The sequence below is a fragment of the Colossoma macropomum genome, unplaced genomic scaffold (genome assembly GCF_904425465.1).
Source record: "Colossoma macropomum unplaced genomic scaffold, Colossoma_macropomum, whole genome shotgun sequence".
Lineage (NCBI taxonomy): Eukaryota > Metazoa > Chordata > Actinopteri > Characiformes > Serrasalmidae > Colossoma > Colossoma macropomum.
This window is the reverse complement of record NW_023494805.1, coordinates 15,223,898-15,295,986: the sequence shown is the minus strand read 5'-3', so window position 1 is coordinate 15,295,986 and position 72,089 is coordinate 15,223,898. Positions and strand designations below refer to the sequence as shown.

Sequence of the window (72,089 nt, the reverse complement as noted above, 5' to 3'; positions counted from 1 at the left end):
TCCAGTTCCACTTCTGTCAGCCAAGAACAGGAGGCTGAGGCTGTAGTAGGCAAAGGCTCACCAAAACTGGACAGCTGAAGACAAGAAAAACACTCTTAATTACAGTTATGTGGTCAAAAAATAAATATTGGCACTGGACTGATAATTGAATTTGACTGATGTTTCAAAATAATTTAATGATATAGGCACCTGTGCTAAAAATCCCCATTATATCAATTTTACTGTATATGTAGCCCTAAATAAATGTAATTTTTTTCTGTAACGCTAATCCATCTAGTCCCCATTTTATAAATGTTTTGTACCAGCATCAGTTTCTGCATCAGTAAATACGTACATGAAAAATATTGGGATCAGCCCACAATTCCCATATTGGTGCATCCCCACAAAATAGTGCAGGCTAATCTTCAAACAAGTCACACTGATTTACCAGAGTATTTTTAGTATATAGTAAGGGATACTGGAATCTCAATGTGTAGCAGGATAATCAAAATGCTAGTATTTAGTGCATATCATGCAGCCCCCTGAGCACCTTTTGAAAGGTTGTTTAAAAGCTACAGTAACCCATGTGTTCTAAAGCAATGCTAAAAGTAGGTTTCTCAAAAGCAGTTGATATCATTAATTCCCTGGTCTAATCCCAGCCCTCTCCTGTGAATAAGCATGGCTGAACAGCTTATCAGCTGCTGAGGCGGCACCTTTTTCTAATGGCTCCCAACAGGACTGGTGTCATCTTGTGACTCTTGCTGGTCTTGTGCCGAGCTGGGCTATGACCCATTGTTTGATGTCCAGGTTTCATGAAGGACGACTTATACACGGACACATGCACGCACACACACACACACACACACACACAAACACACAGAGTCCTTTGGGTCATGTTTCGAGTAATAAATCTTAAATCATTTGCATAATATTTCATAATAATAATGTTTGGAGAGAAATTTATTTTTTGCATATCACTGCTGCCATATCAATATTCTCAAACTATTTTTTTTGATTGCTGCCTATTTTTTTCCCCCCCATCAGAGTGTTGGTGGAAGAGGGAGGATCATCCTACCCACCCAGAGAGAGTATGTTTTTACACCTTTTGAAAATACCAGCTGTGTCCCATATCTAGGTTTTGCTTTTTGTAATCATCATGAATGAATCAATGGACATCCTCCAAAACTACTGGAGGACGCTGTGAAAAAGTTAAATAAAAACAGAATGCTGACGTGCAAATCATTTCAACAAAATGTCAAATTTTAAAACTGAGAAATATTATTGTTTTTTGAATAACATCCCCATTTTGAATATAATGCTAGCAATAAGCAATATGTTTCAAGAAAGTTGGGACAGGGGCAACAAAAGACTGGTAAAGTTGTGTAATGCTAAAACTATAAAAAGGAGCATCTCAGAGAGGCTGAGTCTATCAGAAGTAAAGATGTTGAGGGGTCACCACTCTGTGAAAGACTGAACGGGCAAATAGTGCAACAATTTAAGAATAAAATTTCTTAACAAAGTAGCATAGATCATCATCTACAGTACATAATACCATTACAAGATTCAGAGAATTCTAAAAAATCTCTGTATGCAAGGGACAAACCAATACTGGCTGGTTGTGATCTTCGGGCACTCAGGTGTCACTGCAGTAGTGGAAATCTCAGAAACACTTCTGAAAACCATTGTCTGTAAGGTCATCATTCTACTATGCAAAGAAGAAACCAGATATAAACGGGATCCAGACATCTTTGGGTCTGAGCTCATTTAAAATGGACTGAGGCGAATTGGATAAGCGTCCTGTGGTCCGATGAATCAAAATTTGAAATTATTTTAAGAAAACACTGATGCTGCATCTTCCAGGCTAAAGAGGAGAAGGACCCTCTGGCTTGTTATTGTTGTCAAAAGCCAGTATCCATGATGCTACAGGGGTGCATTAGTGCAAATGTAATGGGTTACTTGCGCATCTGTGAAGGCAACCTTAATGCTGAACAGCATACACAGGTTTTGGAGCAAAATATGCTGCCATTCAGACATCATCTTTTTCAGGGAAGGCCTTGCTTGTTTCATGAAGTCAAGACCAGGCCAGACCTGTAACTCATTTAAACAACTGCCGCATTATGAAACGAAAAATATGACAAAGCAAAGCCTGAACTGTTGAGCAGCTGAAATCCTATATCAAGCAAGAATGGGAAAACATTTCACTTTCAAAACTACAGCAAATGGTCTCCTCCGTTCCCAAATGCTTTTAGAGTGTTGGTAAAAGAAGAGATGATGCAACAACAGTGGTAAACCTGCCCCCGTCCTAACTTTTTTGAAACTTGTTGCTGGCATCGAATTCAAAATGGGCAATTTTTTTTTTGAGGAACAATAAAATGTCTCAGTTTCAACATTTGATTTGTTATCTTCGTACTACTTTCAATAAAATATAGGGTTTAAATGATTTGCTTTTTTGGAAACGGTGTTGTACATTAATGTACAGTGGATCCAAACGTATTTGATTATTTTAACCATTGCTAAACAACAATGTTATTCAGGTTTCTTTAAGAAATGTAACAAAATTACATTTGTTTCAGAGAAAACACTTTATCAAACTGACGGCAGATCCTCTGTATGGAGAAAAGTTGAAAAAGAATTCCAACCAGACGGCACTAAGACTACTATGATGAACAGAGGAGAAAACAAGTCTGGAGCTGTTTTTCTAACAGTGGTGACAGTGAACTTTCGTTCATTGCAAAGAAACTGCTCAAATGATGATCTCAAATACATTAGCTGTCTTTTGAAATAATATTTTTTTCATTCTTCAAAATGGTCTATTAAAAGCTGTAAGATTTCTTTGATAAAACTGAAAGAAGTAGTATTACCGAGCCAAGAGAAAAAAAATAACAGTAAAATATGGTGTTTGAACGCTGCTGTGAGTCATGTGAGATTTCACAGAAATTTTTGGACCACGTCATTCATCTTTACGCACAGTCTCAAAAAAAGGCTCGATGTTTAGGTCTCAAAAGCAATGAAGATATGATGCCAACAGTAGATAATTCACCTACATGCTCGGAATACACGTCCTTCACCAAGTTTAGACTGAGTTCTTTTTGAATAGTCTTTCAACGCACTTGCAATCATACGATTCATCCGCTCGGGGAAGGAGTCTGAAGCACAACCAATGTTCTTCCCCATGCTGTGTGCAATTACACATTTGCACCAGAGAGGTCTAAATCCCAAAATACTACATAGTATATCTTTAAAATAAACAGTACTTGGCATGACATTTTGTTTCCTAAAATAGTGAGCCTGATACATTAACACAAATATCTAAATACTTTTTGGGGTCTTTGTATATTAAAGGTTAAGAGTGTTTCTTTCTCTCTCTGTAAAGTTTCAGAGATATGAGGTTTTGTTACAACAGCAACAATAAGTCACATAACTATAAAAGCATCAACAACTATAAAATGAACAGTGTGTCTATTAGAGGCATCATAAATGGGTGATATAAACTGGAAAAATGACCTACCACATATCTTCATCCCTGTTTGGCTCGGTCTCCATGTTCACAATGTTCTTAAGGCTAGACTGTTTTATGCATAACTCAGAGAAACACAAGCAGCAAAGGACAGCCTGTGCACAAGATGCAGCAGAGGATAGTGGTGGAAGACATTAAAGGGGCACAAAACAATCACTTTAGATGCCAAAGTCCATACACACACAGGCACACGCAAACACCCATACACAGCACTGGTGTGTTCAGTAGGTGAGTCAAGCAGGTCTGGTGGCTTGTCGCCTCTCCATGTAAGTGGACTGCCAATGAGCTGCCTCGTTTGAGGGGCTTCTAAATAATGGAGGGTGCCAAGAGGCAGTCGCGCGTTGACTATGGAATGGGCCCCGCGAGAGAGGTAGTTGCTTGTGTGTGCGCACACGCACGTGTGTGTGATCTGAACGACCGTCCTCAGGCAGGGGCGCATGGCTCACTGGTTCTGGCTGCACGCACACGGGTAGAATTGACCAGCTAATTGTCTGTTTATCATTTCTGGAGGTTCAGCAGAGGCCAAGGCCTCCTGTTGCCCTCTGTTTGCTTTTGTCCTTTTTCCCTTTCTCTGCCTTTTTTTCTTTGTCTCTTTTATCTGCTTCTCACACTGTCTTGTCTTCATCTTTTTTATTAAAGATTGTTCAACATTTCTGAACAGAGTGGTCTGATGTGAAATGATGCACTGTAGAGAAATTTACTCAGATTTCCTAAGAATGGCGGTGATAGGAATCAGGGTAGCGACGTTTTTGCATGCAGTACTGACAATCTTGAAATAGAGGTAAATCCAAAAAACTAAAGAACAGATCACTCTTTGGGGACTATTTTGCCATACAATGGCCTGAATGTAACTGGCCACCACAGAAGTCTTCTAAAAATATATTTGATGCCAAATTTGTGAGGCTGCATGACACAGGGTGGGCATAAAGGACTGGGTTCGCTACAACTGACCGCTTGGATTCCTCTAAGTAAGCTACAGAGTTCTTTATTGAAGTGCAAACATAACATTTACAATCTTGACTATAAAGATTTAAAGTATTACTTTAAGCTCAAGTTTTAAGTGACTATTAGCTCCACAGCTAACCTCCAGCAGTCATTGTAGCATTAGCGATTTGATTTTTACCATTCCTTTTAAGTCCTTAGACGTGATGCTTTAAATAAATAGTCCTGGTGATGGGGCAGATTTCTTTTTTAGCCATCCCTAACTGTTACATACTTTTTTCATTAATTTATATTTATAACTGCACTTACCCTATTTAGTTTTATTTAATTACTCATTTAACTATTTATTTGCTCAATTATTTTTAGCTAAAAGTATAGGGTGAAACCTATATATACACTAAATCAGTGGGTTTTATTTCATTATTTCATTCAGTCACTCAGTTTCTGTGTCTGTCTTTTACTCCTCTTTCTCCGTGCTCACGGATTGCTGAAAAAGCATACATTAAAAATACTTTCTGAAAGTCTGTCTCCAAACCCCTGGCTAATAGGAAGTAAGAAACTCAGACAGTTAATGAGACATAATACAGCCAAATGTACCTGCTCATTTCAGAATTACATTACATGATACTGTGCCATCAATATACTAGTTAACAGTGAACTCCCTCATGCTGGTTGTAGTACGCTATAAGTAGGTAACAACAACTTTGAACTACCTGTAATTTCTGATCTAATCACTATCTGAGTGATCCAAAAAAAAAAGGGGTTGCATTTTTCAATGATAATCTGTTAATTACCCTCATGAATTCTCACATTTTATTATAGCTATGTTGTATGTTAGTCTATTGCATGTGTGCAGCATACCTGTAACATTACATTTTAAGCAGTTTTGGGTAGCGTTAGTGTAGCATCTCAGAGATAAACACAGCAGGAAGATAAATCTATGGCCAAACCACAGCCATTCTGAGGTCAGCTCAGAACCAGTCACTGCTGATTGTGCAGTCTCATTGTTGGTTCCATATTGAACATATACAACTCTTAAAACATTTTTGAGAATCAGTGTCTGCATGCTAGTTATGGACATGACGGGTGCTGGAAATGCTTGAGTCAATTACATATAGCAACAGTTACTAAGCAGTGATTGGAAGGCCGAGAAAATTGGACATGCATGTAAAGGCTACTCTTCTCCTTTAATGAGTTCCCTATTAATAATAATATACTTCACATTTTCAGTCATGTTTTATTGTTAGTCTGATAAAATAAATCAATTAATTATAAGCATATAGCGACGTGAATTCTGTTCTGAATGTGTAGACAGGTTTGCGCAGAAACTATCATGGTGTGTCCAACAATAACGGCAGCATTGTGCTTCTTCTATACAAAGATAGAAAACATGGAAACACACAGAAAGCTCCAGTTCCACATGCTGATGCATCTAATATGCTCAGTGTGGACATGCATGCACTGCAACTACTCTGAGGGCAGATTGTAATGAGTTAAAGGGGACAAAGCCAGAGTCTCTGAATATATTGCAGATGAGGTGTTAGGTAAGGAAGAATAAGGGTATAAAATCTTGCACAGGAGAAACTCTTAGGTATCTGAAAAATGTAGATTTATAAAATTGTTTATCTGTGCAATATGCATTTTTTTGCTCAGAAAAACACTAATATTAGAATAAATGTAAAAATTGTTAATATGAAAGGTCTTGATTTTATGTCAAAGTTTACTTTAACCATTTCCATACCTCTCCCTGATGAAGCTCAGTATTATTTGCAGTTATCATCCAAAGCCTGGTCTGGCTAAATAATATTTAATTGAATTAAATCAGGTAGGCTTGTGATGGAATTTAACAAAACCATGTTTAAATGATTTTAAATGATCTGTTGTGATTAGGTGCACAGACTTTTGCACAGCAATGCATGACATGGCTTTTGTCTCTGTGTATAAGCGTGTGATAGTTTTAATCATATAGTAACCCAACCAGATGAACAGAGAACTGGTGTAGTATAGTTATGTGTGGTGTGTGTGTGTGTGTTTGCACTGTAGCTACACGTGACCTCTGGCTGCAGTACACTCAAGCCTATCCACACAGCAGGCCGTGAGCAAATCCTTGCTCTCAGTAATGGTCAACTCTCAATCTGCTAATCCCTAAAGCATTCCGTTTGCACTCTCTATCCCCTACTCCAGATTGGTGCCCTTTGAAGCTGAATTGCTGTGTTAAGCAGTTGTGGAAACCTGAGGTGCTAGAAGGAGGTCCAAACACCAAGCACCTCATGGTGACCATCTCAGAAATGGCTATGCATCTGGATTTTTGATAGGCTTCAAAGATCGCAACTCCATCGACTACTGGCAGGTGGCCCAAAGGTGAAATTTTCTGTTGCTTTTAGTGTCAACCTTAAATTATGACAAGATGCTTAGTAATCTGGCAGCAGCTGGCTATCTGCACATTCTTATTTTTCTTATATCGCAAGCGGCATTAACAAGATATGGATCAAGCGCCATAAACAAAATCCCAACCGGATAATCTTGACAGCTGCTGCTTTTTGAAAGTTTGTTATCACACCATTTGCTGACAGATCAGAATTTCTGAATTTAAATCTACATCAATGCATAACAGTTGTTTAGGTAGTCACACTCCCGATGCATCAAAACACAGTCCAAATTTTACAATTAAAACAATAAAAAGAGACTATATCTATAATAGCTAGGCACAATTACAATTAAAAAAAAAAGAATAAACATTAAAGCTAGTGATAAAAATTAAGCCCAGAGTGGAAATGTGTTTAACCAATTTCAAACATGTCTTTGAGGAGGCCCAATATTAATTGTAGTCATCATCCAATACCTGGTTTGGCTAATCAATACTTTAGTATGTTAAATCCAGTGCGCTGCTGATGGAATTTAACAAACCTGTATGACTGCTGGGGCATCCAGGAGAAGCTCACAAGATATCGACTACTTTTTTTGAAAACAAGAAATCTGTATTACTTTTCTAGAGATGCACAGTGTTTTACAAGCAAAAATACCTTTATTGCCATGTATATACATACGATTACATGCACACACACACACACACACACACACATTTGCCACTTGACTAGGTGGTTACATAACAAGTACTCAGTCTGTTAATAATCTGTGCCTATACCTATTTGTACTCATGTACTTAATATTCTAGCAATTGTGTTGACTAGAAATTGTGAATTTTACCCTCTTAAAATTAACCTCTTAAATTTTACGCTTAGCTTGATCGTTAGATATTTCACTTTTTATAGTACTTAATTTCTAACTGGTAATGTTATAAAGTCACATTTCACACACTTGTCTGCAGCTTTTCATTTTTTTAAATTGATTTCTTGATTTTTTATGCCTGAGTACTCAACATGCAACCCGAGAATTTAGCAATAAACAGTAGTAAGCTGCCTGAACATGTCAATCCTCTACACACCAGCACTATAGAGTTGAGATAATCAAAAGGCTATTTTTTGAGTGCACCAGCACAAAGGCATGAGAGTGATCTTTCCCATTGATCCAGTGTCTACATATTTTTAGAGAATTGATTTTATGCTGCAGTGTATTCCGGGAAGCACTAAAACAGGAGTGTGTATACCCGTGTGTGCATGTGCGCGTTCACTCAAGTGAAAGAAAGAAGATCCGCTCAGACGTTCTAGATGTTCTAGAATTCATGAACAAAGTGAGAGCCAATAAGACCTCTCTTGCAGTCATATGGGATTCACATCAGAAAAGCATTTGTTTTCCACAACTGCCTTTTACTTTTTCAAAGCTCCAATCATTTCATTTAATTTAATTTTGCACCACCTTTAACAACATCAGAAGAAGTCCTCAGTGTGCTATATGGTAAAAGCCTTACAGAAACAAGCACTTAACTATGAGCATACATCCTGAAACTATTTAACAGAATTTCAAAAGATCAACCCCAAGGTCTGTTTCAGTTATGTGATCGTTTTCTTGCTGTAGCCATATTAATGACCACCTTCCACCACATCTCAACAGGAGTAAAAGATCATAGAAATAGTTGGTTTTGACTCATATGTGGTTCCATGTATTTATTGATTTAAAGTCTTAAACAGCATAGTGGACAACACACCAACCTACACATGGGAAACCTGGGTTCGTTTCTGCATGCAGGCAGTGCTGTACCAACAAAAATGTTTGGGCAAGACTCCTCATATGACACTCACCAACCACTGTAAACCTCAACAGATAAGAGTAGCCAGGTTTAAAGCTGCTGAGTTAAATTCAAAAACAACTGAAACGTGAATGCTGCTTTGTTTTCAATGGCTCTGTACAAGAGAACAAAACTCTCCAGGCCATGTCTGTAAAAACACCTGTGAGAAATACAGACATGGTGTATGAAAAAATCTTTATATCGTAAGAGTGTGGAGAATGTGCTGGCAAACATATGGCTCAAGAAATGGCCATTAATTGTCACGTCCTTCTACTGTCCATTAAACCCATGCTGCTTTTGGTTACCTTTCCTGCTAGGGTACCAAGCGTGCAGAACTGGAAGGTATGGGTGGAGCTAAAAACAGTACAGATCACTGATTGGTCAAATGCATTTGCCACAGAATCATCATGGGTTGTCACTCAAGACAGTCAATCACCATTTTCAAAAAACTCTAGTTAGCCAGAATTGCTATCTGTGACTTTCAAAAACACTCCAACAGGGCCTAATTCTTCTGATACAGCCAATCAAGGATTTCTGAACAAGTTCATTAGCTGAAGCAGGCGTAAACTGTGGTTAGAACCAGACTCCGCAGATCTCCAGGATCAGGGCTGGTGACCTCTGGTGTAGCCAATTCATAAAGTGCCTATTAAATACATTGGCAAAAGCAACAAAAAAATAAGTGATCAGTCAGGCAGTGTACTGACCGACTGAAGATGAATCTTTTCTTGTAGTGCTCTTACAGTAGCAAAAGTAATTGGGGATCCAGTTATAAAAGTCTCTGAACAGTTATTAAAGAATTTGGGTTAGAGAAGCAGATCTCAGAACCGTAAATTTTACTGGACTGAACAATCTCTGAACTGAACTGCCACAGAAACCACAAACAGAGCACCCACCCACTTGGCTCAAAGGATGGCTTCCTGCTCTTCATCTTCTTTTTTTATTAAATGGTGCAAAAGGATGCTTTAGAAAATAGATTTCTGTAGCTTAGTTAATCTGTGGGTGTCCTTTAATGAAACTATGGGGAATTAGCATTAGTTGACATTAAAATGCACAAATAATGGATTAACATCCTGAATTCATTATGAGCTAATGGTAAAGCTGACGCACGGGCCACTGAAAACATACCTAAAGTGTTTAGCCTCTGTGATAATCTTGCTCCAAATCAGTGATGCTGATACAGATGATAACACTTTGTTGATATGCATCTGCTCAGATATTAACGCCGTCGGCTGGCAGCGGGCTGAAAATTAATTTTTCTGAAGCCTGTCTGTGTGCGGTGGCCATAATGACAGAATGACTTTGAAGAACAATTTGTTTGCTACATTAGCAGTGATACAACAAGATGATAAGCTTTTAATCAAAACTAAATCCTCTCTTCACAGGCTGATAGGCTCTTATTTTCCAAATAAGACCAATGACAATTTGAGCGAAACCATGCAAGGGTGTTTAAATCGCTCTTGAAAAATCATTTTCAATGTTCAAGTGCTTCACTGACAAGGTAATCATCTTAAAAGAATGCAAGAATAATGAAATGTTCCAACAAAACAGAAGTAACGTATTAAAGGACATCAGAATACAAGGTTAATTTCAGAGGCATGATGAGATTGCAGTATGTCTCATATGACAGGAGTCAGTTGTGTGCGAAAGGTTTGGGTACCTCTGAAAAGAAGTTAACACAACATCTGCATGAGACAAGTTTAAATAGAAATTTGATGCACAATTATTATCTATTAACTGACTTAGCATAAAACATCAATGAAATAAAAATATAACCCAAATAAAATGAGGCATGTGCAAAAGTGTGGGGACCCTTTCAGTTGACCCACCTGTGTAGCCTGCATTTTTTCAGAGCTTATTTCACTCATTAGGCCTTAATCAAAGTGCAGACAATGCTCAGAACGTAATTAATTCTACAACCCTCTTCTCAAGATGTTTTGCTTACACTCAACAGCAATGGGCTCATTAAGCACCTGACTGAGGATATGAAACTAAAAACAAATGACTCTTACAAAACAAGAGAAGACAACAAAAGATACCTAATCATTTCTTGCTTGTCATTTTCACTGTCTGAACTGTCATTAAGAAATCTAAAGAAGTGAACGAGAACTTTAAGACAAGATCTGAAAGACCAAGAAAAAAACCCTGAAAGATCAGCTCACAGACTGGTCACATATATAAACCGAAACCACCGCATCACTGCCAAGAACCTACTGAAAGATTTAGCTGGCACAGGAATAGTAATGCTGTGCAGTGTTGTTACATAAACATTGTCTGCATGGAACTGTCACCAGAATGTAACTTTGTGATCTCATCACTAAACTTCTGAAGTCTGACCAAACAAAAATTGAACTCTTTGGCTACAATCACCAAAAGTATGTTTGGAGGAACAAGAAGAGCTGTTTTAATAAAAGAACACCTCGCCAACTGTTAAGCATGAGGGTGGATGTATTACACTTTGGGTTTGTGTGGCAGCCAGTGGCACAGGAAATGAGGGGACAGAGGTAAGAAAGGATTCTACTAAATATCAACAAATCCTGGAAGCTAATATCCCAAAACCAATGAAGAAACTGAAGAAAGAAAATATTACAACAAGACACTGATTTAAAACATACATCAAAATCAACCTTGAGCTACTTCAAGAAGTGAAATACTGAGGTTTTGAAATTACCTTCACTTTCTTCAGACTTCAATATTATTGAAAATCTGTTGGTAGATCTCAAACACGGTACGCATGCAGGATGACCTATGAATATTTCCGGAACTAGCTGCGTTCTGCAAGGAAGAGTGGAAGAAATTACATCATTTTTAGCCAAAGAAGGTCTCACTAAGTACTGACTGACTGGGAGCCTAAACTGATGCACATGCCACATTTTATGTCTTAATTTTTATTTTTTTATGTCTTTTTCCAATATGTCAGATTCACCAAATGAATAATATTCATACATTAAAATGAGCAGAAATGTTTCACATTTATGTTTGTTTCATCCAGAGGTTTTGTTTCAGAGCTTCTTTTCACTTACAAAATCAACAAAATGTGTAATTTGTCCAGGGGTGTCCAAACATACTCAGTATGAACAGAAATATGTGGAAATCCACATGCACATTCGAAAGTTCAAATCAGAATATGCAAACCAGCGAGTGGCCATCAAAAACCAATGAAAACACTCGGTGAACTTTGTCCTTAAAGAAAATCATGAAGCATAAACTCAGCCAGTTGTACCACATCTCCAAAAACACGTCTCAGATCAGCTTAAAAGGGCAACTTTACCAGCATGGAAGAGCATCAAATCAATGGTCACACTTGACTGACTATATTCTGAAACGTGGTCTGCCTGCTTCTACCATCTGAAAGCTGAAAGCTTCACACTGAGATGAGAAGTTCTTTTTGGTTCACCTCGTGTAAAAGATCCATAACTCTGGACCACTACGACAAGTCGTAAGACTGCAACGTGAAAGAAGGCCACATCAATGTCTGACATCAAACAACACTGAAAACTTCATCTGTCTACTCATTCAAGCAGAAAATAATCCAAAAAACAACCCTGGCCCTCAGTACAGAAAGTGCTCCTCTTGGTAGGTGTTGTTCAAATTGAGATGAGGTTTGCAGTGGTTAAAACGTGAGATGCACTGATATGGGAATTATGGGCTAATACCACTATCTAATATTTTCAATGAACTTACATTTTGTGTCAGTTTCTACATTTATAAAATGTAGAAACTGACACAAAAATTAACCTGGATTAGCATTACAGAGAAATATAACTTTTATTTTTGTACGGTTACAAATGCAGCAAAACTAACAAAAAAAACACAAAAAACAAAAAACAAACTGCAGACATGTTACATCATCAAATGTTGGTTTGAAATATGGCCAGATCTAAACATCAGTCCAACAGCAATATTTTTAAGCCAATATCCGATATCGATATTATTCCAATATCGTTGTGCATCCCTAGTTAAAACAACATTAACAGAAAGACTATCTACATTCAACATCAGTCTACACTCTACAAATCAGTCTACAAAAATTAAAGTTCCGGGATCTTGGATTAGATGTATGGTTCTAGCAAAAACCGTTAATTGGTTTAGAACCTTTGGATTATGTGGAGGTTTTGTAAACTTTAAAAGGTACACACTTTAAAGAACCATTAAATGAAACCACCCAAAAAGTGGTTCTTGCTATAGCACTGCTCCAAAGAACCCTGTACAGTGCCTTTATTTTTAAGAGTGCAGAAAGGAAAACTTGACCTCTCAAACTAGAGCTCTTTTCCAGGTGGACCCATCACTAAGGCCTTCAGGCCCTTGCTCTCCAGAACTTCTAAATGTGCCATTCTAAAAGGCTCTTCACTTGCACAGATACCATGTGTTTAGTCAAGATCTTTCACCCTCACCTAGTGTGACATGATTAAGACATCAGCTCCGTGGAGATAGACCTGGGGATAACAGTGTCAACGTCCCGAGTCGCTCATTAGGATGCCAGTCATACTCCATTCTCTGTGCTGAGGAACGTTCCCCTATTTATCAGGCAAATGATCATGGAGAGGAATCAGGAAGAACAACTTAGCATCGAATATACAGCCAAATGTTAATACCACATAAAGATATTCCCTGGCATTAAATCCCCACTGGAACCCCTTGTGCTCTCGCAATCGCCAGTTGTAAAACGGTGGGCTGTAATGTGCTAGTGCCTTAGGGGCTTATTAAGAAACATAAAAGCCACATAAGACCTTCACTCCTGTTCTTCATGAACGAGTGCAGGTTTCTCTCTTTTCTTTCCTTCCTTCATGTCTAACGATGGCATACAGGAAAATGAGGCTGGTCTGCTATTCAGACAGCATGCTTTGTTTGCAAAATAGGTATTATCTGGAGAAAAATTGCAGTCAAACACTACCATATTTGGTAGTGTATGACTGAGCCATATCAATATGAAAATGATATGATATCCATTTACAATAAGGTGCTGTTTTGTTCGTATGATATGTTAGGTAAATGGAATAAAGCATAATCAAGAATCATATCCACACATATGAGCAAATGCTCTCTGAACTCTCCGAATGTAATTTTACTGACTGTGCTAAGGCAGCATAAAAACCTCACTTTCCTGACATTTCCTAGTCTCGGAATAAGGAAGTATCTGCGCATTCATTCAAGTTGGAGAATTATTCATTTTCCAGCGTGTGCAAAGTTCAATACCTGAATTTCAGTGCAGCCCGGGCTGCGGGAGAGACAATTACAGGCTCTGCGCTCCTTTACTGAATCTGCTTGCCGAGTCTATTATCTGAGGCCCAAAACAAATCTGGCAACAAGATCATACCTCTCCTTATCTGCCCTGTAAGAGCAGAGCACTGCAGTTAAATCACATCTGCACACACCCCTTCCCCCCAGTATAAATGAAAAAGCTCAGCTTCACATCTGCTGAAGAAACCAAACTCAACTTTCCATCTGCAGGAGAACGGCATGTGCACACTTGTGCTTGTATATGTGCACTAGGGCTATATTATATTAGTAATTAACTAATTATTTTAACAAATAGAGTATTCAGGAATTCTGTGAAAAGCGCAGAAAGAATAAAAATGAACTATAAAATGGAATATAAATGGCTGAACTATGGCTGAATGATTTGGACAAAATATCTAATTGTGACACTGTATTCTGATTCTCTTCTACATACTAAGCTCCAGGCTTGTTTTTCACCAAGAAAACCAGAACATCAATTTTTTCAGACTTGCCAGTCTGCCAGTTCACAGTTTAACCACTTAACCACTTGTTAAGACAATGCTGAATAATGTAAGATATGCTTAAAATTGCAGCTCTTGTGATTTGAAAATTGCAATTCAAATTGCGATTAAGATGTAAAAACAGCCCTATGGAATACAGAAACATTATGTGGTAAAAAAGTTTTTTTAAGCCAGATCAACTTGAAATTTGAAATTATAGGGCAATCCCTGCAATGCCACAGACCCCTGTGGTCAAGACTTAGAGAGACATCATGTGAGACCTAACATGCAAATGGGAATTAGTAATGATTAAATTGGGAGGAGGGGGAGGAGGAAACAAACATTTCAACCAAAAAATGTAAGCAATTTAAACTTCTAAGAAGATAGTCTCACGGGTCAGATGTGATCTAACGAAATTACACACCTGGAAACAATCTGTTAAACTTTTATTGTTGGATTGCAATAAAATACACCACAAACAAGAGCATGTCCACTCTAATACCCACCCTTGATTCCTCTAGTCTGTTTTTTTTATGTCCAAAGAAATCAATAACACAATAATAATACAGTTTTTACCGCATGTAATGTGTTCGCCACACATGCGACACATCTACATGCATAAATTGAGTTTTTTTTCAGCTATACTAACTTACCTTACATCTGTGGCCTAATGACAGGCTTGTTGTCTGATGAACAATGTTGATGAGCCCACCACTGTCCCGTACTTTAAGCTCCGCCTACACAAAGCATTAGATTGGTTTAGAAATTTCACACTCAGTTTGTTCCCATCCAAATAAGTCCATGTTCCCACAGAAAGCCCAAACAAACTTCCGTCTGGCTCCGTGAGACTAATAATGAGGCAGCACATTCACAGTTTTTAGGAAGCTCAACTTAAACTGTATTGTTGACCTAAATGAGAAGCAGTCCTAAAATGTTACTACAACTTTTGACTAAAATATGACAAACCGCCAACTAATCACTGCCTTTTCACAGAGAAGGAAAATGTAAAACCATTTTTTAAAGTAATCAAGTTTAACTGAGTAATCGTGACACCTCTAATGTGCACTCAGACGAGAAAGACGCAGGGAGAGAAACGGATGTTACATGATGCGGGATGTTTTGTAAAATGAATGAATGAATTAACAAATTCTGGTCCTGGCAAAAACAAAATATGCTTCCACAGTAAAAGCTTAGACTCCTCATTTCATTTTAGGTGAATTTAAAATGTGCTACCAAACCTCCTTCCAAAGCAAGTGAGAGGTGATGAGACTGAGCTGAAAAAGATGCCCCCAAGGCGAAGCTGTGACAGATGAGCCATCCATCACAAAGCAGAAGCTTATTATACACGTGCCATCAGCCTGACAGGCACCTGCCACCACCATAAAACCCTGCTAATACAGCTGACAATGAGAAGAAAATGTAACAGACAAGGACTCGGTTATAGGGGACTGTGTTCAAGTTGCATCTAATGAATGCTAATAATGATTTTCAGTAGCATACTGACTTGAGTAAGGCTGATATTCAGTACAATGGCCTGTCTGTGCCACCATATTTGACCAAAGCAGACCGAACAGGCTATATTCATTTCTCTCGTATGTTTGTTTGGTTTATGTTTCAAAAACAGTCATAATTCTTAATTTTTACTTGACCATTTTCCAACCTCTCTTTATCATTTAGAATTAAATAGACTGTTTTTGTTACTGTGCTTTTAATATGTATTACTATGTAAATGATCTCTGTTCTGATTGGCTGCCCTGTATTGTGGCTCACCCAAAAAGTAGTCCGGGCTGAAAAAATATTTATAACTTCAATGTGAATGGGCGGGTGTAAACTGATATAAGCTTAATAGGAGGGTTGATTTCAATGACATTACTAAAACAATGAATTCTTGGGCAGTTTTTGCAGCTTAGTTTATTTACTGGGGCATTTTCTGAGTGGTGGAAGCTGTTAGGTGCAATTCTGACTGGGAGGAATTTGTAATCCTTAAAAAATGACAGCACTCAGTGCATCCATGCACATGGACTCTGCCTTCCAGCTTTTCCAAGTAGGTCATGGCAAATCAGTGATGCTGAAAATACTCACAAAAGGTGTGACCCAGCTCCCTACAGGTATGAATGAAGGCTTCAAACAATAGAGCAATTGAAAAAAAAAAAAACAAAGACTGTTACTTTTACAAATATACCGATCAGCAGTCCCATAACTGTCTGCCATATTTACATGGAACATAAACATGGAGAAAACACAATGTGGTAACATTTTTAGAAATGTAAGTTGGAAGCTGCAGTATAGCTTGAAAAGAAAGCTGGAGAGTTTTCTGTGCGCTCTTTCACCGCAGTGTGTCGTGCGGGTGTTTTTCCCATAGCGCCACGGCTAAAGTGGCCGAGTGGCTTTGCTGCGAGCTACGATAGCACTCAGTCTAGCAGCAGCAGTGGTGTGTGAGTCCCAGAGTTGCTGCCCTAGCCTCGCCTCTATATGAGGAGTGTACATTGCGGTGTGATGTCCAGAGACTTGGCTTCATGCACAGTTAATGTCTCTGCTGTCCGGATGATTAACGCAGGCCGTTTCACGCTCCCGAACGGCCCCCAAAAATGTCCTCCCCTTTCGCCTTGTCTGCCACACTCTTGGGCCACAGTAAAAATAGCTCACCGCTAACCTATGTACTTGCTTTTGTTACACTGTGGCAAGAGCACAGTGACGCATTCTGTCTTCTGCTATGTCCTGACTGATTTTTACAGAGGAAAGTGATTTTAGAAACAATTCCACACAAGACATTCCAGGTATACCATGTATTTTGTCAGCAACTGTCTGAACTTTAGCACAGAGACTCATTGTCATTAGGGATATACATTCTGACTAATCTTGATATTCAAGTATCCATAAGAGTTAAATGGAACTTCATCGATTTTGCAAAATTAATCCATCATTTAATGGTTAGATATAAACAGAATCATTCAGAGTAGTTTGGTGTGAAATGTGCCTTTCTAAAGAAATTTACCAGTCAAAATTGTACTAGGAAGCAGACGTGGTTTTGTCTACACTATGAATATCACCATTTTATCTCCTATCCAAAATGACCAGTGCCTTGGTGCACTGCATGTGCCTTGTAAGTTTTTATATGTCATGCTGATAATGGTAAAATAGTGCTAAATTGAAAAGAAAATACATTTTCTTTGGGTACTATTTTTTCCTTACAACGCCCTGCATGTATTTTGGACAAGGGTCTGACTGCAGAACCGCAGAGCTGCAGATTTACACACCCGCAGTTGCACTCCAGCAGAAACTGAAATCACGGTAAGAAACGTTCGTGAGTGAAATAAATTTGTCGTCATCAGCCACCGTGCATACATCACTGTTAGCCGTTAGCTTACAACAGACCTCCTAAAGTAGGCCACGCAAAAAAACAAAAACAACCTACCTTGCTATCCTACCTCATAAACTGGTAAGTGGAGTACCACGTAGTTTGTTGTTGACACCAGCAGTTTCCATTTGCCCTGGGTTGTTCTGCTTCAGTGCCGGCGGGTTTAGTCTCTCTCTATCTCTCTCTGTCTCTCTCTCTCCCCCTTTTGGCTTTGTCTGCTTTAAACCGCTGCAACTCCTTTGTGTATTCTGGTTCAAATTGATAAGGCTCTATGACATTTTTGAAACAGACCTCCTCAAAGCCCTCCACATACTCTGCCATCTTCCTAAATCGGTAAAAATAACGTAAAAATAAACTGTTAACAAAAGCTGCTGCTGGCATTAGCCGTGTTGAACGGCTGTAGCTACAGGCTAATAACAACAAAGCACATTAGCTTGCACGCATTGATCTCAGTTAAGAATGTGGTTTTGAGAGGAAACACAAAATTAATGCTGGAGTAAAAGTTGCTAAAAATACATTTGACAAAACTTTGACAAAACTATCACAAAACAATGTCTCAGGTACCGAGCAATGCATTCATAACTATTTTGTGTAATAACTTACCAGTATGTAACAGTATTTTAGAGCCATTAAGTGCTTTGGAAGTCTGGTTCCCAATACCATAATGGTGAACAATTTTGACAGGATTAATTTATCTGAAAAGGCGCATTTCATACCAAACCACTCTGAATAATTTTGTGCACATCTAAACCACTGAATGATTAAGAAATTTTCAGTGCAGTTCCCCTTTAATGATTGGATATCTGTTTACCCACTGATAAACACAAAAAAATGGATTCTGGCTGAAACTGAACGCTGTGGCTTACCATTTTAGGTGACAGCACCGATGTTGACCAAAAAATGAGCACCATGCAGAGAAACACATTTCAAAATGTGTTTTATTATTCAAAATTAGCTGAGGGAAATCGGTAGACTCTCGTGCCAAATGAGTAAAATAACAGACTGTCTCAGATGAGCTAATGAGCTAAAGAACAACACTGGATGTTGATAAAGATTTGTCATTTTCTACAGGCGTTTTTACCAATGGACCAAATGCTAAAACTGTCAGTTTGTCATAGAAAAATACAATACTTTAAGTGTAGCATCACCCTCTTTAGTGCTAAAAGCCACACTATCTCTGCCTTCTCAGCTATGTCCACAACAAAACGTCCTTAGCAACACATCAGTGTTAAGGCACTTGGCTTTGGGAGTAGTAAAGTATAACATACTTAGTCGCAAATATGAGCAAACCTTCATGTTTTACAGTTCTGTTGGAACATAGAAGTGGCATTTAACTGAATTGTTTGTCTGTATATTTTCTCAGTCTTACTGTGATGAAACGTAACAAATACCCGAATAGTGATTTCAATACTAGCACCATGACCGGTTAACAGAGTACTCGAGTACCTGTGCACATCCTTAACTGTCATCAGAATGGTTCCTACTCTTTTTGGAAAATCACTTATGTGCAAGACACCTCACAAAGGGTCATCTTAAAAACGACACAAGACTGCCCACATCCTTAACATTAATACAATTCCTAACAATAACATTACAACTACTGACCTCTTACGGACACCACCAATCATCATATCATCAAATTCTATTGAAGTATAAGAAGTGAAGCAAGAAGCTGGTGCAAGTCAATGTTGCCACGTTCTGCCAGGACTTGGACTGTGGGAGGAAACCCACACAGACACGAGGAGAACATGCAAACTCCACACAGAAATGACCCTGGGCGCCCGGCTGGGAATTGAACCCAGGCCATTCGTGCTGTGAGGCGACAGCACTACCCACTGTGCCACCGTGCCGCCCGACTTAGCTAACATTTGCAGGAAATTTTCTATCAAATTTTTTCTATTTTCTAGATGTTTTACAGTACTGCCTTTAAATGTCCATGTTTTCCAGGACGTGTTGGAACCTTGCATCATTTATAGCTGCTGGAAACTGCATCACTGACTATTTTTGCACTTATGGCTATAGTTGATTGCACCTTAAAACACAGCACAACATACAGCTAGTCTAAAGTAATACTTTAATAATAAACATGCAGTTATCCACATGCGTGGGGACAATATGCTCGAAAAGCTCTTCAAATGGGCCGTTACAATCAGTATTTCTTCGTGTGCAATCCAAAATGCCATACGATCATGGCAACAGCAAATTCCTTAGCCTTAACACTGACAAGACTTTTTAGTAAAGAGCTAAGCCAGAGACTGCATGTGTGATAAAACTGGTGTGAGGGCTATTAATTTCAGTGATAAAGTGTGGAAACTGCAAGGCCTCGCAGCGTGCCCGTGACAGTGGGGGAGTGTTGTGCTTGAATGGGAGACAGCTCTGTCCTTCACACTGTCTGATCTGCTTGGGAACGGCGTTCACGTCCAATGCTAATTTGAAAGACACCAGTGAAACTCTTGGCTTGATTTCAGGAGGCGAGATTTGGGCTGGCCCAACGACCTTCTCCGCAAGAACACGGAAAACTTCTTTTCTCAATACGTCAGATGCACTGTAAAGGAGGATGACAAGCTGCTGAAATCATTTAAATATTTTTACAATAACATAACAGCGCGAGTTGGGATATTGGCTGTATTTCTATGTGTTTATATAGGATTTGATAAACACGCAACAACAAACGTGATTTGTTTTCCATTACTTTGTATCTAAGCCCTCATCTTCAATGCCTGTCATTCTATCATACTATATGATACAGTCCAAAGCAAATATGTGTGCTGAGAAGATAAACATCCCCTGCTTATATTTAGAGACCAAACGATAATTGCATTTAGTGAAGTTAAGTTTGAAGCAAATTAGCCCTGTAGAAAAAAGTTGAAACAAAAGTGTGAAAATGGGGTTAATTGAATTTTAAGCCTCATCATAGAAGATTACCAAGCGCATGAAACACCACTTTAATTATGTTATTAGCACGTGGATTAAGGCATAAAGTATTTTTAACAAGTAATTACAGCCCGGCTGTCTGTACATTATTGGAGATGGTTCGGACACAGTGAATTCATTCTACAGTTTAGTCATTCCAAGCATACACCAAACTAGGATACCATAAAAAATGACAGCACTGTTCAGCATAGTGAGGTATTACTGACCACTATGGACTCTTTTCTGTAATCTGATACAAAAAAATTAATTCAAACATAATAAAAAAACTTCATTAGTTTCACATAAACTACAACCTCTGTGATGGTATAACATGCTGAGTGGTCCACTGTAGGCATGAATATTTGATAGAGTTGTGCATGTTACTTTACTTCTGTATGTTCTTGAGTAAATTATTTGTAAGAACAGCAAATAGGATATAACATGGAACTCCCTGAGTTCCAGTACGCTCTACATCATGGAGCAACCACCCATTTGCTTCTATTTAAAGTGCATTTTGAGTTGAGCGGCTTTCTGTTTCTGTACAGGGAAACACGTTAAAACGACTGTCTGTGATAACCGACCATACCATGCAGATGTGGCAGACAGAGATTAGGCTGAAAAACCCTGGAGTAAACCTAAAGTTGAAAAATTCAGCACTCAAGTAATTAAAAAGAAATGAATTTATACAATTTAGGCAATACTGTTTTTTTTTAACAAATTGTACAGATCATGCTAAGGAAATACACATATCCAACATTTTGAAACTATAAATAATACAGGAATTTTCTGCTATTTATAAAACTGTAAATAATCAGGGTATTTTTAGTCCTGACATTTGCTTTAAGTGAACGTGTTCGCATATTAGGGTGGAAACGTTCAGTGAACTGCTGTCTAAAAGTGCAAATGAAGTCATTTGGCTTGTCAGTGCCTGTCATTATAGGCCACGCACATGTCCAACATTACTTACTAATGAGTATTGATGACAGTTGATAATTACCAAATTACTGATGATATAGCAAATGCTTTCGCATCATTACATCTGCATGTTTTATTCAATGTGAGTGTGACAAGCTTTCACATAATTATTCCATTAAAAAAGCTGCATTGCCCAAGACCATAAACCACCGAGCACTGATGTCAGTTCAAGTTAATATTTACCCCCCGAGCCCAGCCCACCCCCACTCCTTCCTTCCTTCCTCTTTCCTTTCCTGTCAATCCTTCACCTTCTCTCTTTCTTAATCTTAATACATTTCACTCTCCATCACTCTCCTCTTTCTCCCTCTCAGGTAATGCACTGACAAAAAGAACATCCCATCCACTTCTCTCCGTCCTAACCGACTGTGTCAGCTGGCCGTCCCCACGGTCACCTCAGTCACCACGGCCACCTGACTTTCTGCTGACGTTCCCCGGGGCGCAGCGAGACTTGCCAGCCGCAGCATTCTGAAAGGCCTGCGCTGGCCTGGGGGCATGAAGCACACTTCTCCTCGCAAAGCTCACTAAATCCTCCCTACAATAACGCCCGCCACCCGCACCATCTCACTCGCTCCATCCTCAGAGCTGACAGTCTATTTGATCCTCACTTTTTTTGATGATGCTCTCCAAAAGTGTTTTTTTTCCTTGTGGCCGCTCTAATTAATAAATGTATCTTTGGTGCACTTGAGGTAATTAGCGTTGTGTTTCGCTGGAGGACCAGATGGTGAATTAGAATGGAAGCGAGTTGCTCAATCAGCTGCTGTTTGTCTGGTGTCATTAATTATCAAGCGAAGTATACGTTCTGCTCCCAAAAGTTGATACTTTGGGAAAAGAATAATATTGTGCCTTCTGTTGCTCATTACTCCTTAAAGCAGAGCACAGGTAGGGACGGAGAGAGTGCTGCTGCTGTCGGGTCTCGATCAACAGCTGCCAGAGGCTCTGCTAGAGATGACAAATGCATTTGGATTGGCCGTTACAAGCCAAATGGTTTGCTTTCACACCTAGTTAATTGAGTTAATAAGGTTAAGTTACTCAGCAGTTTTATATACAAAGTGTTTTAGAATGTTCCGTTCAGAAGTTCTCTTCTTTTGAGGGTTCTTTAGTAAAGGCAATGATGGTTATGCATTAAATTGTCTTTTTTTCCCCCAAAATGTACGCTGTTGAGAGCTGCATTACACATATAGTAAACATCAATGCTATATTATGATTGATACTACCTCTACTAAAAAATAAAAAAAATGTTTTTTGAGTGCGTTAAACGTCAACCGTTATGGAATGACACTTCATATAGAACCATGACAACTCTGAACCATTTGAATGCTTGAATGGTTCTTTGCATGGCAAAATGGTTCTTCTCCAGAACCTGCTGTATATATTACATATATTTATTCCTTACAAAACCTTTTATAAACAGTTCCAATATTATTATAAACCAAACAACCTTTTATTATACTATACAGAACACTTTGACAAGAATGTACTCCCTCCAAAGGCCCAGAGACGCATGCTAGCTCAGAAGGCTTATAGGGTGTAGGGGCTGAAATTACACCTGCTGCCACAGCTAATTTTTTCATTGAGTGCTAACACCACAAAGAACAAAATGTCCATTGGTAAGTCCCTATAATGTTCATTTAGAACAACCCTTAAAGCAACTGTTTTTGTTTCACTTCAGTTTGTAACGACACTTGTTTCTACCTGTTATTTCAAATTTATCATTTGTAAGACTGGGTTCAAGTTTTCAAAAGCCAAGGAATTCCCCAATCTGCTATCCAACAAGGTCTCAAAAAGCACACAGCAACTACTACCTGAAAACCAAGACATAAAAACAGGAAAAGTTTACCTTTATTAGACTTTAAGTCAGGAATCAGTTGTCCACTGCTCGACTCGACTCTTGCTCTTGTCCTCTTCCATTCCAGCCTAAACAAGACTTCCTGGTTAATGTGCGAATCTTCAGAGAGCACCTGATGAAAAACATACGAGCAGCCTTAAGGCCTATTATACCAGATACGATAAAAAAACGGATGCGAATGCGATTCAAACTAAGTCCGAGCGTTTTATTGTCTAAACACTCTGAAAACGCAGGAAAAAGATGGAAGAGTAAAAGAAATGGATTCTTTGAGCTGCAGTGAGGATGAATTAATTATTTTTATGTCATTGGGGAAATTCAGTGCTCTGCTTCTGTTTGTTGCTCCTCTCGTTAAAAAAGGAGCGTTCATTAGCGAGGAAAGCTAACATTATGCTAATAGTTCGTGGTTCTGTGTGAACATAAACAGACTTGAATCCACCTAGATAAACAAAAAAAAACGGCTCTACAGAATTGCTGTAACGTACTCATCGTTATTCCTCAGTCGTTCACCTCAGGTCCGCCACATATTTTCCTTAACCTCCTCATTTTATAACCATCTTGTCGTTTAAGCTGCTGTGCTATCTGCTAGCTACAGTCCACATTGGCGTCCTGACGCTCGTTTGTTTGAGCTGCAACCGTTACAAGGAGGCTTGATCTGATTGGTCAGCCAAATTTTAACGCTTTCGTACAAAGCAGAAAATGGAGCGGCCTCTGAAGTCCGTCAAATTCGGTGCTCAGATTCGTTTTTAAAACTTGAAACGTGCATTTTTTCCTCTATAAAACTCGTTTCCGGAGTGAACAGGCCTTTACACCGCATCGCCATTCCGTCGCTGCTTGTTTGGATGGATTACGTCAGAAAGCTACCGTTAAGTGCTCTAGATTCAGTTTGTTTTCACGCCATCGAGTAACGTCCTGTCTGACTTCAGTGTCCAAACGGCGACTGGAACGCTGTCAGTATCCATTTAAGAACACTCGGACATACCCGCTGTCTCCGGTTTCGTTTTAGGTACGGAAAAGTTTCAAATTTCAAAATTTCTACATAATTAAATGGTTAAGATGTAAACAAAGTCATTCAGATTGGTTTGAGGTGAAGTGCGTTGTTGTATAGAACCTTGCCGAGTCAGAATTGTTTACAGTGGTGATAGGAACCAGACGTCTGAAGAGTTTAATACCTCTAAAAGCTAAAAGTTATTACACAAAATGCTTATGAATATGCTGCCTGATGCCTGAGACATTGTTTTACAGTAGTTTTGTGCTAAGGTTTTGGCCTAAAACATCTTGTTAATCCATTTATTTTAATCCATTCATGATGGAGGGATGCATGCAGGGCTTTGCAAAATAGACCCCAAAGAAAATTTATTTTTTCAAATTTTCCACTATTTTACCATCTTTAACACTAAATATATAAACTCAGAAGACACGTGTAGGTTCACTGGTGGTTTTTGATAGTAAATGAAATGGTTATATTGACATTGTGACCCCTGGTTCCTGTCACCACCACAGAAAAGAAATCTGAGCCTGTAACTTTATTTACTGTGAACCATTTCACGTCAAACCATTCTGAATTACTTTGTTTACATCTCAACGACAGAATTATGAAAAAATTCTGTGGAATTTCCCTTTATTGATAATTCATTCGAGTTGTAAAAGGTCTGTGTATGTTAGAAGAAAGGGCCACAACACACGAAAACAGCATAACACAAGCATATTTTGCTAGGCCTTCTAGCAAATGTTGCCCAGCGGATCAGGTTTTTATATCAGAGTGCCAACTTTTTAACAAGAGAAAATAAAGCTGACATTATGCTGAAAAGAGTAGCTCAGACACGGCCATCACTATTTCCAGTCATGAATGGACGGTCTAAAAAGTGGACCAAGTGGACGAGTTTATTAGCTCGGTTTACGATGGATTTAGCTAAAGGAACAACAGATAAAGTGAGCTGTAAGAAGAATGCATCCTTTAAGCCTACTTCACAGGACCTTCACATGCTAAAGAGAAGGCTGGGTTTGGTTTGAAGGTTTCATGAAGCAGAACCCAACAGTGAAGATCAAAAAACCTGAGTCACTTCCCACTGCCAGAGCTGCTGGAAAATTCGATTGCAGTTTGTTCTCTGCCTTCTCCTGAGAGAGAAAATGGAGCTTTGATCATTTTTGGACGTTTTGTTCACAAGAAATCGAAAAGAGAAACTCCAATATCCTCCAAATGTCCAGCATAAAAGCAGCTTGACCAGACTTTAATAAATATCAACAACTTTGTACAAATAACCCCTATTTTGGCTGTGAGAAATGCTGGGATCAGCCACAATAAATTGCTTGTTTCAACTATTGTCTCAATAGAACAATCTGTTGAGAACTGGTGATATTTACTAGAAAGTCAATCCGTTTTTGAGCATGTAGAATAAGAGTTTCCCACAGGGGTCTCTAACACCAAAATGACCAAGTAGAAGGGGAGTGAGAGCACAAGGCTTGCCACTCATCATCCAGCCCCATTATATTTGTTGGGATCCTCACATCTGAATCTTGATTTTTGTCTTGATAATCTGGATGGCACATCAAAAACATAATACAGTCTTTAAGATCCATGTGCATCGATCTGATGTATCTGTGTTAATTTGAAGTCACTTTGTAATCATTGTGATTTCAGGGTTTCTGTGGCTTCTTGGAGAAGACCAACATAAATGCAGCCTGACCAGTTACCAGCTGTTTGGTAGCTCAGAGATGTGATGGATCATCACTTGCTGATGTGGCTTTATCAAGTAGGAAGATTGCAGGGAAGTGGAGTTCTCCAGTTTCCAGTTCCATTGTGTGGAAAAGGGCACACTGAGGGAGACCTCCTGCCTGTGCGTGGTTGCCGAGCCAAAATGAAAGAAACAGCTCTTTTCTCTGGGGCTAAACTGCAGCATTAATGAAAAAAAATACAATCGGATCCCTCTTCTTTAAAATTTAATGCCTACTCCTGCCATATTTCTCAAAGCAGAGAAAAGGTTATTCACCCTCACTGTGAGATTCACGTACCGGTTGAATAATAATAGCAGGGTATTACGTTTCAGCTGGACAGATATGCTATCAGATGTAGCACGTTATTTCTAAAGACATTTCTGCTTTTTGAAAGAGCAGCGATGCTGCTTTTGTTTTAATTCATATGCAAAACCTGTCAGAACAATTTATGTATGTTAGGAAACAAGACTCTGCAGGATTATCATCATTCATTTCCCAGGTTCGTGCAGAGTTGGCAAAAACATAAACATCAGCCAAAAATAACTGACTCTGCAAGTGAGTCATCCATAACAATGCACCTTTTCAGGTGCTTATAGAGATAATATGGAAAATTCAACAAACGTTGCTCAGGTTCAATGCAAAATTAACCTACACACAGATACTTGAGTTTCATTAGATGAAATTCCTTAAGGGACAAACTGCTGCCGTGAAGCTATTACTAGACTATTTGCAGAGAATCCGAACAGATTACTCACGCATGGCTCTTGCTTGAGAGTTGATTTCACATTCTTTCCTGCACAAACACGCTGCACAAAAGGAGGAGAGGACAAAAGAGAGGGGCAAGTTTGGGGTATCCAGTGCGTTTCTTTGAAACACATTTCCCTTTATTGGCATGGTGAGGCTGATGAGAATTGCACATAAAAAATAAAATTCACAAGAAAGATAGTACAATAGGTAGAACCACAAAGGCATTGGTAAGGACTCAGCAGAAGGCAACATGGATAGGAGACAAAAAAAAGGAAGGTAACAACGAACAACCCCCTCCCACACCTCCCCCCATCCATATAATCACTATAACCACTCACATGTGCTCTCATTCATACATACACACAAACACACATCTTTTCCTTCCAAACAAAATATGATCATCCACATACAAATGTCTACAGCAGTGGCAAATCCCTCAGTAGTTCACATTAGTAAAAACTCTGCCACACAGTTGAAAAAAAACCCCGCTGGGGATTGTAATATATTGCTACTCTAGCAATTTACAAAGCATTTTTTTATATCACAATGATTAAAGCCACATATCAAATGGGACATGACACCATTACCCAAGCTCTGTGCAGAAAGAAAACACTACAGAAAGAACAAAGAAAGAAGGGTTTTCTCTCCCTTCTGATATTGCCTCTTTTTGCAGATGCAGTCTCATCTACACAATCATACTTCATGAAAGGTGTTGTGTGGTCTGTTGAGATTAATACAAAAGATCTTGGGCTCGTTTGAAAAGAGACTGGCTTTCTTATTACTCTCGCTGTAAATTGGACATTAATTGGACTAGAAACCACAAGGTTACCTTAAGTGTCACTTGGAAGGTAGTGTGATTTCTGGGCAGCCTCACAGTTTCTCTGATGTTATATTGGGTTACTGAAAATGTATAAAAACAAAGCCTGTTCTTTTTTAGTGTGACATTCAAAGAGAAACTGTAATCTACCAATACCAATGGCTTTACTTAAAGTGGACAAGAAGTATGGGAAACGGAGTTGTTCTTTTTCGGTTTACCCATAGGTCAATAGTAATGTGATATGTTTCTCTTTAGTTCTTCAAAAAGACACACATATCCAAACTCGAATGTACAGCACATACACAGGAGCAAATGATAAAAGTATTTTCTCAGTGTGATGACATGTACTAAGACACTGGAATGAGTCCCCCATGTTTAGACAGAGTCTGGGTACCAGGTCAGGTCAAACCATACAACAACATGAGCTAAAATACAACTTCGAAAAATAATTTATTGCTTTTTATTTTTACCTTTTTTATACATGTTTTTGTCTTTCATTATTACTATTATTTTTTTATAATTATTGTGAATAATGTGAAGATTAGTATTATATATAGTTTTTTACACATCAAATACAAGATTTTTTAAAAAATTCAGGAAAGGAAACTGTAAACTTCAGTTTGGCATTCACATAACCAAGCGTGTGAGGAGCAACGAGACAGATTGTGGGATGATAAAATACCCGCAAAATGAGTTTATTGCTTTATGTGTTGTAGAAAACAAAACAGGGGATGATGATCTGATACGGCTGCAAACCACCTGACAAAGTAATCACTTTTTTCGTTAAGAAATCATCACTGTAGGACAGCAGAGTTCATTATGTGCCTAGAGGTGATCACATAAACTGTTTTTTTGTTTCTGAAAGGCATAGAAAATAGATGATATTTCAACAGAATATTGTACATCTTTCTCAGCAAATGTTAAATAACAAATCAAATAACAATATAAATAGCACAATTTGTATTGCACATCATAATAGATGGCAACTATAAATATTTTGATCAGAATACTGAAATAAATACATCTTTTCCTCATGAAAAATGAGTACGAGTTTCTCTGCGTTTGAGGAAGAGCAATCATCTCTTAGTGAAAGTGAAGTTCCAAAATAGCAACAATAAAAATGATTGGTGTGCACAGAGAAATAAATTAAAAGCTTATTGATTCCTTCAAAAGTCTTGGGCTATTGTTTTATACAGTCATGGAGATAAAAACATTAAAATATACATAGGCTGTGTAAGAAAAACACTGAGAGTTTAAAATCAAACGAAACCATACATGACATAAAATTTTAAAACAAACAAAAAAAACTTTAAAAAACATAACAACCAAAAAAAATCTGTTCACATGCTCCCCCCAAGAGCAACCAATCTCCATACAAATTTTTACAATCATATCACGTCACCTAACCGCCATGTTGGTTATACATCATTGTAATGACCACAGATCGACATTCTCAATTAAGAAAATTTCATCTTAAAAAGGCTGCATTTTACAGTGCATAGCTGTAACAAATAAAGAACTTTGCCTTGATATGTACACAAAATAAAAATATTCCATTTAATAATATCTGTAAATATCTGACTACATTATTTTCCCCAAAATGTAGACAATATTATCTTGAACACCCAAGATATTAATCCCATACTCTTAACAATATTGTAACACCACATCCAAATACCAGGTTAAATAAAAAAAGGCCAAAAAAATCATAATAAAATAAAAACAGACTGAACAGGCTGCACGTTTTCACTCCTCAAAGCGCTGAGATTGGAGCAGTGCATGGAGAAAATTCGTGCGGAGATCACTGTCTCATACAGCAGCACAGCACACGCACATCTGTGCACTCCTCTAAAGGTTCATTGGCTATCCCCACAGGTAAAGTCTCACCTCAGCTTTGCAGCAGCTATGTTCATGTAAACTTTGCTTTGAGATATATATATATATATATATATATATATATATATATATATATATATATATGTATTTATATATATATTTATCTCTCTACATATTTATATATTTATTTATTTCCCTCTTTATATAGACTTTCCTTTTACACTGAGTGTAAAACTTCTAGTAGTCTCAAATTCAGAGGACTGAAACAACAGTGAGGTATCACAAATCCCTCTCTTTGTAGCCAGCAGGTCTGTTGGAGCTCGTTACCTTCTCAGGCTGCACTGGGCCTCACGCAACAAGCTGTCAAAATCCATAGAGTCATACTTGCTTTTAGTGGAAGCTGGATCAAAGTCGTCAGAATGGGAGTCTGAAAGAAGCAAGAGATATTGACAGAATTTGACATCAGAGCTGAGCAGTGACACTGGCCTCACGGCCAATTCTTGAATTTTAAACTCGCTGTTATTTCACTTCTGTGAAATAACTTGCTAAAACTACTTTCCAGTTCTGTATATTTTTGACTAGACTGTTCGAGTTGCTTCAGTCTTGAATACTACAAGGAATCCAAAAGGATAACACTGTAAAACTGCGAAGTCATGAAAAGCATTGAAAAACAACAAACTTTAGGCTCATAATTTTGAAATTTTGCTTAATCAGCCTTGTACACCTTGGCCCATGATATTATCTCACAAAACCTCTCTTAATCTCCAGCGTAAATGCCCTTAATTAAACTATGTCTGAGTGCAACAGCTATCAAAGCAGGTGGCAAAAATGAGAGGCCAGTCAAAGTCAGTCAGCATAGGGCATGTATTATGATTTGTAGCTACGATAATAAATACGGCTGTCTTATCTCTGGTGGCAGGCAGCTTCACAAATGGGGCCCCCACACGGACAGCGGCATAGTTGGGGTGTGTGAGAAATGGGAATGACCATGGCAGGCAGGAGATGCCAGTTGTGATCTAATACTATGGCTAAGGGGAGGATTGTGTCACGTCGCACACCTTGAAGGATGAAAAATGCCCCTGTGCTCTACTTAGAACTAATGGACAGTGTCTCAGAAAACAAGGAAGAGAGAGGAAAAGACAGCCCCAAGCTGGAGAGGAGGGCACTGCTGGGGTGCAGCATTATTCAAGTCACTTTTTCCCCCTCTTTCTTTCCTCTCTTTGTCAGAACCTGACGCTGCTGTTCTGGCCAAACGTAATGTAAAACCCTCCGTTCTCTGAAAGGAGCGACAGAATGAAGGTCTCTCCATCCATTTGCTCCAAGGTAGGTGGTAGTCTCCTAAACACAGTGCCTCTCGATATGACCCCGTAAGTTAACAAATGTCACCCTGCTTGGATCTGGAGAATGTATGATATCCACCATCTGACTACCTTTGGCCTTACTCTTAGCCATTGAAATACACTGTGATGTCCTCATTATTTGAGGGAAAGTGCTCTTGTTCCCTTCCATTGGCCTGCACAGCCATCAATGACACAGAGACAGATCTTTCCAGTGTCCATTCTGCATCCCTGACCTCACATTTTGCAGAAAATAAATGTGAAGTGGAAAATCAACCAACTATTAAGGCCACCACCAGACCTTCCCCGCTATAACAGGAGAAAATGATCTTGCTTTTGTCTGTAATGAGCATCTCCCAGTGCTTGTGTGTTTAGACACTGCCCTTAGGATTCCCCTACTTCATCTTCTCAATTTTCCATACCCCTGGAAAGACACTTGCCCCTTTTACCATTGAGATCATGGCTGGCTGTTACTTCACGCTCCTCCTTTATATAAATTATGATTAGAAAGGGTCCTAGCACAGTTTCCTGAGCAACCCCATTAACCCGTAATACATAATACAGTGTAATTCTCTATAGGTGGCCACTCCTGTATGCTATCGTGGACAGATGGTATGGGGCACATTTACAAGAGCGTTCTCTTTGAGATGGAGTGATCATCGCAGTTAGAAGACACTATTCATACATGCTTTTAAATCTCAAGTCATGGTAAGAGCATTACTTGAAAGAGAGAGCAAGAGAGAATAAGAAAGAAGGAAGAGGGAGGTGGGGGAGATGCACAGGAGAGATGCATTCTGAAGAAAATGGGGGAGAACAGAAGACAGAAAAGCAAAAGAAAAATGGAGAGCGTTAGGAGTAGATAGAGAACTGGCAAGATATAGAGCGATGGGGATAGAACTGATTAAATCAGACCCCCCAAGTCACAGCTCAGCCTCATCCTCAGCCTCTCTCTGTCTCCCTCCCTCGCTCTCTCCCTCCACGTGCAGCTCAGTGTCATGACGGTCTTGCCTCTGTTGAACATCCCAGCAGCTGGCAGCAGACAGAGGCCCGCTTGGGAAGAGTAAACTGATGGGACTTGACCTTGCCTTCCTCTCTTTTCTCTTCATTTTTTCAACCCCTTTTCTTCAGCCATCCAGTGAGGCAAAGCATGAAATATACATGTACATGTGTACAGTATCAAACCGTCACTGGGGCATCTCCAAGGCTCTACCGCACTGAATCACTACTACGCTGATTAACTGTCAAAAGTGGCATTCTGTTGGTAATGGTGTACCTTTTGCATTCCTCTACATGCTGCTATAATGCAAAGATGTATAGAGCTATGTTTCTATTTCGAGTTCAAAAACAGAGTGCCTGTTGAACTCCATATGCCCTTTTCAATGCCTAAGAGAAAGATACTGGCCTCGAGGGGATATGGCAAAAGCATCCTCTTTGATTTTAAGGCATCACTCAAGCCTTTTGCTTCCTAGCTATTTTCTCCTGCTTTGAAAGGCAGCCCTTTGTCTGTCGTGACTTCAGGCACTTATGTATGGCCGGAGCCAAGCTGGCGCACTTACCCAAGTCTGTGTAATTCGATTTGAAGAACTGCTTTTGTCCACCGAAGCAGAGCTCAAACTGAGGCTCATTCGACCTGCGCAAGGTGTGTCCATTCTCAAGGGCAGCAAAGGCATCACAAGTGTAGCGGTAGGTGATAAAGCCAAAATTGTCCCTGGATCAAGAACAGAAAATAAAGCATCAGACTATGCAGGAGACACCAGCTGGAGGCCTCAAGCTGATGTTTACACCATATAAATGCAAAACTGCAATCAATAAAACTATGATGAACTCTCTATTTTTGGGGGTCAAATCCTACTAATATTCAAGTCAGCCTGTCTTTTGTTGAGTTCAGCCAATTTTCGTATTTGGTTAGCTCTGAGGTTGTGAGAAGAAGCTGCACTTTCCCTCTTAATCATCTGCCAGTGGGGCCGAATCTAAACTAAAATGTTTTTTTTTTTCAGACAAAAATGGAAATTGGCCCTCCTTGTAACTTGAAGCAGTGTGCGCACACACAAACTGGCTGAAGGCCTTACCCGTCATGTCTCAAGTTGATGGCGCACTCCTCGATCTCGCCGAAGACTTCAAAGCGGCGCTTGAGCTCAGAGCGTGTGCTGTCGGCGCGAAGACGTCCCACGTACAACACCCGCCTCTCCTCCTGGTCATTAAAGGCAAGGCAGAGGGAAGGATTAGAGAAGTACAGCGCCTCTGTCTTCCCTGTCTTTCTGCCCTTAACCCTCGCTCCATGACTGTAATTAACATTCACCACTGTGGGAAAGCCAAGAGCAGTCCAGAGAGAGGGACTGGAGGACTCTCCTTTGTCTTTTATTCTCTCTTTCATCCTGTATGTGTGCGTATGTGTATGCAATAGAGCTAAACTCTTCCTCTTATCTGATGCGAGAGTCAATTGGAGCAGCTTTGAACAGCCCACTCATCTAGAATGTTCCAGTTCATGACAATTAAGCATTGACCATGGAAGTATGATCACAAGATAAAAGCGAATGGGAAATAGAACAGCTCTTCATCTTTCCCCCTTTTTTCCAGCCATAATGTACAGTGGCTGCTGTGGATCTTCTATGGAATAATGATCATGGGTCTATCAATACAGAGCCTCAAAGATGCTGCCTTTATGAGGCCACAGAATATGCAGCTGGCCTCAGCTAAAAGTGGCGCTGCTGCCACATTCATTCAAAAAAGCCGAAACTTTGAAGCTGAAAGGATTACTTTACTAGCTGCATGAGCATATTTCAAAGGTACTAAACTGTCACTGGGGTGGTACACCTCATGTTGCTGGAGTTAGTTGGGGAATATAATTGTACCATATTCTATTTCAGTGAATTTGTCTGTTTCCAGTCTTTTTATTGTGCTATTTTAAAGCGTTTGGTTATGAGAATGTTCAAATATGCACCTTTCCCCTGGGAAAGTGAAAGTAGTGTACCTGCAAACCTATTTAAGGTACACAATTGGACCTTAAGACCATTGTTGTACTTTTATAGCTACATTTACCATGTTTGTTTATTGGTGAATGAAAATGAACCTGTACCGTTACGTCTTCTGAGAGTATGGGATAAAGCCACAATAAATTATCCATAGGCATAAAAGAAACATATTGTTCCTCTGTTCTATGGACTAAAAAGGACAGTAAGGTCACAGTGCAAACAAGAAAGCTTAAAGAACCCACTAGGCTGAATATATAAAATTGGAGCTGTTTAATTCTGCTTGCTAATCATAAGACACAGCACAAGCCTTGGGCCATTTTTTGTATTACTGACATTATTTGTTTATGCACTCATTCGCTTACTTGCTGTTATCCATAAAATATACGAATACATACAATTTGTAGTCATGTCCAGAGGCCTGCTGTAACTTACACACGTAAATCAATTGCCTGGCACTAAACTAATGGAACACCTTGGCACATGATGCCATTCTCAGGTCACGACATTGCCCTTTCCTCTGATTAGGCAAACATATTACAAATTAACCAGAATATTCTGCTTCCCCACCCACCCCCTCCAGCCCCTCCTCCCTGCTATCACGTTAGTGTAGAAGACAAAAGTGTTTGCTGAATTGGTGGTTTAGTTGCTGACAGCTGATAAATGCAGCGAGGTTTTAAAGATGACACCCCGAGGCTGGCGCTTCATATGAAGCTCTCACATCCTCTGGCCCCCCAAACCTCTCCTGACAGCTCAGCCCGTGCTACCCATAATTGTCTCCCTGCCGCACAAGGGGGGTGGAGGAGGCGAACGGTGGGACCAAGTCACGCGTGCATTATTTGACGTGTGCATTTATCAGTGAAGGGCTGAACTGAGTTGGAAACCTGTCTCATTTCACACTCTGGTCAGGCAGAAATGAGGAGAGCAGAAATGATATTTTGTTTAAGATTTAGGGAATTGTATTTAAAATAGATATCTGCTCTAAGTCCACATTCAAGACTCGTATTTCCATAGCTTTGATTTGGGCCGTCTTATTTTAACACATTTTTTTTAGCCGCTGTCTAGTCGATAGCATTTAGCCCGTGGTGTGATTAATAGGATCCGACAACATTCTGAGACGCCACAGAGACGTTAAAAATACACAACCGGGAGATAAAGAGGAAACACGTGTAGCCTGAATGATTCAGAATTCTAGTTTTGCATGAACTCCCTCACTGAAAGAGAATGCAAGGAAGGCTGTGTGCTCGGAGCTGTCTGCAGGCATAGTCAGAGCAGGGAGTGGGAGACAGTTAAAGAGCTACATCTAGTCTGCAGAAATGTGAGATTCCAATAAGAAGGGCTGCGGCACCAAAAAAATAAATAAATAAATAAATACTAATAATAAATAAAAGGGGGGAAGGTGATCTCATGTTAACTCACTATTGCTTTTTGTCGTTGCCGCTCCCTCTGTTCAGCCCTCTCACCCTCCCGTTTTTCATAGTCCCGCTGATACTCCTCCCTCTTCAGCTGCTCATGCTGGTATTCTTCATAGCTGTTGTACCTATGAGAGAAAAAATAAAGACACAGATTTTTTTTCACAAAAGCAATCATGTGTGCACTCATGTTCTAACACTGGGTTCCTCATATAGGGTCAAAAATGGCCAGATCACAGTGGACTGAGATTTTATGTTTGTTTGTTTTTTTGGAAGCAAAGAAGAAAAACAAATGCATTAATAAGACGTCTCCCCGCATTGCAAAAGGTTACGGCTCCCATAGGAAGCACTCCTGAGGGAGCACGTCAGGAATTGGGCAGCTGCTTCTGTCAGCACAACTTCACATGCCATTACTTTCTGCTTAGTTTGAGCTTTGTGCCCAAAAGTGGAACTTTTTTTCTCATTTGCAAATGGCTGACTCCCTTTGCAAAAAATAGGATTTCAAATCTTGAAAGCAAAATAGGCTGCTAGAAGTACAGAGATGCAAAAGAATTTTGTTGGATATTTACCTAGGCCTCCGACCGAGAGTAGAATGAGATTGGGACTGAGGGCTTCTGCGAGTCCTGGATTTGAAAGTGCTGTTGTCAACAGTGTGACGAGACCTGCATGTCGAATAACAAAACACAGAATTTATATACATTTCTTATTTATTTATAATAGAATGAGTAGTAGCTTAGTTCTTATTGAATATCTCTCTTACACTCTTTCAGGACCACAACCAATTGAGTCTTACCTTACTTACCTGCCTTAGACTTACACTGACACATGCATATGATCTGTACTGGATCAAAGTCTGATAGTGCGGAGACGTCAGCTATGGCATATCAGAGTGGTCGACATAGACATCTATACTTAAAACTCGATTACTGGAGCAAAAAGAATATGCTAAATGTACATGCAGAAGACCTGTGGTCATCACCTATTGCTGGCAGCAGCCTTTTTGGGATTCTATTACATGTTATTGGGATAGATCTATTAAATGACAGCTTATAACTATATAGGAAACCTGGCATATCACAAATGTTTGTGAAACTCTGATGTTACTTCATTCAGAAGGTAGTCTAACAAGACAGTGTATTACCTCGGGAATGTCTGGGAACTCCCATTTTTTTGAGAGTTCTCTTTCAGTACTATTCCTTTTGCCTTTGGTGCAAAATCAAAGGCAGCACTATAAATATTGTCTCCCTCGTGTTCTGTGATGATGTAACCCCCTTTAAAGGGGTCCGGTACTTTCATCTCCCAGGGACCGAGTGGCTAACACTGATGAGCCAAAACAACAGCTGCCACTAAAAACAACAAAGCCCTGTCAAGCAGTGAGGGACATAATCTAAAATCCAACATAAAAAGGATGAAGGTGGCGATGCTAAGAGCTGTGAGGTCTTCACATACTCTCACAGAAGACTTGTTTGTTCAAGGAATGACAGAAACACATCCCTATTTCCTTCACGTGTGATCAAGACTACATGTCTACAAGACACCATTCAGAGAGGTCAATTTATACAGGTCAGTGTGCTGTCATAATTTTGAAATTATTTCACTCAAGATATATCTAAAGTTTGAAAATGCAGGTGGATTGAATAAACCAGCTCAGATTCTTGATATTGAAAACGCATTGCTTTTACCTCATGATGCCAGTGCCCTTTCATCTAGCACATAACGCAGGGGTCACCAGTGTTACCCAAAAATGGCATTGCAATCAAGCAGAATAACATGTGATTCCTCTAGTTTTATCAGCTGGTTTCTGTCTTTAAACAACTGAGTAGCTATATGAGGTGTGTTGTTGCTTGTTGGAATGAAAACCTGCAGCCACATGGCCCTTTGTGGGTAACATTGGTGTAACAAAGCATACCCCTTTCAGGATGTGCAACATAAGCTGTCTGCACTCAAATGGTCATGTTGAGAGACTTGAACTCTGAGTCAGTTGTTAAATTAGCAATAGGCTCAACACAGGCACCTTAACGAGCTGCATGCATTAGTGTCCGGTCCACTACAAACACTGAGACTATGATGTGTAAGTAAGATCCTTCATTGGTACCTACCAAGAGGGGGAGCGGCTGTCCGGGGACTGGGAACAGGAGTAAGGAGACCTAGAGAGGGATCTACGTCTGTGGTGTGAGGAAGACCTGGAGCGGGACCTGGAGCGTGACCCAGACTGGGGCCACCTGAAGTGCCGTGGAGAGAGCAGAGTTGAGGGTGGCGAGACCGAGCTCCGGGAGGGCGAGCTACTGGATGGGGAGCAAGAGGGTGAGCGTTCAAAGAGAAGCTCCAGCGGAGTCCCTTCCCACGAACAGAGAAGACGCTCGCGGCCCACCTCCAGATCCTCAAAGTCAGGCAAACCCGTGTGCATGTAGCTCCCAAAAGGGTAATAGTTTTCATCCCCGGAGTCACTTTCATCTAGTGGCTGGGATCCTGTCTGCTCAGCCTCATTGAAGAAAGCTTGCTGGGGGTTACCAAAGTGCTTATTGAGCTCATCCCGTATCTCCTGGTCTCGAAGCAGCTTCCTGCCAGCAGAGTTGCTCTCTGCTGAAGTTTTGGCACCCAAAGTGGGGTTGTGGTCCTGCCCCTGAGCCTCCTTATCTGGAGAAGCCTCCTGAACGGTGGGGGGAAGGCCCTGCAGCTGCCTGGCCAGAGAGGAAGACGAGGGGGAGACGGAAGACGAAAAGGATGTAGGAGTAGAAGAGGACGGCATGGCTGAGTCTTTACATTCTACATGCCGGCCCTCCACCGGCCCAGTTAGTGAGGCAGCTATGGTGCTGCCATCTCGTTTTGTGCTGGCAGACTGGCAATAGTCATGATCACCAAAGACACGGGGCGTGGGCCGCTTGCCCCGGCGCTCCTCTGAGCCTCCCAGAGGCAAGGCAGAGGATGCCTTGCTCAGCTGGGCATAAAGCTCAGTCTGCTCTGGGCCCTTCCTGCTGGAGCCACTGGATGGCTGAGGGCATGGGCCTCCATTGCTCAGCTTGGCCCTCTTGCTCGTCAGGGCTGAAGAAGAGCATGAAGACAGCTTGGTTTTGAGTGATACTTTGAAAGGGTTCTCTTGACTGGCTTTGTGAGGAGGCGTGGTAGGTGGTGTCAGACCTGCACAGAAGAGGGAAGACAGAGGATATAAATTCACAATGCTGTTTTTTACAGTGTGATGCAGTTCTGCCTGGAGTCCATCTACTCAGTCAGTGAGTACCCTTGATTAAAATATTCCTTTTCATTCAGCCCTAATCCTGATCCGTATTTTATTGGAATATTGACAGATTAATGAAACCTCAGATGGAAAACTGAAAGAGTACCAGTCACTTCTCCTGATTTCCTCCTGACCTTGGACAACCCCATTCATTAGAACGAAAAAAAAAAACACTCTTTCCAACAGCTACATCTTATTAGCAAGAAACACTGGAAATGCATAGAACTCTAAGGGTTCTTTGTAATAAGGACGGATTATGGCAAAAACATGAGAAAGGTCTTAAAAGATCTAAATCCTGCACTTGCGTGGATGTTGATGGCCTACTTTAGTACATGTATAAACTACATGCCTTTTAGTTTGGAATAAGAGCTCAGAGGCTGCAGGGGAATGTGTTATCATTCTCCTCGGCTGTGCCACCTCTTCCCCCTCATGAACCACGGCAGTCCTGACAGATTTATGTGGCACCAGATGGCAGCTATATGAGAAATCCTGAGATGTGCCGTTTTACGACATTGTTAATGCACTTGCACAAACAACTGAATGTAGTCCTTCCCCCTCTCTCTATCCCCCTCTTATCTCTTCCCTATGTCTTTCCTCTCTAGAAATGATTTAGATATTTGTCTGACAGTCTTCTGAGCTGTACACATCTTGCACATGTACAGGTCTGATCATTAGTAGTCAAGAGAGGCTTGAGGCAAATTTGAGGGTCAAACTCTAGCAATAGGGAAAGCCTGTCTCTTGTCCATAGCTCCTATAGCACCTTCTACAACTGTCTATGTACAATTGTGTATCTATTTGCTAGAAGGATGTGGTACCGATACCAGCCTAGCTGATGCGATATTTCAAATAAAAAAAGGCCCTTAATATAGATGTATTATTACAGTGGTGCAATGAGCTATGGAGAGTAGGGAGGAGGGGTGCTGCCAAAGGATCTTCTGCTGCACCAGTGAAACGCCATCTGGGCAAAACAATGCACACATGATCGTTAAAACTAAGAGCCATTAGCACCTTTGGAATAAATCAGAATTAGATAAATATATGCTGCTCAGTCAGTGATGGATGTGACATAGACACAAACACCAATCATCCAGCTGTGGGTTTTCTCACCTGTTTCCATCCGGGTGTGAATTACACAGGGACCTTCCAAACGAATTACTACCTAAAGCTTACGGAGCTGATCCCTGTGGTAATCTTAAAAAGCCATGCGAGGAGTGACACATGGACTGACCTGGGTGTCATAGATACCATAATTAAAGACACCAGCAGCCCACAGTAAATCTATTAGAGAGGAGGGGATTAGGGAGCAGTATTAAAGCTCCTGCTCTCTGTCTATTCTGCAGGTGTCTTGCTTCAGTCATTTTCTCCACATCAGCCTTAACTAACTTCAACATTCTCCAGTACATCATAACCACTGCACTGTTACTACCTCTACACTTAACACAGCATTACCTCAACTACAGCCGAAACTGCTGCCGAAGACTGTGTAAGGAAATGTGCCGATTTTTGCTTCCTAAATGGAAATTTTCTCTGACTAAAACATTTCTGCCAGTCTTGCTCTGACTCATTACCAATTAATCAGGTGTAACAGGAATTATCCTCTGCAGCTCCACATTATCTGAGCGTGGAGAGCTCAAGGTAGGCCATAGGAAGTAATAACGGTACAGGACCCTGGCAAGCTAATCCCTAAGTGGAAAGGCTCTACATCAAAGTGCTTACTTTAATGGCTGCTTTACACTAATATCCAATCCCAAATCTGTGTTGTGTAAGAGGTGCAGGATGAAAATTTGTGTAGCATAGCTACATTTAGCGCTAAATGGAGCTAAACTTTGCCTACGGTTAGGAGACACAGCCATGTGCAATAAATAAGGGGAAAAATTAACAGCCCCTGATGGCTCCTGAGCATAACTTCAGTTGCTCCAGGGGAGACCCAGTGTAACCTTTAACTCTTATGTAAACAAAAGATTGAGCAGCAGTTTTAACGAAGTCAAATAGAAGACCCCACAGAAACCATAGTTTCCCTCCAAATCTTAAGTCCTGTCAACCATAATACAAAGTGTCACCCTAAATCTCAGGGATGAGTCAGATCTGTGCATTGAGGGCCATTAGTTGGTGGTAAATGAATATCAAATGACCCATTCATTCTGACACTGCGAGAAGAAAAGGACAGCCATTTTGTTTTTATTGACCTGAAATGATTCATCTTTGCATGGGGGGTCCTGAAATAATTACCTGCATGATTTACACTGAGAAAGAGAGAAAGACGAGGAGACATCTGCTGAAGCCTTGTGTTTAGCCTCAACAATCATTTTATTTGCCTTTAATTACTCCTTTATCTACAGCTTTCAACAAAACAATTTATTAATAAATATATAGTGGACAGCAATGACGGCAGTAAGAATGATAAAAATCCCTTCATATTGACCCATTTGGTAAATAGCATTCTTCCCATAAATATTGGATTGAACATCGGAAATTACAGCAATGTCTCTAATCAGATTACCAGACGGCAAAGATACAGATACTATCAGCAAACTAGATTACACGCCAAAACTAATTAAAACAATACTAATGCTGCATCAAATTGAGTGTGATATATTGAGGGAGAGTGACTCCCAGTCAAAGAACATTAAGATCTAAATGAGAGGAGAACATGAACTCTTTGGAGGAAAGCAAAGAAACTTCCCTGTTTTTCTTTTTTCTTTTCACATTCATACAGTTTATATTATGCTGGTCTATCATGCCTGTGAATAATGAGTAAAATGCACTGATTTGCTTACCTGGGGTTCCAGAGATCTCCACACTCAATGTGCGTTCAATGGTCTTGTTCTCAAATGGAGATCCTTTGTGGTCACTGCAAGACATAAAAAAGAACTGATATAATCACAGTGAAGAGGCACTTTTAAACGGTTGTGTGGTTTTACAAATGGAAATGAAATCTAAAAAAAATGCCTCATGGTTGGAATAGATCACTTTCTTTGCTGCTTTAGTTCAGATTTTGTCTGCTCTACAAGAATGGTGGAAAAACTCTCACTTACTTTGGAGACTCTGGGGTCAAAGGAAGTGGCAAGGTGGTTGGTTTGGCTGCAGAACACAAAGGAGCATGGGTAATTAATTAACTAGATCACACTGTGCCTAAAAGATATCAGGTCCACATCTACAAATCAATTTAAGATTTTGATCATTAACAGTGATGATGTGGAACTCCCAACCCAATACAAAGTGGCTAGAGTTTTATCCAGCCAAAAGTTTAAAAGAAAGCTAATAGTTTCTAGCTTGACCCCATTGGTTTGCTTGCTTTTTTTGTCTCATTTTAGTCTCACTGCTCACTTTCTGAGGCAAGATGAAGTGATGGCATGTGTCCAGAAATCCAACCCATGTGAAAATTCCCCCACAACACGGAAGACAGAAAATGAAAAGAGAATGAGTTGAAAAGAAAATAAACAGCACACGCATTACAAATGGCAATGATGGAAACCGAACTGAAAAGTTAAATATTTGGCATGCAATTTAAACCAAAGCAGGAGAAGAAAGAAGAGTCGAGGAAGCATGTGCAGTTGCCTGAGGCTGCGACTGTCTCCAACTGTAGCTAGGGAGTTTCTCTCAGTTAGACAGCTATGTCAAGGCAGCCATATTTGCTTAAGACCACATGGAAATTCAGCACACTTTGCTTGTTCCATGCTGGAAATCGGTTGACTCCAATTGCATTTGTGAGTCAAGGTTGCTGGCTCAGCCGCCCCTCATTTTGTGTCAAGTGAAGGGTCTGTACCCATTCAGAATGTTGCCCTTTGTAAAGCATGATGCAACTGGTTGCATTTCTAGGGTGTCTAGTTTAAGTTAGCATCGGGGTTAGTCTGTAGTCAAACTGGGAAGCAGTTAGAGGAGGAGAGGCAGAAGAAAGAGAGGGTAGGGATGCAGCAATGTTTACCTAACAGTGGTGGGACCTGGTCATCAGGGTGCCTGCAGAGTGCCTGTCTGTGTGGGTTCTGCCCTTGTGTGGCGGAGGGGGTGTGCTCTGGAACTAAAGAGTCTGGGAAGAGTGGACTTGGCGAGCCCCAAGGGAATGACACAGGGCTGCCTACGACATCATTATAAACATCCACCCTATTTTGCCTCACTATATCTTTGGACTGTCCTGTCTCCTGCTCTGATTTCATTAACCAACTTTCTAAGTCCAAGTCAACCAGTGTTGACAGCTCAAGGTCTGATGGGTCAGCCTGACAAGGTTCTTGGAAGTCTGGAACAGGTTTTTTTCTGTGTTGTTCCTGACTAGCTTTCACTTTGTGCCCACCCCACCCTTCGTCTTTAGGAGTCATTTCGGGTGGGTCTTGCCTGTCCGTCTGGGGGACATTAGGCATCTGCAAGTGGGCCCGGTAACGGGCTGGCCTGGGCCTGGAGGTAAGCAGCTGGCTGAGCATGGGATGCTCTTGCTCTTGCCTCCTCTTCCTAATGGTTAACGTGATGTGCCTGTCGGCACGGCTGGCCCAAGTCCAGCCGCCCGCCTCAAGACAACGGCCACAGCTGCCTGCGCGACCCATCTCTCTAGGCGGGAGAGAGTAAGAGTGCATGTACCTAATGAAGCGGGCGGCGGCCAGGCTGCCTGTGTCTGCACCCGGCTGCAGGCCCGGCGGCCTCCCCTCTTCACTGGAGCGGGCGTGGCCACAGCCACTTCCACAGGATGGCACAACAGGGGCGGATTGCTCCCCATGTGTACATCGCCGCCAATGCCCTGCCCCCTCACCAGCCACACTACACGCTCCAGCTGCCTGGCTCTCACCTCTCTGGGCCTGCGCTGCCAGCTGCTGCTGCTGCTGCTGCTGCTGCTGCTGTTGTTGTGATGACAGGGAGGCAGAGGAGGTCTTCTTCTTTGAGGCTGTAGAGGAGGAGCAGGAGGACAGGGAGGAGAAGGAGGATGTGGATGAGGAGGACGGAGAAGAAGAGGACGAACAGGACGAGGTACCAGGCCCACCCCTGTCCTTGCCGCAGCCTGACCAGGTGCTCTTGGCTTCACTGGCTCTTGTCTGGAAGGCATCATCAGTGGCGGTGAGGTACTTGAGCAGCTCCGTGCAAGGGCGTCTCACCAGCCGGCTTGGCTGGGGACAGACGCCTCTTTGTTTGCTGTTCCAGGGGTTTTCCGTCTAGAGAGAGAGAGAGAGCAAGAGAGAAACAAAAAGCATAGAGAAAAAGAAAAAGAAGGAAAGGGAAAGAAAAAATCAGGAGTCAGCATAGAGGTGGTGTTGTACTCTGCACAGGGCAACACAAGCATGTATCACCCATCATCTTAATTACGAGGTCTTGGGATAGCTCCGGTGAGATCCGGATGCCAGCGGCAGGGGGAAGGCAATGCAATGTCCTCTGGGAGATTGCCATGTGCATCACTCCAGAAACAGGAGTCAAAGTCATTAAAGAAAATTAACTCCTCAAAGGGAAGCATGTGTGAATGTGGGTAAGAGGGTCACACATGATAAGTACAAATGACTAAGATGAATTGAGTCTAATTAACAATTTTACAATGTGATACACTTGATAAACATTGGTAAAAATGTAGATTTTGGGGTGTAGAGCATAACATAGCTTGAGGTGATAATCCAACTCTAACAGAACAGCACCAATGAGATTGTAGGGGTATTGTAATCTGTATCACTTGCTAAGATTTGGAGAAAATATACTCAGCTTTGGAAAGGCCTAAATCCCATTCCAAGAAACAAGACTATATGGTAAGAAGAGAAAAGAACTGGGAGACAAAGGTTCAGTACTTTGATGAAGTATGTGACACAAAACTACCTTGGTAACAGCAGGTGTTGGTCTGATCCTGTGGTTGCTGGCTGCATGGTTCTGTGCCTTGCCACCTGGGTATTGATTATAGCTGAGTTGGGAATTAGGGGGAGCCAAGAGGAGCTTCTTTAGCTGCAAATTAAGCACATAAACAATTAGATGATGGTATTACATTGAAGCATTAACAGTTGAAAAGCAGGTTTCAAAAATAATATATTTTTGTGGCATTCTTATGATTTTCAATTTTTTTTTTATTTCATTGCATGTTTAGTCTATGAGCCTATTTAGGCTAACTAACTACTACTACTACTTTTAATAATAATAATAACAACAAGAATTACAATAGTGATAATAGTAATAATAAAGGACAGCACAAAATAACGTGGGAAAGAAAGCTATCACATAGGTCTGGGGAGATGTTTGTATTATTGATATTAACTAGAAGCAAGTGGAACAAAAAATACTGCAAATACTTATAACTGTTTGTGCTAAAAAGTCAGCCCGAATCGAGTAAATGTTGTCATAACACATACCCCCATGCATACTTTTAATATTTCTGTGATGAGCAAAATAATGAGACTGGGGAGGTGACCGATTGGAAATAAATAAACACAGTGTATGGAAGAGAGATCCACACTGGTAGCGTCTTGGTTCAGATCCCTGTTGTGGTCTGAAACTATCTTGATCCTGGAAGACTGCAGATGTGCCTTATAACCCATAACAAGTACCACTGCTGGTATATATGGTATCCCTGTCACAAGGAAGTTTCTCACTTTTGCAGCCTTTTATCAAAGGTCACTATTTTCTGGAACTTTTCACTGAATCTGTTAGATGCAGAGATTACCAATGCACAGTAAAATGATGGCTTTCCTGATCTTTGCTGTAGTTTGACTGCACAGGGTGCTGAAACATTATGCCGGGACCACCACTGTGCATATGTGTCTTTCTGGAGTAATGTAACGAGCAATGCAGTTAACACTTCAAGAACACTGATCCACTTCGATTTGCTCTTTCATCTGTGCTGTATGGCTTAGTTCTGCCCACAGACGCCGTGCTGGGCCTGCCAGAGCTACTGCCTCCATAGCCTGTGCCCGTTTTTGGTCACAGGCCTGCAGCATGTCCTTATCTGGTGCACGCGAGAGCCAGACAGGGAGAGCAAGGGAAAGAAACAGGGAGAATGTGGCACTGAGAGAAGCTGAGTGAGAGTAAGAGACAGAAAGAGAGGGGCTGGACATGGTTCATGGCAGCAGGGGATTGGGGGCATGCAGAAGCAGAGGGAGCCTTACCAGGGAGGGCTCCTCTGGCTCTGGGGTGCGTGGCGAGCCATCAGGGGTGGAGGGACAGCTCTGATCGCTGGCGTTGGTCACGTCCCCATCTGCCAGGGCCTCGAACGAAGGCAATCCGTCCTCGTCCACCGGGATACTGTCCAGGGTTTCTGTGAGCACTGCCAGCAAGTTGGCCTCATTTTCCTCATCTATCTTCTTAGGAGGTGGAAAAGGAAAGGGGCGAGAGAAAGAACAGTGGGAGAAAATAGGACAGTTTAGTTTGGAGAAGTCGATTTCTGTCTGTCTCTATGTTGGCGCAAGCACCGGAGGGAGGGGTACTGCTCCATTGTTAATAGAATGTGGAGGGTTTTTTTTCTGCAGTGCTGTACGAGAAAAAGTGTGCACAGAAATTTCTTTCAACTACAAATTGCCTTAGCCACATGAGTCAGTGCTGTCAGTCATACATTAAGCATGCGGCTTACTGGACCAAAATAATATCTCCCCTAAGAAACCCATTAACTGGGCTGACACACAGCAACTACCCAGGGAAAGAAACAGGAAGGGAGGGGGAACAATGGATAGGAAGTTGAGTTGCTCCAGTCTCTAACTCTGTTCTCCACAGAAGGGATGCAAGTGGCTTGTCCACAAGATGTTGTGAACGCTTTACAGATAAGGCACAATTATCATCTGTTAATGCTAAATGAATGTGATTTTTTGAAAATGGCACTAGACAACTGACAATATAGACTGCGAGAGATCCATTGAGAATACAAAAATGAAGGCCATCCATTGCTCATTTACCTATGAAATAACAAATTTAAGTTGCTGAGACATTTTCCTCGTCAGCATGGGGGGTCATGGTAACATGGGAGGGGCAGTGCCTGAGGAACAGCACGGGCGGAGGAGGAGGGGTTGTGACAGGCCCTGGAAGTTCCACTGCCAAAACCCGTGGGACTTAGCAACCACAGAAGATAAACACCCAAACTGCTGTGGGTCATGGCACATACAGCCCAACAAGAACAAATCCTTTTATGCACACCACAGGATTAGTATCGCTTGCCGATAGCATTCGGGCGCAATCATTGTGGCTGCAGGCAAAGAGTCCTCTTTAGATAGGGGTATTGCGCTACTTAGCCTCCAGTCCCATGTGCAACGATCACCCTGTTTGATCCTCTTTCTATTCATAGTTTCCCCTGATTACATGCCAGCATGGCCTCATCTTCATAGGAGCAGCTTTTGAGAAAGCAAAACAGGGGCCATTCCCCATATCTCTCCTCACTTAAAGGACCCCAGTAATTGATAACATTGATTTGATGAACCACAAAGAAAATGCTAAGCGGAGCTTCACTGAGGAGATTTTGAGAGACGCTCCCTGACTGATTTGGGAAGACCTTTCAAGAGATTCCCTCATTTATTATCGAAAATGATAACGGGACAAATTTCAGAGATAACCAAACACCCACTGGGGGCTTTGAGATCTAGTGGTAAAACTGCGAGGAGTAAATTGTTGCCTATGAATTATCATGCTGGTTTAATCGCTGGTTAATGGCTCCCTGTCCCTTCCTCGGACCCCAGCAGCTCTTCAACACCTTATTTTAGCACTTTAATATATAGTACATTATGAGCACCAGCAGCCAATATATACTAAAGCCTTCTCCTCATTCTAAAAAGCAACTCCTCAGCAAGCTAATTACAACCCAGATCATTTAGTATTATTTCCAATGTTGCTATAACCTTCCTGAGACAGGTATGGATGAAACCTATCTTAACAGAGATCCCATCATAAGATGTCAGTGGCACCAGAAATGTCCAGATCTCCAGCTTCTATGGCAGAGAAAGGCTACCATCACTTAGTGCTCAAAGAACTGCACTCTGTGGCCCAGGCCCTTTACTAGTGAACATATCTTTTACAACGGCACAACACCACAGCTACAATCACTCAGAGCATAGTGTCTATTCCTAGCAAGGGGACTTCTTAGAGGACACATGGCCTTTGATTGCACAACAATCAAAGGCACTGAGTCATACCAGAAATTGCATTCCTGTCACTCTATCTTTCACCACTCTGTTGCCACTACCAGTAGTCTACAATCCAAAAGCTCCATTCAGACTGGTGTAACTGACACTCAAAATGAAACAGAGAAGCTATAACCTGTGCCAAGGCAGATGCTGAAGGGAAGATTTGCCAAAAAAATCACATGCAATTTTTGATAGGCACGTACACCTCCATTGATTGCCCACAGCAAATGCTGCAAGGCTGGACTGCAGGGGAAAAAAGTAAAAATAAATAAATAAATAAAAAATAGCCAAGGCCTACCTATCGCATTTAATGGGCCCAACAGAATTAAAGAGATCTTAACAATCGTGGGCTAATTGTGGGATCACAATATATTAACCTGCTTCAATTCTAAAGGGTGCCATTCACGGCTGTTTTACTCCAAATGCTTCAATTAGCCATAAAAGATTCTAGCAGGCACCAGGCGCCTTCACTCCATCTCCACCTCTATTTCCCTCCCCCTTACCCCCCCCCCTCCCTCAGAGGCAAGGCAGCGCTCACGAGTCGTTCATTATCAGGTGAGCCCTTTTGTTATCAGACAGGCTGTCTTTGAAATCGTCCTTGCTTCAACTCTTTTATTGAGTTCCACCCAAGCCATTGTGTTCCCAAGATACAATTCATGCCACTGATAACAGGCAATGCTTTTTTTGCACTCCTAAATATGCTTTTGCACTCCAAGGCAAATAGTGAACATTTAAGCAAGCACTAATTGTTATAGTAAGCCACCTTCATGTCCCCAGAAAAGGCAAAAGAGATCATGCTTCGTGTGTGTAAACAGCCTTGCACATGAAGAGGAAAAACATTCTAAGGATAATAAAATTGAGGGCAGTTACTCGGAAAGTTTTACAACCAAAACCTTGCACTGGCAGTGTAATGAGAGAGACTAAAGACTTGGTGTGATTGAAAGTTTTCAAAGAGATCCATCTTACCTCAAATAGGCTTTATCTCTCTTCCTTTCTCTCTCTCGCGCTCACTAACATCCACTAAGATTGAAAACGTTTAATAAACTGGTCTGCAGTTTGCTTGCAGTTAGCCACAGCTTTGACCATTTAATTGCAGTGAGTTTCGTAGGTGTCGCCCTCACAATATCAAAGGCGCCAGATGAGGTTAACTAAGTTGCCAGACCCTCTAATCACAACACGAGCAGAAACATGGGTGTGTATGTGTGTAGGGGATTGAGTCCTAGTGTTTTGGGCCCAATGGAGAAAGTACATTAGATCTGATAAACAAATAATGTCAGTCTGTGTTATTAGTCTGCCCCCTGATTTCACAGCAAATAAATCAAAGTCATTCAAAGCAATATGTGAACTGTGCTCACACACAACAGGCCAGCCACAGCAACATTACTTAGGCAGGGGTTTGTGATGGAAGACAGAGACAGAGCTGCTAGATTAAGAGAGAAAAGGCAAGACATTTTGATATAAAAGGGCTCTCAAGCAAGATAAATACAAACACAAAAGTGCTACTTTCAGTCATTGTACAACATGTTGGAACCACGATGTCAAACACGTCGAAAACCTACAATAAAGAGCAAATCCCTGTAATTTCACATTATCCATCATATTCTAATGTGTCTACCAGATAATGTCACAGCACATATAAAAATGGCCTAGCATTCATCTGTCAACCGCAAAAATAGGATTCGGCCAGTAGAATGACTAGCACTATTTCAAACCTCATTTCCCCTGCAAATGATCCTGCAAGCCGGCCACTGATGCATGCTAGCTCCAGAGGCAATGATCACAGCACGCCAGGCTACCACATGGATTAACTTTTCATAACGCTCACCAACATTACAAGCCACCCCCTCCCTGCCCTGATGTAGATGGGCATGGAGTCTAAGGATCTTCACTTTTTGATTGAAAACAGCCAGCCAAAAAAAACCCAGCATGGCGTGGATCTCTCATCCTAATGGACTTGAAAGCAAGGAAGGACACAGCGGTGCACACTGGAGTAATTCTCGCCAGTCAAACGTATTGACGAGCGGCACGATTGCTTATTGGATCACTCCATTAGTGTCAATAGCGCTTTTAAAAAGGCACGCTTAAATGGAGCACACAGCCAGCGGTGTCAAGTCGCATGCTCTCCACTTGGTCCCTCTCAATGGAAATGACAGATTTGAGTGATATCATGTTACTCTGAACACCAGGAGAAGAGGGTAGAAAAAAAATCACTCATATAATGCTTCACTACGTAACTTGAAAATCTCAGATACAGTAAATTTGTAGCACAGGGAAAAGCATTATTAACTTAATACCTTTTAAAAAAAGCTTACTGCTTCAATCATTAAAAATGGTCCCACAACATCAACCACGGCTGACGTTTGACATTTAAATTGTGTAAAAATAATTAGCAAACGACAAAACAGAATTATGAAGTTATGAAGTTTCTTTATGACAGTCACAATTTGATGTATTAATTGGAGAACAATCCTAATTAGACTGGTGCAGACTGTTTTGAGTGTGAGAGAGAGAGAGAGAAAAAGAGAAAGCCTTCAGGCCTCAAAGGGGGCCACAGTCCTCCGCCCACCCTCTCTGACGACAGCCAGAACTCTCAAGCGACCACAACATGCTCCATGGAGAGATGCAGCACACGCACATACAGTAACCTCCCATCTCCAGAGATAAACAGAGAGAGGGGGAACAAAAAAGAGTAACAAAGCAACCAAGATTAAAAAGCACACAATGACACACAAAGAGGAGGGAAAAAAAAACAAATGACACGAAGAAAGAAAAACACTGCAGCATCTTGAGCCTCTGTGTACCAGTTTCTGTAATGTTTCTCAGCCGCCGCACTACAGCAGATGGTCAAGTGGCCGCTTCTAATGCTGTTCTAACAGTGTGTAATGTTTGGATGCTCAGACATATTGTTGCTCTGCTTTTTTTAGAGTGTGCCGCTGCAGCGCTGCCAAAGCACTCTCATGTTCCTCAAGAAAAGCCTTTTGCTGGGATCAAACACTTTAATGGATGCAGTAAAAAAAGAAAAAGAGAGAATGCTGTGAAAAGAAAGGTGAAAGCACTATTTTGAAAGATGGCAATGAGATCTGTAGTACTGGATGATATATTGTCTGAACCATTATAGCAACACTGGTGTCAAACGTGGTATCCAGGACCTAACAGTTAACCACAATTAACGTTATTTCCTGGGCACTGGATACTGAACGAATTAAACAGTAAGAATCTATGAAAACTAAACAGTAAGTTTCCTTCCTGGAAATGTGGGTTCTGTCTGGTTGAAGTGTACAATACTGTGAGGATCCTTTTGGTGGAAAAGAACAAAACAGCCCAATCAGAAGAAGCTATATCAGTATATCAGGAGCAGTACTCAGGAAGCATGAGTTCATTAACTTTTCTTACAGCTTACTTCATTAAATTGATAGTGATATCATGATATATTTGGAAGGTATCGTGATACTCAACTCTATCAATATCACCCAGCGCTAGAGGTCTGCTGAAAGTATCCAATCGAGAGACAGAGACAGAAAGTGCTACTGCTGGTCACTGGATAGATGTAGTTAGAGAAGGAGAGAAGGCAGGGGGTGAGAAACTCTTGCAACATGAAGAGAGAGTGGCAGAGAGAGAGAAAGGGAGAGAGAGCTTGGAGGAATGGTATTAAAGCACTTTGTCTTTAACCAAAATCACAGGTCTAACTGACAGGAGTGAGCTCATGTGTATAGGGGTTTTCATTTGTTATCTCTTGTTGTCATACGTGTATGTATACAGCTTGTTTGTGTGTGTTGTGTGTCCTCTCTCGTTAAGAGCGCTTCGTTACCCTCCGGATCCCCCTCTGACCTTTCTGCTGCTGGCAGGCTCATCAGCGGCACTGAAGCGGGGCGGCCTGTCATTTATCACTGAAACTAGCAGGAAGGGCATGCTATCACAACCAGCAAAGCCAAGCAGGCCAAAGGAGCCCACTCGGCTTGGGAGTGGATGCGTGAGCCTACATGTGAGCCCATGTGCGTGAGCACACGTGAATGAGCGTGTGCCGAAGGGGGAAGAGGTTACATCCCCAATATCAAAAATTTATGGTAATTGAAAGCGCCAAATCTTTGTGGAAATGCAGTCAATTTGATTCAGCGGCAAAAGGTCACACTATTCAATTTACACTCAATGCTGAGTACAGTAGCCAGCAAAACACCTGAAAGCAAATGATCTTATCAGAGTCTGCTATTGCACCCTCACCCACTGCATAAAAGCTATTTGCTGATTACTAAATAAATGCATTATCTTTTACCTTGACTTCCATTGCACGCTCTATCACCCTCTCTCATTGGCCCTGGGGTGTTGTTGAGGGAAGCTTTGTCAGACCTTGACTTTGTAAGGGGATTATTGCTAAGTTTCATACATACTTTTTACCTTCTAAGGGTATGACTTTAGACTACAGCACGTGTAGGGGAGCGTAGGTGCACTTCTCAGAAAACAGCGCTCAGAAATGAACAGGAAAAATCTTTTTGCACAGGGATCAATACCTGACCTAGACAAACAAGAAGGAAAACTGGACCTCAGTAGGATCCAAATGCAAGAGTACAGTACAGAATCTCACATAAATCTATCAACAGTGACTGCCAAGCTGTGAGCCATTATAATCAGCTCAATATGTTGAATTCCAATGCACATTTAAAAAACTAATTTACATAATTTTACCCCTTACTCCAGATATAGTAGATCAGGCAATGTTTGGTGTCTGAAGTTTGCTTCTTCAGTACTGCACTGCAACTAGAAGGCTCATGTAGCTAAAAGAAGCTCATACCTCACTAGTTAGCAGTGTGCAAACTGCATGCTTAAATCACACACTTGCCTCAAACTGTGCAGTTGTTGAGTAATTTCAAATAAACTTTATAAGTTAATAAACAAGAATGTGGACCATCACACTATTTTGTCTTAAGCCACCAGTTTATTTAAATGAGATTTTTTGGCAAACTGTTGTTTAAAGACCAATATACCCAGCAATTTCAATCTAGCGTTTTAACAAGCAAAGTTAAGCCTAAAATGACATCATGCTCTGCATGTCATGATGTCCCATGCTGCATTCTTCCTATCTGCCCTAAAGGACTACGATTTAAACCGCTGTTGCGTAAGTCCAGAGAGTAGCTGTGTTCCTGGAATCTAGAGATCCAAACTCCCCCACACCAGAGGGCTGAACTATTAAATAATCCAGGAAGTGTCCGCGTTGAGGCGCTCTCCCTCTCCCTCTCTCTCTCTGAAGTGAGGTGAGCCAGACACCCAAGGCTTATTGGCTCAGTGTTTCCGGCCAGGTTAGCAAGAGAGAGACAGGCCCCGAAAGGCTCTTAGAAGAGATTACCCACCTGGGCTAAAAATAGGCCACACTGGCTTGCCCCTACTACTCACAACGTAGCCAACGCTAATGCTCCAATTCAGTGTCCGAGAACTACAAAAAGCTTTCTGAAAACTGCACGTGTGCAGTTGTAGGGCTGCGCCTACCTGTGGATATGAAAGTTGAATGGCATGTAACAAGATATATATGTATGGACTATACATAATTTCTAAGTACAGAATGTGATTAAGCTTTTGCGAGCATGCAGACTTTAAATCCTCATGTGTATGTTTATTTACTCACCCTGAGCTGTTCAACCCTTTTTAACTCTCCGTTTTGAGCAGAACTATTTTTTTTTCTGTTAACCTTGTACAGTTGTATGCAAACGTTTGCACACATATATATATATTTTTTTCCCAAACGCTTGTGCTCTAAAATTAGCAGAAAATTCCATATTTAAGTGTGGTCCCTGTAGAGGATGTGTTGACTTATTTTCACTTAGGAAATCAACAAAACAAGTAATTTGACTGAGGGTGTACAAACTTTTACATACAATTGCACGTCTATAATAATAACTGCATAGGATGAGGAAAACTTTCTTAAATTTAAAGGGCAATGTGACCTGTAAGTCATTTTAAAACTATTTCTATTGGTCCATTCATCATAAAATGTTCACACAACATAAAAAAGGCAGCTGGCATTTTCATATAAACATGAAAACAACTGGGTTACAAGGTTTTGACAGAGACAGTATGTAGGTTATGTAACTATGAGCGTAAGGCCCTTGCAGGATTAAAGGTTAGCAGTCAGGGAAAAGCAACAAGTGTGAAATCTGTGTGAAAGGGTGACTTCTAAATGGAGCAGCTTCATTCGTCCCAGTAAAATGTGATTTAATGGGCTGATCATCATGTCACGTAAGGCCCCCTGTTTGTGAGCGGCCCTGTTGGTAACACAGGGTCACAAATGTGACCCCACCTGCAGTGCTTCAGTCCTGACCTCAGCTCAACTGGCATAGTACAGTGTGTCCCAGGGCCATGACAGCCAAAGGCTTTTTATAAGTAGACGAAACTTTAGACATGTTGGGGTGGCTGAGGTAACACCACTGCACTCATACATTCACACACACATGCACGGGAGCCACATGAAGAGGAATGCTTAAGGTAATCCACACCAGTGACTGGACAGCAATAGATAAAGATTAGTATACACATGCAAAATGTTGGTAAACACTGCTGGATCACAAGCATGATGTTGATTGGTTCAGACTAGGTCGGTCAAGAGATAAAAATAATTCATCGTGATTAATTGCATTAGTTTGTGTAGTTAATTGCATTTATCTCACATTTGACCCTGAGACAGATTTTTTCAATTTCAAAAGCAGTACACATTTTGTTCTGTCAATAATTCAGTAACATTAATTTCATGTTATAAATGCATGAAACATCAAAATCGCATGATTTCTATGGGGTGAATGCCGTTTCTATGTTTCATGCTTGACGTCCAATGACAGCAACAATCTCTGCATGTTCCAGCACTCATACTGTTATGTTACATTTTGTTTCAAGAGGAACCATAGCTGGAAATAATTTGCCATTTGAAAGCTTTGAATGAGAAGGCTAAAGTTATGGACTATGGAATTATTGCAAGTTACAGCACGTGAGCAGCTGGGCTTCAGCCTGGAACTGGTTAGAGGGGTCAAACTAGTAAAATGTGTTCATGGCTTTAATAACATAATTTTTGACACCACTACTGATTCTGTGTCTGCACACATGTACACATATACAAACATACACACCCTTTTTTCCCAAAATCAGCAAAAAAAAACCAAACAAACAAACAAAAAAAAGACATTTACACCGCCACACCTCTGCGTGCTTCTGCAAAATGAATTCTTTCATTCTCTTAGGGTGGCACACACGCACAGGTATTCCTCATGTTCTCTCTGTCCTCTCCAGGGGTGTGTATAGGGGTAAAGGGGTGTTAAATGGCTCTAAGATGAGTGTCAGGTAGCTGAGAGGAGGGCTCAGCTGGGGCTGTTTCCCTCAAGCTAAGCCTAAAATCAAGCTTCAGCGTCTCTCCCAATCACCAGCTCTGGACTTTGCACCATGGGTTAAAATTACGGACACCACGATCTGACTCTGCGGGAGCCGTTCCAGGCCTATTTTAAGGCATCAGTATCGGCTATATTAAGCTCGATCTAATTCCAATCCTTTCCTAAGGCTATTTTACCCCATTGCTCTCTATTTTGGCCACTGTCATAGAAGTGACGTACACGGATCTTGTCCATAACTTGCAGCAGTGAGACACATTTTCAGACGTTAACAAAATGTCAGCAGTGTGGAACTATTTTAAGGCTAAAATGGAAGTTTTTAATATCTGCAGTGTTGGTGACTATGGTTAAACTAGAGACCTTTCACCAAAACAGTAAAACTAGCCGCACGTAAAATATGAAGGCGTGGCTATTACACAATTAGCAGTTAAAGTAACAGCGCGTTCAAGGCCGAAGTACTTCCGTTACGTTGGAGCGACTTAAAATATGAAAGCAGGCGTAGACGAGACACCATAAAATGGCAATTTAAAAAAAAAGTAGTCACAGTATCAGTATCAGTATGACTATCACTATGAATAGAGAGTGTGGGGAGACAGCGAGTGATGGAAAAAGAGAGAGATATGGAGAGAGAAATGCATAGAGGGGGAGGAAGGGGGTGGAAGAGCCGGGCAACAACCATAAGATGTTAACTTGCTCTTTTCCAAACATGCCCTGCGGGGACAATTTTCCAACTGCAAGTGATGCTTCCTCCTCTCCCCCTTCCTTTCCTCCCTCTCTCTCTCCCTCCTTCCTCTCCTCCTCTTGCTTTTTTGCTTTTTCATTTCTTCTTCCCTTTTCCACCATGGTGAAGTGGCTGTGGGTGAATATATTTGCCAGCCTTTTCTCTCCAGCTAGTCAGCTGGCCTTGCAGGCACCAGAGCAGAGAGGACGAGGCTGAGGTGTCCAGTCTGATTGAAATGCACTGAAGGAATTAAAGAAGAGCGACTTAACTCTTCATGTCTTATTAGTATGTATTAGTATCAGTTTATTATTACTAATAGTATGTCAACACTTTCATAACTACACAACAAACATGTTAGTTCTATGGTAGTTGAATAATTCATAGTAGTTACTTAATAATTAAGTAATACACTTGGTATCTACTCCTAGACAACACTTTCCTTTTAAGGAGAACTGCCTTTCAGAATGCTGCATGTTGTAGAAAAACTACCAATTTCCGATTTCTTTACAGTGGTGGTTAAAGGAACCAGGGGTCGTGATGTCTACAACACAAATATGATTTATTTACTATCCAAAATGAAGAGTCACATGTCTCCTTACTTTTTATATGCAGTGTTGATCATGATAAACTGATGGTAAATCATGGAAAAAGTAAGTACTGTTCTGCCTTACAATGTCCCACATGACTGGATTTTTAAAAATGTTGAAAAAACAGTTTAGGCCAAAATCTTGTCTCAAAACTACCGTAAATCATAGGCATCAGGCAGCATATTCATAACCATTTCATGTAATAGCATTCTTTGAGGAAGCCTTTAGAGGTATTAAGCACTTCAGAAGTCTGGTTCGCACCAGTATTGTCTAGAATGGAGCATTTCATATCAAACCACTCTAAACGACTTTTTGTTTCCATCTTAATAATTTAACTATGTAAAAATTTTCAAAGATAGGTGGAACCCGTAAAACTTGTCCATAAAACCGAGTTTGGTTAGACACCTTTAATGCACAATCATAGATGTATATGTCTGGAGACCAATAACAGCAAGTCAGTTATTTACCCCTTATTCCATTCCAGGTTTATTTCCTACAAAGTCTTATTATTCAGTAACTACAGGGACTTCAATGCAAACTAATGGAGCTAATTCTAAACTAATTCTTAGGTTATAGAAGTGTGTAATAAAACATGGCTTGTTAGGGGGTTAAAGGAGTCTAAAATGTAAAAAACACCAAGCTTCACCAAAAACTCTGCTGCACCCAAGATTATAAATTACAAAGAAAAAGATTCTCCAAATTATCTCACAAACAGTGCGCTTAAATTACACAAATGCCTTTAAAGCAAACAGCAGGATCAAAGTAAACCTGCCAGCAATGGCTCATTGGTGGTGAGATGACACAGCACAGTAAACAACAGATGAAAAAAAACAAAAAACAACAACAGTCACTACAGAAGCTGTTAAACAGCAGCAAAGTATACAGCCGTTTTACCATTGTTAGCAATGTTTCTGAGTTGGCTGACACTGAGCCACTTACGAATGCATGTGCTTCAAGAAGGAGAACAGCGACGCAATCCTCTGTGTGTGTGTGTGTGTGTGTTTCATAAGTGTTCACTTGAGGAAATCATATTATACAGCACAATATGATAATGTGCTCGGCCCAGCTGAACTGCTGCAGCTCAAGTAGTGGTGTGCCTTCAAATGTCAGCATAAATTTGCAAATTAAACATGCGAAGCCATCAGCAGTCACTGTTAACGTGTGCGCGCGTGCGTGTGTGTGTTCTGAGGTATGCTTGTTGACTTTGGAATGCAGCAAAGGCGAGCTGTAATCAATCACCCTCTCCTTCTATTGTTTGATGTATGACTGGGCAGATGTGTCTATGTGATAGATCAACGAATTAGTAGACAAGCAGGAAGCAAACTAGCTACTGTCTGGGGGAAGTGTAAGTGTTTGTGTGCCATCTGATATTCTGTAGACTCTTCCACTTCTGTGATTAATGCATACACACACACATCTCTTATGAAAAAGAACTGTAGTAATACTCAGAGGAAGGAGGAAGTACAATATTTCTGTACTTGAGTAAAAGTAGATGTGTTCTTGATAAAATACTGCTTAAGTAAAAGTACCAGTTCTCTACTGTATTTATTTATTTATTTATTTTCTCCCCAATTTTCTCCCCAATTTAGTCATATCCAGTTCCACCCACTAGTTAGGACTCCCCCAATCACATGACACCTCCAGTGCTAGAAGGGTGAAAGCAAACACAAGCTTCCTTTGAGTCATGTGAAGCCAGCCACTGCTGCTAATGCAATGTCGTCAGACACCTGAAACGCTTGGAAGAGAGCACTAACTGGCAGTTATGTTACATCAGCTAACACACGCCTGTGCTGGCTAGCATCACGATAAGTGATGGGGAGAAGAAGGGCCACCCTACCCACCCAGAGAGTGCGAGGCCAATTGTGCTCTCTTGGATTCCCAGCCACGGATGGCTGTAGCATCACTGGGGATCGAACTCCCGATCATCCAATGATAGGGTCAATGCCTAGACGGTGGCACCACTTTGGAGCCCGGTCTAATGTATTTTTGGTACAAACTACTAAAAACTGTCTTAATTCATTTTTACATGACCAATATTGAATTTCTACAGGATTCCAATGGGAATCTTAGAGCCTCATTTATTGTGAACAATCAAACTGTTTCTTATTCGTATAGATCAAAGAATGCACAGACACTTTCTGTGGTTTACTGTTCTGAGTTTCATAGCTTCAAAGTTGTGGGACACCTTTTGCCACTGCAATGGAAATATTACAGTTTCTTATTGCATTACTACGGTTCTTTTTTTGTAAGGGACACACGCAGTCCCCTTGGCAGTTGCACCTCATGAACAGCTGAGTGACAGGTCAACGTGTGGTCAAAGTCTTGATCAGTCAACACCAGCCACACTCACACACCTCACAAAAGCAGGGGTGGCGCCTTTTGCTTTTTACATTGTGACCAAGTCAGAATTCCACGCTCTCTCTGGCAGCACACTCATGCTTTCAAATGGCAATAAGTCCTCATTGGATGATCTAATACAGTAGGGCAGTCGCTGGGCAGTTATTTTGACTAGGTGTCAAGTGCCCTCAAAATAAAAGGCCACGGCGATCTCTGTTGGAGCCAGGGACTGTTCCATTCCGTGCAGTGTACATAGAGAACACACTTCTGCTTTGGATACAGTAGCAGAGGCCATTCAAGGGCCAGGATGCTGGAGAATCAAAGAGTATACCAAGTTTACCAAGTATGCTAAGAAGGAGATAGCCTCTCCATTAGAATATTAGAGCGGCACGGAGCTGCCCTAATCTGAATTTCATGACTACTTTTAAGACAAAACAGAATGTTCTGGCTACAGAATGTCACTTTGGAAGACAGCTGGGCAATAATTGGTGGCATATTTTATTTAGTGATTGAAAGCAGTGCATTAAAAATTATAAAAAAAACATGAGTTAGACTTGAGTCAGTAGATCATAGATTCAAGACACTGTTGTAGGCATGGCTATACAGCCTTTGGCACGTAGAGATTATAGTTTTGCCCTTTGGTGATGGTGACTGATACAAACACTGACGTTCTACGCTCACGTCAAAGCTACTCTTCAAACGGGCCGGACGTAAACAGTTTCGCCACCTCTCAGTTAATCATCAATCAAGCAGTCTGTTGAGCCATAAATTCCTTCATTTCTGTGAAATGTTCTACTTAGTTACCATTCTTTTACACATTAGCCACTTTTTCGACTGCTGATTAGGTTTAAATTGTAGGCATGTCAAACAAAAACTGGTGGATACTAATACTTCTAGAACAGATTATTGTAGCTGTATGAATGAGTATATATAGCATAGAAGAAAGAACGCAAGGTTCCTGGCACTCCTTTGCATCAAATCAATGATCTAAGAAAAACTGAACATTGGTAATATGCTGTTACTGTCATAAGTAAACCTTGGAATTCCTTGTGATTTATTTTTTGTAATCATTTAATGACAAATGGACCAATAGGAAATTTTGAAAAGTAAACATTAAGTTTATAATAAGTTATACAAATATTTCCTTCTATACAGTTTCTGTTTCAGAGATTTGAGCTTTAATGATGACAGTGGCAATGGTTATTTGAGAATGAGACCTAGAATGTTGCTTGGAAATTTTGCAATGCCATTTAAACGTCTTAAAGAGCCATAGAAATGTATATCATCATGGTCAGAACCTTAACAAGATTTCATCATAAGTCCGTTTTCAACCATTTCTATTGGTCCATTTGTCAAGAAATTTTGACCCAGCATAATTGTCAGTTGCTGATTTCAAATAAGGAAAAAAAAATGAAAAAATTGAGATACAAGGTTTTGTTCCAGCAGTGATGATATATTTATGTTTAAACACAATAAAAAAGAGAAAAGAAAGGAAAAGGATCTTGCCTTTTTGAAGACTTGAATGTATGGTTTGTAAATGCATGCAAATGCACATAACAGTATCTACAGTATTTGTCATGTGACAGTATTTAAATATACAGAAATTATGCAAAAAGGGCAAAAAAAAAGAGAAGAAGGGTAAAAGGACCTTGTCTCTGAGTGCCATGTCTTTTACAAATTTGCTAGTGAGTTGTTTTAACCCCCCTCCAGTCCATTCCCAGGAGAAGGCTGGTCAGTGACAGTGCAGCCCTGCTGGCTAGTGCTATGGGGCAAAGGAAAGGCCCCCCTGCCGGCCCCCACCTCCACTGCATTTTAGCCCCAGAGATGGGCCTGATAACTGGGAACTGAACTGGCACTGAAGGGCATTAGCTGTCACGTCACACCCAGTCAGTAGGCAGCACTGCCCTACTGGCTGCTATCTCTCTCACTAATCTGCCTGCTAGCCAGCCCCGCACGGCCCTGCAATAATGGGACATGATGTAAAAATGTCAGAAAAGAGCAAGACATGAAATAAATGACTTCACTGAATCCGATTCATTAAAAAGGCCTGAAGCTAGATGCGCAGGAGGGGAGGGCTGAGTGCGTGTGGTGTAACTCGGACAGAGAGTAAGAGGGAAAGAGAGAGAGAGAGAGTGTGTGAGAAAGTGTGTGCCTGAGTGTGTGAGATCAGAAGACTAGGCAGGCCACCTATTAACTACACTGCAGTCATGCGGGTTAAGAAAACATTGCCAGGGGTTTGAATGGGAGCAAGGGGAGGAGATGAAAAAGTTCTGCCAACTCACTTTACACAAGAGCTGGCCATTTATTAACCTGTCTTCACATCGCTGCTGAGCGCTATAGTGACCCATACAGGCCAGCAGCGGCAGTGCACTGGAAACACGCACACGTAAGTGTTGATATTAATACCCTACACCACTGCTGCAGGGCCTACTCATAGCCCCTGGCCAATATCAGTAGTATAGGCCTACAGCGCTAAATGCAACTCAAAGGATAAAAGTGCGACAGTAAATATGCATCAGTTCTTCAAATCTCTAATCAACAACAAGCTGCAAGCATTTTTCATATTTTACCCCTTAACCTTTAAATGGCTCATTTACTAACCTTATATCTAGCACAAACTGATCTACACATTCTTGGGAAAAAAAGTATGAAACTGTCAGTGAGGCAGTACCCCTCTTGTCACTGGGGTGGTACTGTCAAGGGTACATCTCAGTACCTTTAGTCAGGTTACATAATTGTACCATAATCCATTGAAATTATATTTATAGTTGTATTGACTCCACACACCCTGTCTTGTCTCCAGGCTTTTATTTTATTGTTCTGTTTTAAAACATTAGTTATGAAATGCTATAAATATGTACTTTCGGGAAAAACTTTTTAAGGTACACAATTGGATGTTTACATTGTTTGTACCTTGATGAACAAAAAATGTACCTGCACAGAACCTTTATTTCTAACATTGCACTCTTAAAAATGAAGGTGCCTAAAAGACGCTCTCCAGAGAACCAAAAGTGGAACCCATATTGGCAGCTTTTTTTAAGTGTAAAGTAAAACTCTTTTTTTGTTTACATTTACAATAACAAAAGAAGAAATTAAATTTGTTCCCTTTTCATATTTTTTTGCCACTTGTCTAAAAATGGACAAGATAGAGGGGTGGAAATGACATGAATATAAGGTTTAAATTAAGGTGTGACCTGTGGCACATGTGAGCTTTGACATGGCTTGTCAGAAAGATATCCCTGACCCCACCCCCTCCTTTAATGATTTAATGACATATTTGTATCTTATATATAACTTATTAAAATGCAATAAATGTACATGTATTTTTTAAAGTATTTTAGAGTATTTTTACACTAAAACACACTAAAGATTATGGTGCCTTTGTGTGATGCCATATAAGAAGCATTTTGGGTTCCTTAAAAAAACTTTCAAATGGGTGGTTCCTTAGAGAACTATATTTGCAAATGAAATGTGTGAGTGCAAAGAAGCTTTTTAGAACCTTAAAACCTCCATATAATGGAAAGGTAAAGGATTCCTTCCCACTCACACATCTGCTTTACAAACATGGCTCTTCAGGGAACTAAAAATGGTTCTTCGACGTTTTTAAAACCTCAATTGAAAACACCTGCTTTAAATAATGCTAAATGATCCGCTTTTATTATTACATACATTATTAAGTTATGAACTGCAAGAGGAACAGCAAAAATAAGGATGTCTGAACAGGGCTTTGGATATCGTTTCTAAGCCCTTTGACACTGATACTGTGTTCAAGACCCAACAAACACACAGGTATTTTTATCCTGCCCTCTCTCTCCTCTTCCTCTTGCCACAGGAACCATGAGGCCCCACAGAGTGACTGTATAACACCACAGAGTCACTGTACAGTCCCCAGGGCCAGCACAGCGCACAGCCCTGTACACGGTCTCACAAACAAGCACCAGCGAGCCTGAGCGAAAACAGCCCCTGCTCTTTTACCAAGCGCTCGCTTTCACTGACGAAGAGCAAAGCCGTGTTATCATTTTTCCTCTCCATCTCCACAGATAAGACCGTAATGAACTAGCCGGTTATCCCGGGCCTGAGCCGCTTTGTTTCATCTGCCACGTTTCTTCTCCTCTGGACTTTGCTTTCTGTGTGAGTGATGGAAAATGCTACAGAGTAACAAGTGTAAAGCTTTAACCCCTCCTCCTCTTTCAGCAACATGACAGCACTGAAATGGGCCAGGCTCGTTTAGAGGCTGACACGCTTGATTTACTGCTAGACCAAGATTTCAGTGAGCTAGAAGAACAGAGCGTTACTCCACTGACTCAAAATAAACTACAGTATGTGTGGCATTAATGAGGGAGCTAATGTGTAGGTCGCTTGAGGTATTAACCCCTGATTGTCTCCGTCCACAATCAGTAGCATTATGACTTAACCACTACTTTGTGAGCAGTTTAAGGCTTGATAAGGCATCCACGACAGAAACGCTAAGCTAACATAGTAGGCAAAGGTTGCTGGCTTATCACAATATCAAGACCCTAAAAATGAGTCGATACAGAGTTTTTTTCTTTTGTACTTTCCGAAGGATAACGAAAAGCCAAACACAGCAGTTTATCCAATATTAACTATCAAAGCTTTCAAAGAATCCAGCACTCACTCACTTGTACTTTCCATTATCTCTAAACACTGTAAACTAGAGTGTGAAAATCCAATAATCTGGTGCCTTATACTCTTGTACTCTAGTGATAACCTCTTCTGAGATCAGGCTTTACTGTTCCAATCCAAGTCTTCAGTATAACACACTGAACCCATCCAATGTCCTCTTGCATCTATTCAGTGAAAAAGTACAACAATGGACATGTTCTAGCAAAAGATGGCCCTCCTTACCTCGAACAGATTGGACGACTCATTGCCATACTGGCTGGAAATGATTTCTGATTGGTCGCTGTACCACTTGAGTCCACCCAGAAAGCTATCCGCATCCAGGTCGCTGACGTCCAGTTCGGAGAGGTCCAGTTCGGGCAAGTCAGGGCAAAGGGGCTGGTCTTCCCCAACCAAGGCAGCACACTGCAAAAGAAAAGAATGACCATCATTCCTTATCAGTGAAATGTGCCCAAACCAGTCGATCTCAGACTATAGAAACAACACTAAAGATTATTCAGTAACTACTATGAAAATTAAATGTAAGTAATGCTACTATAAGCTTATATGAAGTCATAAGAATATGAGCTTCTATCCAATTATAAATATCTAAAGCATACTGTTTAACCCCTTAAATAGCCAAAGGTTTATTACACACTTCTATAACCCAAGAATAGCTCAACCTGATTGCACTTAAGTCCCTGTAGTTACTGAAAAATAAGCCTTATTATGTAATAAGACCTGTTTTTTCAGGGGTTAAACAATCTTCCTGAATGGTCCTAAGCTTGGACAGATGGTTCTAGGAAAAAAAAAACCTTAACTTCTGTAGGTTCTTTAAGGTTCTTTGCATGCACACTAAAAGATTCTTTAGTGGCATCACTGCAGTAAGTCCTTTATTTTTCAGTATATGTGGTTTAAAGTGTTGACTAAAGGAGAAGCAACATATGAATGCTGTGGTGAGTGTAGTTTATAAAGAGGCCAAAGTCTGGGCCTAAATCTCTCCAGTTCTTCCACTATGTCACTCACTCCAATGCTTAACATGCTGTAATTTCTTTCTTCTGAGAAATGTAAGGACAATACTGTCATTTCTCTGTTTCTGTTGGAGAAAGACGTTTCTGCAGCGCTGCCTATTAATATTTCGACTGTTCACCGGCTGCCTCACTATGCAACAGTGCGACAGCTGCTGCGTGGCTCCTCGAACACAAATTATAGGCTTCATCGAACTGCTAACACTGGGATCAACACACTTAAAACCTGCCAACCTTCAGTTCTATCTGAGGCTTTATAACACTGCAGATCTACAATTGGCTTGTGTTTACTGTGTAAACAAGTTCCTGGGATGATCTGCCAAGCTGCACTGTGTTTTTTTATTTACATATTTATTTGTTTATTCTACTCTTTTTTCAGAATATGCATTAAGCATAGACACTGGAGTGTTTGGTCAGTCTGTGAGAGCTGTGCCATTATGTCATTATGTCTGGATCCTGTTATGAATGTGTAAGTAATCAAAGCAGCAGAGGAAGATTGTGTTCTATGTCCGAACCTTCAAAAAGGGAACAAAGCAGCCATAAATAAAAAGCAGTGGTTTTGGTGTGAGTGAGTGAGTGAGTGTGTGTGTGTGTGTGTGTGTGTGTGTGTGTGTGTGTGTGTGTGTGTGTGTGAGAGAGAGAGAGAGAGAGAGAGAGAGAGAGAGAGAGTGTGTGTGTTGGGGGGCGATCATACAGCCCTCAGGGGATAAATCATACAGTATCTACAGTAAAGAAGGCTGTGAAGAGGGCTGTGGGCAGGATCCAGTCGAAACGCTTGCGCTGCATCCATAATGTGTTCACCTTTGCACCTTCTGCTCTGCGCACCCTTTGAGTTTTAATTACGAGCCCGTAACTGTGCTTACGCATCGCTTTCCAACACAAACATTTCCTCCGTCCCTCCGGTTTCTATCAGTGATCGGGCCTTATTTGTGCAAGCTTAGCGCAAAAAAAACAAAACAAAACAAAACAAAAAAACGGTTTGGACATGTTTTGTGTGTGTGAGGCCATGTTTTTAGCTCTATGCGGGGATCCCATGTTCCCAGGATGACAAGATATTGCCATTGTGGGGACATTTGGAAAATACACACAAGGAAAAAATGCTTTTTAGGCAGAAAAGCAGGCTTTACTTCAAAGTACTCTTTTTATTCATGAATTATTTCCAGATTTCTTTTGGTTACTCAAGTTAAAGTTGGGGATGGGCCAGGATAGACAGAATCCAGCGACAGTAATACAGTTTAATTGAAAGACCCCACAAAGAGAGTAATACAAACTGAGTGCGAAGCGAAGGTCTATGTATGTGAAGTGTGAGAGAGACACAGAGAGAGAGAGAGAGAAGAGGGAGAGAGAGAGAGCTGGGGGGCGGGGCTACTGCTTACCCACGAGGCGCACGAGCATGACGCCAGAGTTCGACTAAGGGCGCGTGGCCACAAGACCCAAACACACACACACACACATTTACGCACACACACCATCAGTGAGCCCCACTTCAGCGGCAGTAACCCCGACAGTGCGTGCGTGTGCGCCGCTTTGATTTAGCGCACAAACCTGCGCCAGCGCAACGCGCGCGCACCACCAGCTCACATTACAACGAGGAGAATCTAAACACCCACAGCGTCTGTAGCGACTTCCTCAGGTGCTGTTAGAACAGAGAGAGAGAGAGAGAGAGAGAGAGAGAGAGAGAGAGAGAGAGAGAGAGAGAAAGAGAGAGAGAGAGCTACTGCAATTGTGCTTTACTGGAAAGCAGCCGCGAGACTGACTGGCGAATGGAAAGAGCAGCAAGACCGAAGTAATGAACGATAACCAGGCTAAACATAGACGGCAAAAAACTCGATATCCAGCGTCAGACCTGAACCATCTATGCTATGAATAATTGAAATGTTACAGACCGTTTCAGTCTTACAGGCTACATTTACTGCTCCGGTAAATAAAGGCAGAAATAAACAAATGAGCTCCCCTATGCAGGCAGTACACACACAAACAGCGAGATAAACAGACAGACAGACACATATATGTATGCACAGCTGTCTCTCAGCCAGTAGACTGATTCCCCTGAGCGCGATCACAGTGTAATCTCCTCATTTCACTCCAGTTCCCGTATTTAAACACATTAAAACACCTGTCCTGCACCACCACAGCTCATCAGCCCATCAGAGCAGCCTGGGTCGCTGCCTGCGCTCACACTCAGCATCGCCTGCGTTACTTCCCTTCATCCGCCGAGCTGGTGAAATCCCGTCAGCTGGACGGACAGAACCCACTCTCTCGCGCTCTCTCTCTCTTTTCACATACACTCTCTCTCTCTTCCGAACGCGTTCACACGCGCGTTAGTGTCTGCGTGCACTTCTCATCCCTTCGGGCTCCGTTTTAAAACGGCTGGAATCCGAGAGAACAGAGGAAGTTGCAGTGGGCAGCACCTGGCGCGGATACATGTGAGCGATCCCGAGCAGGTACCTGTATGTACGGCGCAGCTCGCCGTTCAACCTGCTGCCCAACCACATAAAAAAAGGAAAAAACATGCCAGACAACCCACCAAAAAAGCACAATTTCTCTCAAAAAGATAAAAAAACAGCCTTTCCTCTCTCGACCCGTGTATTCCCATGCGTTCCGGAGCTCCGTTTCCCTTTTGCTCAGGGTACCGGAGCAAACAGCCACTTCACTCAACGCAAAACGCAGCCAACGTCCACCTTCCCCCCTTAAAGAAAAGAAAGCCCGGCTCCGGTGTTCAGTTCTGCCTGTTAAGTTTGCCGTTATTTCTCACCTCTAGTTCTCTCCACACCGCGTCCTGGTTGCACCTGTCCCACGCCATCCAGACACTGAATGACGGTTGCGGAAGAAAAATATGCGTGTATAAAAAACAAAATCAAAAAAGGAAAAAAAAAAAGAAAATCAAAAGGATGACGAGAAAGATCCGAGCGGTTCCAGCTTGCTCTCATGCAGGGAAGTGCCCCTCACTGTGCGAGAGAGCGAGGGCGACCTGTCTTACAACTGCTCTCCATCACATGACAAAGCTATTAAAAGTAGGCAGGCGAGTGACTCCCCTCTCGCCGCTACTCGCCGAGACGTCACGGAGAAGAGGCGTGGCCTCCGCGTAGTAAAAGCCATCCCGTGCGCTCTTTTTTTCCTTTTCCCACCCGTATACCGCGCGGCCACGCCCACCCGCTGCGTGGATTGGTTGAGAAGAGTCTGCCTCCTGCCCTACGATTGGCTATCTGAGCAGTCCGCCGTTCGCCTCGAGAATCAGCCATGAGCCAATCCCAGCTTAGGAAGGCGTGGCTTTCCGGAATACAGGTGGGAGAAAAAGGAACGTTACCTCCCTCCTCCCCCCAGCAACGATTCTCACCGACGGGTTTCTGCCAAGAGACTCCAGCACGGCTGCTTTCCTCTCAGGTTATCGAGTGGAGTTGGAATGGAAGTGAGAGAAACAGCCAGCGACTGTGTTTAGACTCTCTTCAGTTGTCACTGCAGTCGTTTAAAGCTAATCAAGCTCACGTTACTGGCTTTAGCGAGAGTCGTTTTTTTTTCCTGCTCGCTAGTCAAAACACAGAAAGGATCTGATGTGTTGCTGTGGCTGCCGGAGACTGTTGAGCGTTTAGTGCTGGGCTCAGTGCTGTTACGCTCCGAGCGTATATATTTTACGTATTAGACTTTTGCCTTTTCAGCGAACTGTTTTCTCTCAGTGTAATTGCTGTATTGGTGCTGCTTAAGAAAAGCTTTTAATCCTTAATTACTTTCGCTCGGCGAAGTAAACAGTTGCCGAAGGGGCAAATCTGGGAAATCGTTATCGCAGATCTCCAAAACATGCTCAGGAAAAAAAAAAAAAAGAAGATTTTATTTTTTTTAATTGTAATGATATTTGCATGTCTTTTAAAAGTTATTTCTACTTTTTTTTACACTTGTTTTGCTTAATTAATTTTATAAACACTGTCCATATATGTTTGCTGACATTGTTTCTGAGGAGTTTCTGATGGGTATCTGTTCTATTGTTGCTGTGCCACACGCGCCCGCCTCGACAGCTGTACTATGAGCGTTATTTGTTCCCTGTGTAGTCTTACAGAGTGTTCATGTGAGCTCAGGCTCCGCTCATTGAGCCCTGCTCTCCATGAGAAGCACACGCTGCTCTCTTGGACGCAGTCTGGCTTTAAGCAGCAGAAAGAACTGGGCAGGAATGGAAAATCATCCCAACTGCCAGATTAGTTGTATCCGTTCTCCACGGCCTCTTTTTTTCAAGAAGCAGCAGGTGACAAGGTGTACAGTGTCAATATTTCATGTGTACGAAACAGTGGCGCACAGAGCAACAACAACAGCTCTGTAGACAGTCAAAACAAAGCATGAGGCAGAGTAGTGGCTAACGGTAGCTCAGCAGTTAATACTGTCTGTGATAGGATTTCATGTGGACGTTTTTTTTCTTCCTGGTTTCAGATGGGAAATAAACTCATCTCCTTTCCAACCAGGAGAAGAGTCGTCCATTAGATTGGATTCTGGATTTTTCAGAGCATGGACAGATGTCCAGTACAAACCTTATATGCCTTTGCATGACATGCTACTGTTCACACGATTATATTGGTGGCGCACTGGCTGTAGGCTGCACTGTGATATTGCATTTCATGACATTCTAGAGGAATATAATATATTTGGGGAGATATACAGCACCCCAAGGCTTTAACTCTGTATGCCTAATGCTCCAGCGCTGAGCCAAACACATCCACAAAAATACAAGCAGGATGGATTTCATAATATGCAAAATCTGTTTGAGCCATGGTGGCAAAGGTATGTGCTTTGACATGCTCTATATGGACAAATGGCACATGCAACCCTTCCTATCCATTGCATGATTGAGTAGATACAATATGGGCGTAAAAGAGATGAATCTGCAACCCACCAATGGTGCGATTGCAGGCTGGAGCAGAAGGGATGGAAGTGGATGGCTGCATATTGCACGGTAGAGGCATGCGAGACACACACACACACACACACAAGCAAACCTTATCTGATTGTACTCGTCATGCCAATTAAGAAAACGCAGGCTAAAAATAGGCTTGTCTCTGTTGTGATTTTCTTTCAAATGGCTTTTGATTAGGTTTGCTTTTTTCCTGCTGGCAGATGAAGTCTCCAAGACGGCTAGATAGTCTGCTCTAGACAGAGTCAGTCTACAGGCAAATCAGCATGGAAGCGTATGGCGGTACCCTGTAAGAACGACTGTACATCAACTTGACAAAGGGCTGTTGATTTAGGTGTCAAAAGGGACCATGCTTGACCAAAAAATCAGCTCAACACAATCACAAGATGCATAATTCAGGCAGAAATTCAGGGCCTAATAAATCACTATGCCATAAATCTCAACAGTGCACAGTAATCCTGAAATATGGCAAATTAAGAGTAAAACTATGATAAGATCTCAATTGGAGGCAGGCTTTAATTCAGATACGACCATGTATATTTGCATGCTGGAAGCACGCCATGCGTTTCACTGCCCAGTAAAGATAGTGTATATATAATTCTTTTCAGATAAGGTTACTTGCCCATAGAAATGCGCTGATAAGCCGTGCCTACTGAAAGCTTGGAGACACCAGCCCAGTAAAACATTTATTAACGTGGGCTTGGAGGCAGATTTGGGGCAAAGCCCGGGGAGCTTACCTTGCAGTTTGAAGGCATCTGTGCTCATGTTTGCTAAGCTGACTCTTTTCTTTTGTGGGCTGTATTCCACCATTTGTGGAGGGGAAACCATGTCTCTTAGAAATGAGGAAAGACTATGCCTCCAAGTCTTTCAATGTGGTTTCTCCTAAAACCTGCCAAAGTGGAATGGATGCATTTCCTACAAGTCCCATATAGCAGTGTAAACAAGATAGGGTGAGCAAATGGTTTACACATTCTGGAACAGATGCCAATTATTCATGGGTTATGATTGCCCATGCATTGCGGCAAAGCTTTAATAATCAGCCTGGTATCCATGTTGTTATTCTCTGGCATTCTGTTGTGGTGCATGTTACTGCTGGCAGCATGCAAGGATCATGCTGGAACTGCAGCATGCCAATCCAAGTAAATTATATAGCTAACATATTGCATGTCCTTCAGGATGGGTCTGCTGCCGCAGCATGCTTCCGATGAAATCCAGCACAGGTGGATATCAGACATGGAAAAGTGATATACACAGATCATATACGATATGAAGAAATGAAGTCATGTCTTTATCCATATGATGAACAGCTCAATTAATGTCTCCAGGAATACTAAACCAACATGCGGCCCTGTATCTTCAAATCCAGCATCTCTGACTCCACTCACTGACTTTTCTCCACTCTCTGAGAAGCGAACACGTCTTATCATCATTAGATATCCCTCGCAAGAAAAAAACAAAAGGAAAAATAGATGAAAGCTACTTTAAAAAAGTAATGAGAGGGACTCACCTGAAATGCATCTCCACCTCAGCACACAGGATACCATCTTAAGTCTACAAATAAAGCTAAGGATAATTACAGCAAATGAAAGCCCCACACTTCTGAAAGGAAGTCATCTCCAGAGAAGAATGAAAGAAAGCCATTCAGCCCCACTCTAGCAGAACAATAGCCTTTCTATTGACGAAAGTCAGCCATTTCACAGAGGGTTTGGAGTGTGGCTGATTGCCACCTTGGAGAGTCCAGCGTGTATTACTGCGGTGAATGCCATAGCTGGGCTGGGGCATGCTAGCCAGGGCTCAACTATGAAATTGGAAATAACAATGGTGCGAAACAGCGGCGTGTCAACAACAGGAGACAACTCCAAAGAGAAGTATGGACTTGGTGGGGAAGCCCCATGTTATTTTGTAGAGAGGCCTTACAATGCTGAAGCCTTGCTCCTCCTTCGGGTGAAAATATCATGGTCATGTAAGAGAACAGGGCCCAGATGCATAGATTCATGTTGCAGCAACGCGTGAAAAAAGCCTCCCCATCTGCGCCTGTTATTAAGGTGAGTTAGAATCACCACGCAGTCATGAAAGATGCATGGAGAACAACACAAATCTGGCAGGAAAACAGGCACTGGCAGGGCAGCGTTTTTACGAGTCTGGAATGACATATGCGCATGAAAGCTGGAGGAGATTTGGACGCTAGTCCATGACTTGGGAACAAAATGGGGAAATGCAGTCTTTAAAATAAAGATGCCAGAAAAGCGTCTTTGGGGCGATGCCACAAAAGAAATACTTTTGATTCCCTAAAGAACCTTTCAGCGGATGGTTCTTTAAAGCAGTGTTTTTTGACTCCGGTCCTGGGGACCCAATTATCAAGGACCTCATGAGCTGGATCAGATGTGTTGGGGGTAGAGAATACAGTAAGATTCTATGCCAGTTCATAGAACCGTATCTCTAAGCCAAGAACCATTTAGGAACCTTTATCTTTAAGAGTGTAACTAGCCTAGCAGATGAAGCATTTGACCATTTGGAAAAGTCACACCTCCCCTAGTTACTGTTGCTAAGTCTGTCAAACTTTCAGTTCAAGGCATCTGGTAGCATCTGTAGCACTTGTGCTAACAGACTAAACAGTTCAGTAAATTTAGAGGAGTACATCTGTCCATACTTTGCTATTTAATAATATTGGCTTTTCAGGAGACATACATGTTTGAGAACAGACAATATCACCGTAGACCAAGTTTAATAAAAACCCAACATTATTTAAACCTGGGAAATGTTTAAATCACTAGATGTGCCAGACTTTAGTGTCTAATAAGGAGGAACCGTGAATGCTGCCGCTTCAGATGAGCTGTGCTAAAGTTTACACTGGAGCTAGTCAATGCAGTTGTATGTCATCTTGTACACAATCTTTTAGCAAGTTTTATTCAAATGTAGTATTATTTATCTTAACAAATGTTTTTTAATTGCAAAGAAAAGCAATAAAAGTACAGGCCTATTTATCA

At 41.2% G+C, this 72,089-nt stretch overlaps 1 protein-coding gene across 3 annotated transcripts; it reads right to left on the bottom strand.

Annotated features, from left to right (window-relative positions):
* Nucleotides 1–26,996: 26,996 nt before the first annotated feature.
* ppargc1a (peroxisome proliferator-activated receptor gamma, coactivator 1 alpha) lies at nt 26,997–67,198 on the bottom strand. Of its 3 annotated transcripts, none has more exons than XM_036596088.1 (13): nt 66,964–67,198; nt 63,427–63,606; nt 45,557–45,751; nt 44,280–44,402; nt 43,273–43,633; nt 41,534–41,579; nt 41,276–41,349; nt 37,363–38,401; nt 35,833–35,925; nt 35,271–35,391; nt 32,952–33,073; nt 32,439–32,590; nt 26,997–29,972 (listed from the first exon to the last, which is right to left on the bottom strand). In XM_036596088.1, exons 1-13 carry the CDS (start codon nt 67,009–67,011, stop codon nt 29,869–29,871), a joined length of 2,658 nt encoding a protein of 885 aa, XP_036451981.1. In that variant the 5' UTR covers nt 67,012–67,198; the 3' UTR covers nt 26,997–29,868. The 3 variants fall into 3 exon arrangements, with proteins under 3 accessions (XP_036451981.1, XP_036451982.1, XP_036451983.1); XM_036596089.1 differs by having other exon boundaries at nt 45,557–45,748; XM_036596090.1 differs by lacking the exon at nt 45,557–45,751.
* Nucleotides 67,199–72,089: the final 4,891 nt, after the last annotated feature.

Coding starts and splice junctions, on each gene's coding strand:
- ppargc1a (XM_036596088.1), bottom strand. CDS start 67,011: ATGGCGTGGGACAGGTGCAACCAGGACGCGGTGTGGAGAGAACTAGAG. Junction 41,350..41,533: donor TTGACCCCAGAGTCTCCAAA/GTAAGTGAGAGT, acceptor TATGTCTTGCAG/TGACCACAAAGGATCTCCAT. Junction 32,591..32,951: donor ATCAACTTGAGACATGACGG/GTAAGGCCTTCA, acceptor TTCTTGATCCAG/GGACAATTTTGGCTTTATCA.